This window comes from Pungitius pungitius, chromosome 15 (assembly GCF_949316345.1).
Source record: "Pungitius pungitius chromosome 15, fPunPun2.1, whole genome shotgun sequence".
NCBI classification, from domain to species: Eukaryota; Metazoa; Chordata; class Actinopteri; order Perciformes; family Gasterosteidae; genus Pungitius; species Pungitius pungitius.
In genome coordinates, this window is record NC_084914.1 from 2,447,004 (window position 1) to 2,519,092 (window position 72,089).

General features: G+C 45.6%; 2 protein-coding genes and 1 long non-coding RNA gene across 4 annotated transcripts in view; 1 reads left to right on the forward strand and 2 right to left on the reverse strand.

The window, feature by feature from the left end:
• Window positions 1-4,294, forward strand: part of LOC119206340 (acyl-coenzyme A thioesterase 1-like) — a 5,023-nt gene extending 729 nt beyond the window's left edge. Inside the window, 3 exon segments of the mRNA XM_062557565.1 lie at window positions 2,873-3,327; window positions 3,429-3,485; window positions 3,487-4,294. Of these exon segments, the coding sequence (XP_062413549.1) occupies window positions 2,877-3,327; window positions 3,429-3,485; window positions 3,487-3,878 (900 nt within the window). The 5' untranslated portion in view covers window positions 2,873-2,876 and the 3' untranslated portion in view covers window positions 3,879-4,294.
• Window positions 4,295-18,987: 14,693 nt separating this feature from the next.
• Window positions 18,988-23,902, reverse strand: LOC119199147 (uncharacterized). Of its 2 annotated transcripts, XR_009942475.1 has the most exons (4): window positions 23,584-23,902; window positions 23,065-23,108; window positions 19,461-19,523; window positions 18,988-19,265 (listed from the first exon to the last, which is right to left on the reverse strand). It is a non-coding gene; the product is annotated as an uncharacterized LOC119199147 (long non-coding RNA). The 2 variants fall into 2 exon arrangements; XR_009942474.1 differs by lacking the exon at window positions 18,988-19,265 and having other exon boundaries at window positions 19,272-19,523.
• Window positions 23,903-30,094: 6,192 nt separating this feature from the next.
• Window positions 30,095-53,003, reverse strand: LOC119199146 (uncharacterized). The gene is made up of 18 exons (XM_062557777.1): window positions 51,772-53,003; window positions 49,102-49,407; window positions 48,736-49,023; window positions 48,346-48,453; window positions 47,840-47,883; window positions 44,982-45,018; window positions 44,695-44,738; window positions 42,493-42,520; window positions 42,206-42,249; window positions 38,974-39,022; window positions 38,687-38,724; window positions 37,765-37,813; window positions 37,478-37,521; window positions 34,433-34,484; window positions 34,150-34,193; window positions 32,050-32,101; window positions 31,766-31,806; window positions 30,095-31,007 (listed from the first exon to the last, which is right to left on the reverse strand). Exons 1-18 carry the CDS (start codon window positions 51,827-51,829, stop codon window positions 30,996-30,998), a joined length of 1,338 nt encoding a protein of 445 aa, XP_062413761.1. The 5' UTR covers window positions 51,830-53,003; the 3' UTR covers window positions 30,095-30,995.
• Between the last annotated feature and the right edge of the window lie 19,086 nt (window positions 53,004-72,089).

The window sequence follows — 72,089 nt, forward strand, 5'->3', positions numbered from 1 at the left end:
TACATGGGGTCTCACGTGTAAGGCCTACAACATGGACAACAGACACTATTCAGTGTAAACTGTGACTACAATTTGCAGTAAGCGACTGCAGTGAACTTTGGCTCTGACTGGCCTGCAACAGGGACAATATCAAGTCTGTCAGTGAACTTCTATGATAAAACAGAATGTCTCTCTGAGAAAAGGCAACCGCGACAGAGAGGAATCCCTGAGCTCTACCGATATAATGAACTACGGCCCCTTTTTCAATTCGACCACAGTTGACTCAGTCATGGTGCACAACATGTCATGTTTTTTAAAACAGGCCAAAGCTGCCCTGTTGCATTGTGGGTAATTACCTACCGCCGCGTAAACGCATATTTTTTTATGAATTATCAAGACATATTCATTTAAAAAAATCCCTTTGCTCAGTTCATGTGCTGATTGGTGAGGTGCCCCCGGATTAAATCACATTTGTTCCTGCCACAGTGGTGATTATACGACTGTTTGTGAGTTGTGTGTTGTTAGCATGAAATACGAGCCGTTAGCTTGTTTTGTTATTTTTTTAAATGACGCGTTCTATTGAATGGAATTGTTGTCAACACGTCATAGAACGTCATTTGGGTGCAGTACCGTTTTCAACCACAGCGAAGTTGCATTGGGCTGGTGGCGCTCTTTCAAAACAGATAGATGGATACCTAGATGTATTACACTGCATTTCCTGTGAGAGTGAAACAAATAAGATTGTTATCCTTTTATTCACAACTATTTTTTGTTTTGCAATAAATGGTGAGTATTGACCTACAAATTAGTATTGCGTTTCCGATACCTTTGCAGCTTTGTTTTAAATCATTCTGGGATGTTTTTTTAAATGGATTGAATAGTCTTATGTAGGAAATTTTCACCGTATTGTTTTTTCTTTATTTACTTTTACTGAAGACACGCTGGTTGGATTTCAATTTGAGGAAAGAAAAAAATAACAGCACAAAAGAAACTTAAAGGGGTTTGCTTTCAATCAATACATACAAATGATGCAGAAGTGGAATGACTCTGTTTGAAGGAGGAGAATGAGGAGGACAGAAGGCCTGCAGCACGATAGGCCCGACCGAACTGGACGGCGCCTTAGGAATATAGCGGGGGTAAGGAAGTAGGAACGCCTTTACCATACCGGGCGTAAATTCCAAGCACGAAGGAGCCACTGAGAGTGCTTGCAGATCTTCAATTCTCTTGAGGGAAGAAATGGCAAGCAAAGCATACTCGGGCCGGCCAGTATGGGGCAACCAGCAGTAGACTGACACCGTCCTGATGGACCCTCTCCAGAACTCCTGGGAGCAGATCAAGCCTGCACCATCGCATCCACCCCTAGCAGGGCCGGCAGAAGTGGAAAGAGTCACAAAACTTTGTACTCAAGTAAAAGTACTGTTACTTAAGTAAAATTTGACTGAAGTACAAGTAAAGCCACCGGTCTAAAAATTTACTCAAGTAAAAGTAAAAAGTAGCTCATTAAAAATCTACTCAGAGTAAAAGTTACTGAGTTGCTTATTTAACAGCTGGGTTGGGTGCGGGATTCTAGTGTGGTTAAAAAAAGACAAGGGAAAATAAATCTCAATCTAGTTGTTTTTAATTGAAGGAAGACCTTTACAAATGAAAGTGAAATAGCAATTATAATAAAATAAAAATAAAAGAGATAGATGATTTTAGTGCAGATCATCTAATAACTAGGGCCGGGACTCGATTAAAAATATTAATCTAATTAATTAGAGGCTTTGTAATTAATTTATCGAAATTAATCGCATTTTAATTGCATAAATATTTGACCTGAGAACAGTGAGAAGTAATTTTTTTCACATGGATTTTTATTTTTGTTGAACCAATTCCAGCAGGCAAGTGTAGCAATAGCATATTTAGAAATATAGTACTTTCAGAACTTCAGGTAGCCTATAGGTAAGTAGACCTTCTGTAAACTATGTTTTTTTAATTAGACCAATACTTTCAAGTACATTCAGAACATTGGTTATTTTTTCAGACGTGGACTTAGTTACCCTGGTCCTTAAAGCAGTCATCTGGTGCAGTGTGGGTTGGGTGTGGGTCCTTGTACTCGGAGTCGGGCTAACGTCCACGCTAGCTGCTAATTGTTTTGCGTTGAGGTGATACTTGAGGCTCGATGTGAATTCCTTGTTGCACAGCTTGCACACAACCATGCTCTTATCGACGCTTCCGGCTGATGGGTGGGACGTCGGGACGTATGCACTCCAGTGGCGGACCGTTTACTCTGCGATCTCCTTAAACTGTCTCTGTTTTGCTCACTGAAGCAACACACTACGTGGACAATAAATATCAGAGCCAAGAGCAGCGAGTGTAGTCACCTACTGCTGCTAACACATCCTGTCAGACCAGGATTATTTATTCATATCCGTTAATGAACTTTTCTCCTCTTGTTACCATGGTAACCGCTGTCATTACAGACGGTTGCGTCGATTCTTACTGTGAAAATCTACGTACTTCCGGTTTAGCGGCTACGCTTCGTATTTTCATTCGATTTCAGCTGGGTTTGCGTCTGTTTTGTCCGTCTCCATCATTCTTGTTTAGCGCGTTCGTTTTCCCGCTCATCACTCTATCAGTGCCGTGACGTTAGTTTCCTGGGCACGAAACTATGTGAGCTCTTTAGTGGAGCCATGACTCCTTTAGGGCAACTTGAAGACATCTGACACTTACAAAATACATAAGACATTTTTTATTGCCCAAAATTGCACAAATTACAAACTTACAGTCTGTACACGTGTGAATCCTGTGTCCCGAAACCGGCACAGGGAAAAACTCCCTTTTAGGTCCCAAGCCCAAAAGTTTGGGAACCACACGTTTAATCCCTGTCAATGCATCGGTCTTCATGTTTCAGAAGGATGTCCTCCCAAGTCCGCCTGAGTCTGCTGCCGAGAGCCAGGTGCATGTTTGACGAGCCCGTCCAGGTGAAGGTGGCCGGGCTGAGGTCGAGGCAGGTGGTCACCCTGAGAGCCAGATCCACTGACGAGAAGGGAGTCGTGTTCAGCTCCTCGGCCACCGTCAGGGCCGATGGGAGCGGGCGGATCGACCTGGAGAGGGACCCCTCCCTCGGGGGGACCTACACCGGCGTCGAACCCATGGGTCTGCTTTGGTCCATGAGGCCGGACGCTTTGCACAAGAGGTTTCAAAGAACCAAGTCTCTAAACCCCCACGTGGTGAAGTTCTCTGTGCACGAGGAGGAGGGCGGGATGCTGGCAGAGGCGACCAATGAGAGGCTCCTGATCGGAGATGGGGTCATCCGGCGCCCAATCAAAGAGGGGAATATTCGTGGGGTCGTCTTCACTCCGCCAGGTTCTTCTTATCTAACATGCAAATCCTTCAATAGGCAACATTCAAAGTAATTGGTTATCATGTTTTGTGTTAACCGTTTGCGTTCTCGTGTGTTGATCCAGGAGAAGGTCCGTTCCCCGCAGTGTTGGATCTCTATACCTTCGGTGGAGGTTTGTCAGAGAAAGAAGGTTCTCAACGACCCCCGTGCAGAGGAGAACGAGGCCACCCTGATTCCTGTGGAACGGGCAGAGGGACGTCTCCTCTTTGCGGCCTCCGAGGACGACCTCAACTGGGACAGCAAGGCTTACGTGGACATGATGGTGGAGCGACTGCAGCGCCACGGGAAGGACAACTTTGAGAGTGTGTGTTACCCCGGAGCGGGGCACTACCTAGAGCCGCCTTACGGACCCTACTGCCCCTCCAGTTTACATGGGGTTGCAGGCAGGGTGGTCCTGTGGGGGGGCGAGGCCAGGTCCCACGCTGCTGCTGAGGTCCACCTGTGGAAGAAGATCCAGGAGTTCTTCAGGACTCACCTGAGCTGTGACACCACGCAGACTAAAGCTAAACTCTAGATGTAAATATCCTGATGTGAGAGACATGGGTAACAGCTGAGAGGGGGGGGGGGGGGTTACAACTGTCCTATCAGAGAAAGTGAAAATAATAAAACTACAGAAATACAAACATACAGCATTGTTACATGTTATGTTTTTATCAAAAACACAAAGCAGTCTCTCTCTTTTGCCTCTTTCCAACACTCAAATGGTTACATTACACTGTTAATTTGGCAGAGTCATATTTAGGGGTTTTAATCAACTTCATATAAGCTAAATATATCAGAAAAAGGTGGTTCTTTACTAGTTAACAAAAATAAACTCTAAACAACTCCAACCGGGAGCGAGCAAAATCCACAAAAACAGTTCGTCTCAACTAACAAAATGCAGGAAATTGTCACGTGAGACACACACGAGGGGAAGAATAATGACGCTGGCTCTTTCTCAATATGCGGTCTTGTGTGGACTTTTGTTCTCGTGACCTCGTGAAACGTCATCAGTCGCAGCCCCGCCCATTTTACCGGGCACGTATCGGAGCAGGCTCGTCTGTTCTTGTAAGAGCCAAATATCCCAGAATGCATTTCACCTCAGCAACAGGCAACAAAGATAGATGGAAATAAACACAACTGTAAGTCTAAGTTTCTGAGACGTTTTTAGACGGGAAGTTAGTTGTTAAAGCAACTTTTCTGCGGTTGGTTTGTCAACATTCAGCCTTCGTGTGTGAAAATGTAAATCTAACTGTAGCACCATTTATCACTGCCTCATAAATATTAAATGTAAATGACTAATGATGTCACCTGTCTAACTGTAGCCTCTTTGACAGTTGTTCCATAGATATTAAAAACGATGACTTTAATCACTAATGAGCATGTCATCTATCTAACGGTATGTAGCCTCATTGAGCACTATATTATATACATATACTGTAATACTATGAGGTTAATCACTATCAATGTAGAGACACAGAAGAGGTTCAGGTACGTCGCCAATTTAATTCGTAGTGATGTTTGTGCGTTTAAGTGTACGAGTACACTACACTGATTATCAGCCTCTTGATGTTTGAGTAACAAGACAAACGGTAGGTGTGTGTTGCATTAAAATATTTACTGTTTATTTTTTGTTACTGTATTCAACCTCCTCCTCCTAAAATGATAAAGGTAATGTTGGTAGTGTTTCTTTGGCCTTCTGCTTCTCCTCATGATACTTGGCCTCCACCATAGATTTCAAGGTGATAATCAAAAGTTTCTTCTTTGTGCTAAGTTAGAAAATGTTGCCCTGTCCTGCTGAAGAATTCAAGTCAGAGATAGTCTGGCAGGATGGGGGTTCCTGTCTGGACTTGATTTAAGAGTCGGGACCCGCACGGACAAACAGAGGTTTCTCTGTGTGTATTGATAAGGGGATCGGTTTCTGTTCTGATTTAGGAAGCAAGGTCAGCGGGTCAACTAGCAGCAGATGTGTAAGATAAGGCGGGAGGGCCACACCACACTTCATACAACACTCATACTTTTTTCATTGTTTACGTTAGGCAAGGTGGTCTGCACATTGGATGTGACCGGATCCTTAGAGGCGGGGGGAGAAGGTTCATCCCCTACGCCAGCTTAGGGCCAATAGAAATCTTTTCTTTGTCTTTTGGGTTATAAAACATGATGTTTTTGCTGATGTTAGTTAGTTGTTCCTACAGCCTGCGTGCTGCCTGAACTGCTCCTGCCTTTGCAAATGCAGCGCTTATACTTGACCTGTGATCAGATGAATAAATCTACCAGAACGAGAGAAGTAGTTTGGCTGAATTCTTCCAGACGTCCCCATCCAGGCTTCCAAATTTTGAACACGAGCCTCTCTTTTGAAATTACTAACAATTTTGGTGACGTCCCGACGTGATTGGCTGACCTGGATCGAGGGGGCATCCGTTTTCCGGAACAGGCAGAAGGCCGGCGGCGTGGTTCAGCGTTGACAACAAAGGAGCGCGCTACAGAATGGGTGAGCAGACGAGCCCCTTTTTGTTCTAAAGGAATGAAAAGTCTGCAATTGGACAAATCTAAAATAATTGTTGTCAACTGCAGAATACGTCTCTGTCCTATAAGACCACTAAATTTAAACTAAATTCCGAAATTTTCTGATGATCACATGTAAAGTATAAGCACATAATCACATTGAATTCAACATTAGGGAAAGTAAATGAGTGTCCATAGGGTAGGGAATTTAGTTTTATATATATAAGGAGTTTGCCTGAAGTCAACTCAGTAGAAATCCAGAGTTGAAGTTTGCGTCCCTCTGGTGATCGCAGTACTACGTATGCATGAACTAGTATTGGCGATTTAGTGTAAGAGTAGGGACCTAGCGGGTAGGGATTTAGTTAATTAAATACAGGGTTTAAAAAGGAACGACGGTGCTCACTTGAGCTATCGAAGGTCGACCCTTAGTCATTAGAAATCCAGAGTTGAAGGTTGCGTCCCTCTGGTGACCGCAGTACTACGTATGCATGGACTAGTATTGGCGGTTCAGAAGAAAGAGTAGGGACTCAGCGGGTAGGGAACTTTAGGTAATTATATAGAGTTTAAAAAGGAATGACGGGGCTCACTTGAGTTCCCTGAGGTCGACTCTTAGTCGGTAGAAATCCAGAGTTGAAACGGTCCCTTTGGTGATTGCAGTTGCACGTATGTATGTCGTGGACTGGCAGTTTAGATTAGAGCAGGGTTTAAATTTATGTTAATCATTAGTCAGAAGAAAACCCAAGTTGAAAGGTACCTCTGGTCCTGCAGCCCCATTAGTGTGATATGGGGACTGGCAGGTTAGAATATTAGATGACGAAATAAGGACACAGGGAAAGATTTGTTATTTTTCATACTGGGAAATGTGTGGGTGGTTGGTGTAACTCCTGGTGTTTTACCGAACCTAGAAGCTGTGGATCAGGACTTGAAAAGGACTGAGAATCTGACAGTGAAAAGTGTTTGACCGGATTACACATCTGTGGGGATATGTATTAAAGGGTAAAAGGGAAAATCATAGTCAATAGTGGTGATACAAACATGAGAGAAATAAAACAATATAGGTGAACTGGTGTTATAAGCCTCAACAATCGAGCGCTGTATTCCTCTAATACAGTAGAAGCTTCTTGATTGGGTTCACAGTATTGGGCATTGTGTCCTTTCTCTGGTGTTCTAAAGCCATGTGTGAACAAATAAAATAACCTGTGAAACTGTGAGGAAAACAGAGGAAACCATAATGATATGGGATGGATGCAAAGTAGGCACTCTGGGTCTATTTAAGATCTATGAGAGATTTATGAAAAGAAAAAAATTTAAATTAAAAAAGGAAACATGTAACAGAAAATAAGTGGAGTGGGACGTAGAGATGCAGGAAGGCTGCAGCTGCGGAGCCCCTTATCATGATGAGACAGAGACTCAGCCAGCAGGGTGCTGCAGCCGGCTGCGGAGCCAGCACACACACAAGCACACGCAGTGCTAGGAGCTAAAGGGAGACAATGTGGAAAGAAAATACATTCTAATAAAGTTGTGTGATTATTGATGCCGACAGAGTTTCACACAGGCAGTTAGAAAAGTTCAGTGCAAGAAGTGAATTAGATAGACGTAGCAAAAGAAAAAGATTGATTGTAATGGTTTAATGATTTTGTGTCATTTGGGGTTCACACAAATCAGTTAGTTTGACGAATCAGAATAAATTAATATGTTAACACCCCTTATGGGTGAGACACACACAAGCGTCGGTGCAGTTAGGGATTGTAGATCCAACAACAGGTTTACAAACAAAACAACAATTGGAGATATCAAAATTGTTTGGTTGTCCTGTTTTTTCAGAGTGAATAAAGTTGTTATAATGAAGCATGAATGACTTCTATGTGAATGAGTTTCTAGGACTCCAAGCTATTACCCCAATGTTGATTTAACTATATGAGGTCAACAATAGGTTATTAAGAACTGTAACTAAATGTGGAAATGTGGTAGAACATTTCTGGGAGAAACAAGTTGAATATTTGAAAGACAGACCCCAGCCGGAGCCTGTCAATTAGAGTAATCTAAACACACCACAAGGTCACGGGATGGTCAGAAAAGGCCCCAACTCGTAGCTTGAGGAAAACAGCAATCAATCACCCGGTTCGGACAGAACAAGCATGAGACAGGGTGATGTTATCAAGGAAACTCGGCCAGATCAGAACCTGCATCAAAGTAATGATTTGAAACCTAAGAAGTGATGAGAAATGAGGAGAGTAGGTGTATATAGTGTCAGTCGTTTGGTATTAATGTTTGTAGTTTTAGTCTCCTACACTCAGAGATGAGCTGTAAATCGTTGAGTGCTGATATTGAGTGTATAGTGCACGATACACTTGATACAGTATCTTGATGATGGAAGCAAATGTCTGATCAAGGAATATTGATAGTAGCAGGACATAAAATATGGAAACTTTGTCACAGACTGTCGTCTTGTAATAGTTCAACAAGTAACAAGTATTACACACTGCATTTGACTGCTAAACATGAGAGATCTGTACTCTATCAGTGTTGAATGAATGAATGAGTGAATGTATTGGATCACAACTTGGACATGAGCTAAGTTGTGTTTGCAAGTAACAGATATGCCTTCGTTTGCTTTTGGGCCGAAAAGCAGTAAAAGTGGAGACACTCAGGCTGCTGTAGGATAGGAAGTCCTGACCAGATGGGTCTGCTGCAAACTGAATTTATCGTCTCTTAGTCCTATTGTTTATTTCACTGGTGGTTTGGGATTAACCTTCTGATACATTGTTTAAAACTGTGGGTTTTAGTGATTGATACAACTGCAGATGTCCATCCACTAGTGATAGTAGTTCACAAGTTTAGAGCAAATCGACTGTAATGATGGGGGCCATTGGATGGTTTATTTAGATGGAAGGAAAATAGGGAAGTAAGTAAGTGAAGAAGAGATTGAAGTTGAAAGGTTATGAGAGAAACACACAAGTGTTTGAGAGTATGACAGAGGGTAAAGTGGAAGTGTAAAGAAGGTTAGAGGAGGTTGAAGAGTTTTACAGCAATGAAAGAACTGAAGTTAATGCAGGAAGTGAAATCATTAGAGTTGTAGACATGCAGGAAGGAAGATATGCTAGAAGACACGTAATAGATCTTGTTGAAGGGTTTTATGGGAGTAACAAGGTCACAGCAGTCAGAAGATACGTGGGAGAAACGGTGGGGCCATTAAGGCTGGACAAAGAGATGCTGCTCACTTGGAGCAACTCAAGCAAATTCTTGAACCATACACACACACACACACACACACACACACACACACACACACACACACACACACACACACACACACATACTGTTGAATGAAATGAATCTTAAATGTAAGTATTCTTCAGTGATGTGATTAAGTCTATGTAGTTTTCTTAAATATTAGGACATAAAGAGGATATTCTTTCCTTTTTAGTTTAGATGAATTGGCTCATCACTACTGTGATGTCAAAAGTTACAAAGTTACGTAAACAATTGGATTGTAGATGGGATTTTATAAACAGATTGATCAAATATATTCCAACTTTTAGACGGGTAACACACAACAGGTGCTGATCGTGTTTTAACAGGAAACCACGAATGCCCTGACCTACTTTCTTTTTAAGTGCAACACTTAAATCGAGGATTTAACGTAGAATGATTAGAAAAATAAAAATGAACATTTTTAAACAAACGTAGTAGAGCAAGAACGGAAATTTGTTTTGGGGATAAACACAAAATTTGAAATATTGCCTTAGAGGTCTTGAGGTTATTTGGATATTGGATTTAACTTCATATGGGGCATATTTTTAACCATGTTTTAAATTGATACAGGCCTTAACAGGAGTGATGGAGATGCGTGTACAGTTTTGCTGTGCTACTTACTACAAAAGAGAGAAATATTGGGCATGGATTAATTGTGCAAAACACAATCCTCAAGTTTAAATGACCAGAATTTAATAAAATTACACAGATACGTTATGATACAATTTGAATATTAAAACTAAAGATCTTTAACCCTAACCCTTCTAGATTGATTGAATTGTGTTCAACAAAACAGTAGATGTTTTAACAAGTAAAGAGAGAAATTATACCAAGGCTTTAGATATCGGAGAGTAAGAACAAATTTGTCTTTGTGATGAATGTACAACATTGTTTCTTATCAGCCACAGTAAGCAGGACTAATGAACAAACTACAATTAAATACAAATTAAGAAAATGAGCTAATTGTAAGATAATTGGGTTGCGAAGCGCTGGCCAAGGATCAGACTTTAATATCCCAAGAAGGTGAACTGGGTGAGAGTGAGCACCTATTCAGCCTTTATCCAGATAACCCTCCCTTCTCCTAAAGCGCCGTCTACCAGCAACCAGACGCATACCCTCCTCCACAGGCTCTCTGTCCCTAACTTTATGCCTCGTACAAGCAGGACTACAGGACATGACGGGGGCCCCACTGTACGGTGCTACAGCCAACCGAGAAGACAGTGGGGACGGGCAACCGAGGCCGAGGTAAGATGAATGAGGGGCAGTTTAGACAAAGAAAATAATTGTTTCTGTTGTGGGCAGTCTGGAAATTGTTCCAGGGCACGCTCCTAATCACCTAAAGGCCAGAGGCCTCAGTCCAACACAGCTCGATGCCCTCATGATGTCCATCCACCACAAGCACCATACACACTATAATAGATGCCATAGTGGTGCCCAGATCCGATGGCTGATGGTAACCTGTTCCAGAACCTGAGGTTACTCTGACGATCAATGGAAGACATTACAGATGTATGCTGGACTCTGGTGCTATTCCACAGTGAACATGCCATCTGCCACTATCAAGGAATGCTGTGCCGGATTTTCGGGCCAATCAGAGGAGTGGCTGCTTTCTATCCACGCCCCACTCTGACAGCCAGCTGCTGCAAGCTGAAGTCCAGCAGACACAGACAGAGGCAGACGTCTGGTGGGAGAGAGTGGAAGACTAAGACCAACCTGATCTACATGAGACTGTTCACTGTTGGAGCTCCTGATTCAAGGTGTTACACCGGACTGAACATTGCACAATTAACTGTTTGTTGTCTCCTGAGAAGGACTATGATATCCTGTGGATTGCGGCTGGAGATTGAATGGACATCCAACGTCTGTGACATCTTTGTGGGGAAAACAAGGCGTAGCAGATGCGCTACGAGAGACGTTGGCTCCTCACATCACCTTGATCATCCAAAGCAGAAGAGAAGCTGAGAACATGGGGTCAATCGTTAAGGCAGGGGCTGATGCCACGGACTGGGAGCCCACTACAAATATTAAACTATTGCACACACATTTGAAGTAAACTCATACCAGAGAAACACATGTGAAACCACATACTGACAATGGAAACACAACTCATGGTAGATTTCTTGACACATTTTTGGACAAAAGAGGGAGCTTGATTGATGTGGGATTGATTCCAATTGCAACGGTGGTAATTGAATTGAAAAGGTTAAATGGAACGGTCCAAATTTACCGTCCTTAGTACCCCGTAAGGGATAATAAGCAGTAGGGATAGAAATAAATTGAAGGATTGCTGGATGCAGGCGTTTTGGAAAAGACGAGGTTCCCCTGGAATACCTTGATTAATTGGGTCCCTAGAACCAGAAGCTCGATTATCATACGGTGCACGATTTGAGTCTTAAGTTGTGGTGTCAACACACTATGACGCCCCAAATTCTATGTTTAACACTATGTTTAATGCAATAGGCTCTGATTAGAGATGTTTCACCAGCATCAACCTGGAAGATGTTTTTTCTGTGTCCTAACTGACAAATTGTAACTGTTTTATCTGGGTGTTTATGAAAAGAACAGATTTGTGGTTTCTGTTCTGTTTCAAAAGGGGGTGTGTAGAACAGATTAAAGAATTAAGATTTTGATGCAATATAGTGGCAAATTAGATAATATGGAAATATGGCACCCTACTTGTGTAAGGAACATAGCTAAAAAAACTAACTAAAACTAAAATAGACCAGTTAATAATGGAACACGAGACTGTTGTACGTACATCACATGGGATAAAGGCGTTTTTACAGTCGAATATGTTGACACTCTCCTTTTAAATAACTCTGCCCCAGATGGATCCTTTACTAGAGCATTAAATAGACTAAGAGCCATTTCCTTTATATTGGCTGAACACTCTGGCATAGACAATCCCATTAATGATTGGTTAGGTCAACATTTTGGACAATGAAAGGGTTTGATAATGTCACTGTTTTGTACTATAGTATAGCATAGTAGCCTTCACCCTTTGTGGATACTAAATCCCTGTATCAGACAATTATGTCTTTAATGCATCACAACTGCAGTAGATGCTAAAATGCCCCTGCCATACAAGATGGTTTTGTTACATGAAAGGATCCAATTGTTAGGGCTGGAGGAGAATGGAGGAGATTGATATTGCAAGAACCGACCTCAATGGACCTGAAGAAGAAACCCCGTTAGGGTCAACGTCCCTGAATAGATAATCTGCTAACTGTTGCACACATCATATATAGTGGATGCATGCACGTAGGTGGTGTGATAGTTTTTGGGGCTAGGATGTATTTCTGTGTCTATTATACTCGGTTTAGATGTGATATAGATTTCTTAGTATTTCTTGTGATGCATAGAAATTTCCACAACTGCTGCATACACCCTCTACACTGATATAGGTTCTAGTGTTTTTTAATGTTTAGAAATTTCCACGACTGCTGCATTCACCCAATACCCACTGATATAGATTTTTAGCGTTTAGATTAGTCGTTTCTTTTGATTTTTTGGTTTACATAATGAATTATGTAAAAAGGGGGATTGATAATCAAAAGTTTCTTCTTTGTGCTAAGTTAGAAAATGTTGCCCTGTCCTGCTGAAGAATTCAAGTCAGAGATAGTCTGGCAGGATGGGGGTTCCTGTCTGGACTTGATTTAAGAGTCGGGACCCGCACGGACAAACAGAGGTTTCTCTGTGTGTATTGATAAGGGGATCGGTTTCTGTTCTGATTTAGGAAGCAAGGTCAGCGGGTCAACTAGCAGCAGATGTGTAAGATAAGGCGGGAGGGCCACACCACACTTCATACAACACTCATACTTTTTTCATTGTTTACGTTAGGCAAGGTGGTCTGCACATTGGATGTGACCGGATCCTTAGAGGCGGGGGGAGAAGGTTCATCCCCTACGCCAGCTTAGGGCCAATAGAAATCTTTTCTTTGTCTTTTGGGTTATAAAACATGATGTTTTTGCTGATGTTAGTTAGTTGTTCCTACAGCCTGCGTGCTGCCTGAACTGCTCCTGCCTTTGCAAATGCAGCGCTTATACTTGACCTGTGATCTGATGAATAAATCTACCAGAACGAGAGAAGTTGTTTGGCTGAATTCTTCCAGACGTCCCCATCCAGGCTTCCAATTTTTGAACACGAGCCTCTCTTTTGAAATTACTAACAAAGGTGTGCCTTGAAGTAAGGACATAGGTGGGGTCCAAAAGAGACACCAAGGCCCTGAAGCCTTGATCATCCACAACCTAAACAGTAAAAGACATTTTAGTCAGCTTCAGACCAATGATGTAGAACTTTTAACCTGTGTCACAATATGTAACATTTACAAATATTCAAAATGGTCATTGTTCCAACGTCTATAAAAATAATCATGATTACGAGGAAAAGAAAATGTTTGGAGAAGAAAATACGTTTATTATAAATCATATTCAATAATAATAAAACTAATGCAATGGAAATACATTTTTTTCATATGTTGATGATTATTTCTATTAGTTGAACTTTGATGATCAGTTCAAGTAATCTACTCAAGTAAACTATTCACATGATATTTCCTGGTGAAGGAACATTGGGTTTTTTACAAGAAAACCTTCATAGTTCACCTTTTAAAACAAATGATGAAAATCCATTGATTTATAGACAAAATATCACACAAGATAATATAAATGTTTTTGGTAGATGTTTTCTTGAATGTATAATATAGATTATATGTAAGCAAATAATCTTAAATACACCATATAATACTACATATGATCCTATTTAGAATGGAAAAAATACACTGTGGTGGCGGGCGAGGTTTCAGCTCGGCTGCAGGGGGGAGAGAGGGGGAGTGGCTCGGGGAACGGTGCCAGGTGAAAACAATAACAACCAGCTGGGGATAATTGTGTGTGTGTGCTCTCCCCTATTTGAGCAGTGAGACGGGGGCGAGCGGGAAGGAGAGACCGACCGAGCGAGCGGCGTGTCATCGCGAGCAGGAACAAAATACTTAAAAGAATAAAACCTTTGAAGCCCACCACCCTGGTGTCAGTGCCTGTGTCGGGAGCCGTACCAACCCACACCGTACAGTGGCGCCCAACCTGGCAGAATGGCGGACGAGGCACAGCAGGCGATGCCGGCCCAACCAGCACTGGCACTGGGCCAGATGATCGGGGAGCTGGCGGCGATCCAGAGGGACCAGGCCGAGGCTAACCGGCAGTTCCTGGGGGCGCTCCAGGCCCAGGTGGGGAGGCAGGCCCAGGCGCTGGAGCTATTGGTGGCGCGGTCGGGACCCACGCTACCACCACCGGGCCCGACAGCACTGGCGAGCCTAACCCTCCACCGCATGACGGCGGAGGACGACGCCCAGGCCTTCCTGGAGGCCTTCGAGGCGACGGCGGAGGCATGCGGCTGGCCGGAGGAAGAGTGGCCGGTCAGGCTGGTGCCCCTCCTGACCGGTGAGGCGCAGACGGCGGCCATGGGGCTCCCCCCGGCGGCCCGGAGAGTCTATGCGGCCGTGCGGAAGGCCGTGGTCGACCGGCTGGGGCTGCTGCCCGAGGACCACCGGCAGCGATTCCGGGGGGCCAGGCTGGGGCCAGAGGACAGGCCGTTCGCCTACGGGCAGCGGCTCCGGGACGCCGCCGCCAGGTGGCTCCGGCCGACGGGGGTAGAAACGGCGGCGGAGGTCCTTGAAGCGGTGACACTGGAGCAGTTTGTGGGGGGGCTCCCGGCCCGGACGGCGGCGTGGGTCCGATATCACCGGCCACCGACGCTGGAGGCAGCCACCACCCTGGCCGAGGACCACCTGGCGGTGCACCGTAGCGGGCAGGGCGGCCGGGAGGGCGCGCCGCCGGCGACGCAACCAGCAGCAGCGCCAACCGGAAGGAGCCCGCAGCGGACCGCGGGGCGGCCCACACCGGCCCCACGTCAAGCGCCGACAGCCGTGCACCGGGACCCCCCGACCGCAGCAAACCCTGGCACCCTTCCTGACCCACCGAGAGATTCTCATACGCCAGGGCAGGAGTGCTGGAAGTGCGGGCGGCCCGGCCATCTGCGGAGGGAGTGCCCGCTTATGGAGGTGGGGCAGGTGATCCGGGTCGCCGGCGCTCCATCACCCTCCCCCGGCCCGGGAGCGACGTACCGCGTTCCGGTAAGAATCCAGGGGGGTACACGCCAGGCGATGGTGGATTCGGGCTGCTCGCAGTCCATGATACATCAGAGCCTGGTTCGGCCAGGGGCATTGGTAGAAGCGTCGCGGGTGAAAATTAGGTGTGTGCACGGGGACATTCATGAGTATCCCATAGTGTCCGTCGAACTTAGGTTCAAGGGGAAAAAATATAGAATAAAGGTCGCGGTTAGCTCCCACCTGACGCACCCAGTAATTTTGGGAACGGATTGGGAGGGATTTAACACGCTAATGGGAGAGGCTGCGGGGGTGCGTTCACGACCGACAGGGACATGCGGTATCTGTGCTGTGCTCAGCGGTGACGCGAGGTCGTCCGACGCCGCCGGGGGAGAGGGGGAACCGGCGGAGCCTCCCGTGGAGACTCCGGTGGTTCCCGAGTTCCGCTCCATGGAAGATTTTCCACTCGAGCAGTCTCGTGACGACACTCTACGCTCAGCCTACGACCAAGTGATACGAGTTGATGGTCATTTGGTGCGCCCTGACGCAGCACAGTCATACCCGCACTTCTCATTGATTAGGGACAGACTGTATAGAGTGAGTCGTGACACTCGGACGGGGCAGGAAAACACCCAGTTGCTGGTGCCGAAAAGCCGCCGGGAAATTATTTTCCAGGCGGCTCACTATAATCCGATGGCGGGTCACATGGGATACGGGAAAACACTAGACCGGATAATGGCCCGATTTTATTGGCCGGGCATCCGGGCGGACGCGCGCCGCTGGTGTGCGTCCTGCCCGGAGTGTCAGTTAGTCAATGCACCAGCCATCCCGCGTGCCCCGCTGCGGCCTCTACCGTTGGTGGAGGTCCCGTTCGAGCGCATCGGCATGGATATAATCGGGCCATTCCACCGGAGCGCACGCGGATACCGCTTTGTGCTAGTCCTCATGGATTATGCAACCCGGTATCCGGAGGCAGTGCCATTGCGCAATATCTCTGCAAAGAGCGTTGCGCAAGCGCTGTTTCAGGTCATCTCCCGGGTTGGAATCCCGAAAGAGATTCTAACAGACCAGGGCACCTCGTTCATGTCGCGCACACTGGGAGAACTTTACGGGTTACTGGGCATTAAGTCCGTCCGCACCAGCGTTTACCATCCCCAGACTGACGGGTTGGTGGAGCGGATGAATAGGACGCTGAAGTCCATGATTCGTAAATTTATTAGCGACGATGAACGTAATTGGGATAAATGGCTTGACCCTCTGTTGTTTGCAGTCCGCGAGGTTCCCCAGGCCTCCACCGGGTTTTCCCCCTTTGAGCTTCTTTTTGGCAGATCACCAAGAGGGGTGCTGGACCTTATTAAAGAAAGCTGGGAGGAAGGTCCGAGCCCCGGGAAAAACGAGATCCAGTTCGTCCTGGACCTACGAGCAAAGCTCCACACACTGGGTAGGATGTCACGAGAGAATTTGCTCCAGGCCCAGGAACGACAACAGCGGCTGTACAACAGAGGAGCCAAGCTGCGAGAATTCACACCGGGAGAAAAGGTACTTATATTACTTCCTTCTTCCAACTCAAAACTCCTGGCTAAGTGGCAAGGGCCCTTCGAGGTCACACGCCGGGTGGGGGATGTTGACTATGAGGTGGTGCGGTCTGACAGGGGCGGGGCTACACAAATATACCACCTCAACCTCCTGAAACCCTGGAGGGAGGCGGAGTCTGTTTCTCTGATCTCCACAGTATCGGAAAGAGAGGACCTGGGGCCGGAGGTGCCAAAAGCGGTCAATCCCACCCCGCTCCCGTGTGAGGGTCATCTCTCTGAGGACCAGAGAGCAGACATTGCCCAGTTGCAGGAGCGGTTTGCTGATGTGTTCTCCCCCCTGCCAGGCCGCACCGACCTGATAGCACACCGAATCGAGACACCCCCGGGGGTGACGGTGAGGTCACGACCCTACAGACTACCCGAACACAAAAGAAAAGTGGTTCGGGAGGAATTATCGGCTATGTTGGAGATGGGGGTAATAGAAGAGTCCAACAGCGCCTGGTGCAGCCCCATCGTTCTGGTGGCCAAGAAGGATGGGACTGTGCGGTTCTGCGTGGACTACCGCAAGGTAAATGACGTGTCACGATTCGACGCCTACCCAATGCCCCGGGTCGACGAACTCCTGGACCGGCTGGGCACTGCACGTTTTTTTACGACCCTGGATTTAACTAAGGGCTACTGGCAGATTCCCCTGTCGTCAGAGTCCAAAGAGAAAACAGCTTTCTCCACTCCGTATGGTTTGTACCAATTTACCATGCTTCCCTTCGGCTTGTTCGGTGCCCCGGCCACGTTCCAGCGCCTCATGGACAAGGTGCTGCGTCCGCACGCCGCATATGCAGCCGCATACCTGGATGACGTCATTATCCACAGCACCACCTGGGTGGAGCATGTGCGGCGGGTGGGCGCGGTGCTGGAGTCGCTGAGGCGGGCCGGGCTCACGGCAAACCCGGGGAAGTGTGCAGTTGGACGGAGGGAGGTACGGTATCTGGGGTACCACTTGGGGGGGGGGCAGGTGCGTCCCCAGGTAGACAAGACAGCGGCAATTGCAGCCTGCCCGCGCCCCAAGACGAAAAAGGAGGTGAGGCGGTTTTTGGGGCTGGCAGGTTACTACAGGCGGTTCATCGCCGGGTTTGCGGACCTCACCAGCCCCTTGACCGACCTGACCCGGAAAGGTGCGTCAGATCCGGTCCAGTGGTCGGAGCAGTGCCAGCGGGCGTTTGAGAAGGTAAAACAGACTCTCTGTGGGGAGCCGCTCCTCCACACACCTAATTTTTCTCTCCCGTTTGTGCTGCAGACCGACGCGTCGGACAGAGGGCTGGGGGCCGTTTTGTCCCAGGAGGTCGAGGGGGTCGACCGCCCGGTGGTCTACATCAGCCGGAAACTGTCGGAGAGGGAGGCCAGGTACAGCACGGTGGAGAAGGAGTGCCTGGCCATCCGGTGGGCGGTGGGCTCCCTGCGCTACTACCTCCTGGGACGCTCATTCACCCTCTGTTCGGACCACGCCCCGCTCCAATGGCTCCACCGCATGAAGGATACTAACGCCCGGATCACTCGGTGGTATCTGGCCATGCAGCCGTTTAACTTCAAGGTGGTCCATAGGCCGGGGACGCAGATGGTCGTGGCGGACTTCCTCTCCCGCCCTCTGGAGGGAGGGGGGGGGGAGTAAGCTAGGCCGGACGGCTCCCCGGCCTAAGTCGGGCGGTGGGGGTATGTGGTGGCGGGCGAGGTTTCAGCTCGGCTGCAGGGGGGAGAGAGGGGGAGTGGCTCGGGGAACGGTGCCAGGTGAAAACAATAACAACCAGCTGGGGATAATTGTGTGTGTGTGCTCTCCCCTATTTGAGCAGTGAGACGGGGGCGAGCGGGAAGGAGAGACCGACCGAGCGAGCGGCGTGTCATCGCGAGCAGGAACAAAATACTTAAAAGAATAAAACCTTTGAAGCCCACCACCCTGGTGTCAGTGCCTGTGTCGGGAGCCGTACCAACCCACACCGTACATACACATTGCATATTTGTCTGCCTGCATGTACAGTATTTACTTGTACATCATTCTTTTAGCAGGTTTTGTTTTGGGAGGAAACTTGTTAAAGCATCATAATGTATAATGACTAAATACAACATGGAAAAATATTTACAAAAAAAAAATCTGTTTCACACATTCAGCACAGTTGAAACATTTCTTTTCATTTCTTACTTTTTATATATTGACCTTAAATGTAAAATATTAGTATCTCCAATTGTGATGCTTAAACAAACTGAGTGTGAAGCTTATTAACATTCAATCATTGTTTGTTAATCTCACTCCAACATCACACTTGTGTAGAAGAGAATCTTTCAGCATTAAAGCAGGTAACATGAACCAAAACATAAAAAGCTTCAATAAGGCTGCAAACTACCAGCAGAATTCTGGGATTTGATTGTTAAAGAGAATCTTCTCGCCCAAAGCCGCTTTCTGGCTGAATCGATCCAGCGTCAGGTTTCACAAAGCTGGAGGAGATGCTCGTCACACATTCAGAGGTTAAAGTTATTCCTGCAAGATGAATCACGTACATAAGAAAAGGTTACTTGCTGCTTCTTTTTAAAGGTGCTATTTGTGAGGAGTCATCTCCTGATGATTAACAGTCACTGATTTAAATACTTCTGTCTCTTTGTCTTAAAACTAATGAGTCTGTTTGAGGCTGCAAACTACCAGCAGACTTCTGGGATTTAATTGTTAAATTCTGACCGTCGTCTCCCCCGAAGGCGTTTTCTTGTTGAGTCGATCCAGCAACTGACGTTCAAGTTCTTCCTGCAGGATGAATCACATACATGAGAAAAGGTTACTTGCTACTTCTTTTTAAAGGTGCTATTTTCCCCGTGAGGAGTCATCTGATGATTAACAGTCACTGATTTAAATACTTCTGCCTCTTTGTCTTAAAACTAATGAGTCTCTCTCTAAAATACATTAAACTGCTACAAAACCCATTTTGGGCTCTTTTCACAAAGTGTTCAGAGGAATCTCTCGGGGTAGAAAGCACATCACACTGCAGCATGAGCCATAAATAAGGTACCTAGAACTTAACCTTCTAAACAGAATGATGTACGAGTAAATGCTACACTAGCACTTCTACACTAGCACTTCCCTGCCAGTACGCTGTTACAGGGCGCTGTGTCTGTAGACCCGAGACGTCCAGAGACCGGCCCCGAGGGGCCCCTGAGAGACTTATTGGCAGAGTGGCGAGCCCGCCCCAATGTATCTCAATTAACCCACTTTGGTAGACCCCCAGCAGGCACAGATATTGGAGCGAGAAGTACAGACCCTGCTGCGGATGGGAGCCTCGGAACGAGTTCTCCCTCCAGACAGAGAGTCGGGCTACTACAGCCACTACTTCACCGTTCCAAAGGAGGATGGGGGTTTGCGTCCGAAAGGGAGAAGAGATACGAGATCTCCACCGTTTGAACCGCGCTGTTGCGTAGTTGAGCTTCAAGATGCTCACTCTCAAACAGATCGCGGCACAGATCAGGTCCGAGGACTGGTTTGTCACGGTAGATCTCCAGGACGCTTATTTTCCATCCTCCCGCGACAGGAAGTTCCTGAGGTTCGCTTTTGGGGACAAAGCTTACCAATACCGGGCTCTTCCGTTCGGCCTAGCCCTCTCACCCCGTACGTTACCAAATGCGTGGACGCTGCTCTGGCACCATTGTGTCTCCAGGGCATCCACATTTTGAACTACATAGACAACTGGTTGATTCTAGTGCCATCCGTGCGGCTGTCGGCCCAACATCGAGGTGTTGTGCTTGCCCACATCAACCGTCTGGGGCTGAGACTCAATGCCAGGAAAAGCGTGCTGTCCCCAGTGCATAGGACCACCTTCCTGGGCGTTCTTTGGGATTCGACCACGATGCGGGCACATCCGTCTACCGCTCGAGTAGTTTCAATCCTCTCTGCAGTCAAGCAGGACAAGCTAGGCCAGCCACTCACTGTGAAACAGTTTTAGAGACTGTTAGGTCTCCTGGCAGCAGCACCCTACGTGATCCTTTGCGGCCCGTTACACTTGAGACCGTTGCAGTGGTGGCTCAGGGCCAAGGGGTTCTCCCCGAGGGGAAACCAGCGCCGTCTGATCAAGGTCACTCGGCGTTGCCTGCGGGCTCTGGCCATATGGGGGGCAGACGCCCTGTCGAGACAGGGGCCGAGGCCCGGGGACTGGACTCCCCCCCGAGGTGGTGGAGCTCCTGTGGAAAGGCGGTCTTACCAAGGTAGACCTGTTTGCCTTCATAGAGACCACTCACTGTCCTCTGTGTTTCACAGATGCAGTGCAGGTGAAGGCATGGCCGAGGTCATGTCTGTACGCCTTTTCCCCGGTTAGGTCCATTGTTTACCCTCGCCTCGAGCTATGGAAACCGTCGGCGTGGCCCTCGAGGGGACCTGCCTTCTAGGATCCGGTCTCTCGACCGAAGTCGTGGAGACCATTCGCCACTCCAGAGCCTCCGCCACGTGGAAGGCGTACGCCGGTAGATGGAAGCTGCTTTGCCACTTGGTGTGGGCAACGACAGCTGGACCCAGTTAACTGCCCAGTCGGTTCAGTACTGGAGTTCCTTCAGGAGCGTTTTGCCACAGGTTTATTCCCGTCCACCATCAAAGTATATGTGACGGCCCTGTCGGCAGCCCATGCCCCACTAGACGGGCGTTCTCTGGGGAGACACCCGCTGGCATCCCGCTTCCTTCGTGGCACCCTGAGGCTGAGGCCAGCAGCCAGCACCAGAGTCCCGTGGGACTTGGCCATAGTACTAGGGGGTCTCTCCGGGGCTCCTTTCGAGCCCATGGCGGAGGTTGCAGTGAAGTATGTGGCTCTTAAGACCCTCTTCCTGCTCGCTATTTCTTCCCTCAAGAGAGTTGGAGATATGCAAGCCCTCTCAGTGGTGAGGCCATCACACTTGCTTATGAATCGGCCGGCCAGCCCACACCTTGGCTGTCCGGACCCATTCTACTAGGGGTATGGCGGCTTCTAAAGCCCTATTGTCGGGAAGAGTATCGCTACACGACGTTTGCATGGCTGCAGGCTGGTCCTCTCCCCACACATTCGTGAGGTTTTACCACCTTGGCCTTAACGCTACACCTGGAGCACAGGTGCTCGTTGGAGTGTGCATCACACCACGGTCACTTGCTCATATGGTGAGTGGGTATTGGGTTCCCACAGTGTCTTTACGCAGCTTGAGTTCCCTGAGAGGGAACGTATGTAACCTTCGTTCCCAGACAGGAACGAGACGCTGCGTAAACATTCTGCCATACTCCCGGCCTGCCCGTGGCACTCGATTCGGCCTTTCAGAGATGAATGGTCCTGCCCTTTGGGTCCCTTTATAGCGCACTGGTCCGGCGTCCCCGCCTATGACGTACCAGCTCGCCATTGGTTAGATCTCACACGTGCTTCATGACGCGGTCACACAGGGGCGTTGCCACAGCTTCTTTACGCAGCGTCTCGTTTCCTTCAGGGAACGAAGGTTACATACGTAACCGAGAGACGTTTCTTGCACAGGCTCCTCCCCCTGACAGCAGCCAGCCAATGACACAGCGCGCTTTCATTAACTCATTCATTCATACTCTGAATCAGGCGGATTGTAGCGCAGTTTCCACATATGAACAAAATAAGATCTGTTACGTTAAAGACCAAAGTGTTTTCTGGAACATGGATGTCCTTTTCTGGACGATCGTGTTGATGAAGAAGTGGTTTTACTTCGCTGGGTGTTAAACGCCGGGAGAGAATATTGAGGCCCCGATTAGATACATTTTTAATTCCAGATAACTACTTATTTGAACTATTTCTTCAGTCCACCAAATATGTCCACAACCTCACTGTCCTCATATAACTAACGTCACCCATCGTTTTATAGTAGACATGCTCTCACATCTGAGCACATTCTTTGTGTGGTTTTACTTTTGCAAACAGCCGTTTCCTTTACAACATCGGTGATGGAGAATATTAGTAAAGCTACTGTATGCAGAGCCGTGAGAAAAGTGAAACGTCTTTTAAACGTGTTTGTTCCCTGGAGACAAACCAGTGAGAGCCATTAAAGAGGACGCACCTGAATAAAATACATTATAGGTTCAATTGTGATTAAATATTGGCATGAGTCATTGACCCAGAGTTTGTTAAACCTCCCACTTGAAACAGACCCCAGATTTGGATCGATGGATCATCAGGTTCCTCCCAGCATAACAGAGCACGAGCGAACAGCAGATGTGTGCATGTAGCAGCTAGCAGCACGAAGCCCACCTGAAAACCCCCTTGGAACAAGGTTTTGATTCTAAAAACATTTCTTAATTTGTCCAAAAAAAAAGACTTAACGCTTACCGGAGAAACTGCTGCAATACTACTGGCAACGCTCCGTATTTCACCTGCAGGTCAGTGATAGAAGAAGAAAAAACAGTCCTTTAAAGACTTGAACTGTTGTACATTTACTTTACTTGAGCTGCAGATAAAGTGAGTCCATCTTTTGGGTGGTGTCTAATTTACTCCACCCTCAAACAGAAGCACATGTTGATGTGATGGATGTTTGTGACTCTTAGAGCTTGAATCAAAACCGCAAATCATGACAATCCCAGTGTGATAAAAAGCACCTTTTGGTAATAAATCACATGTATATTATTCACCCAAAAGTATTTGCTCATGTGATGCAGTAAAAGGCGTCCTGTGTTGTACAGATTGTACAGCGCTCTGAGGCAAACTGGGACTTGTGATATTGGACTATTTAACCAAACAGGTGGGTCCATAGTTATGGAAGACTTGGAAACATTGAGTTTCTATGTAGAGGAAACAAAGAGGATTTTACACATGTTGGGATTATTTGTTGGAATGTTTACTTGGATTTACTGATTATTCTCATTTGACGATTACGAAGCCAGAAAAATAGACCCACAAACAAGACAATGACAGTGAGAATGCAAATAGCAGCCACCCAGCCAGAGTGAAGAGGAAGATCTGTAAAACAGAACCAGAACCAGATCAGAAGAGTCTTCCTGGTTTAAATGAAGCAGCACAGCTGAGAATGTGTCACATGTTCACAGCCTGATGTGCTTCTGACGGACTGCAGTTTGGATTGTGAAAACATCTTTGTAACGTGATCTATAGTAAGAAATCATTTTATTTATTCAATTTAAACACAGAATTTAGTTCTACCAAATTTTATAGTGATTATCGGTTGACACTATAAGATGTTTTATGGGGGAGGGGGGGCAGAGGGTTCATTATTATCAGGAAGTCGGTCTCCTCTTTCAGTCTTACCAGGTTTTGAGGGACAAAGATGTTCAGCAGGAATCAAGTCCTGGGTCCAGTGAACCTGGTTGCTATGGTCACAGATGATCACGCTGTTCAGCAGGTAGACCTGGAGAGAAGCCCCAGAGGTCGTGACCTCTGATTGCTCTCCTCCCTCCTGACTGCAGGTCCGGTCGACACATCTGAAAGTGCTGCTGATGTGAGAGTTGTGTGAGTCCTGCAGGTCACATGGAGGTCACATGACTCTGAGCTGCTGGAGTCCACTCGGTCCACGATCAGTTCAACTGGAGACACTGGTCCTGAGGGGGGGGGAGGTTTCTGTGAAGAGTTTATGAAACATGGCGGCAGAAACTACCAGTGAAATGTTTACAGACTCACCTTGAACTGTGACCTTGTATTCAGATACTAGTTTGACTTCTGTAGATGTTGCTGCTACAGCAGAATAAACTCCACTGTCGGCCTCTTGGAGATTCTTCAATATCACAGAGAAGTTTTTCCCACCCAACTCAAGCCTCCCAGTGACAGCTGCTTTTCCACTAGGATCAAATCTCACTAAAGTGTATGTTTTATCGATTTTCCACTCAACAAATATAAGCCCCTCAGGAGGATCAGCATGAAGCTCCAGGAGCAGATCACGTCCCTTCAGCACAAACACAGGAGTCTCAATGGTTCCTGTAAAAACAGTAGACACATGATACAATAAACATCACACACAACGTATGATGAATCATTCATTGCTGAATGTTACTCCATCCCGTTACTTTATTTCTCACACATTGAACCAGCGGTTCACCTTCAGCTCATCACTGCTTAACATGAAGTGACAGAGGTCTCTTAAAATGTCTCACGTCGTCTCTTCCTGAGGACACAGAGAAGCTTAACAGCACAAACTAAACCCACTGAGACCAAGTTGGTGCCCAAAGTTCTTCTTCTTGACGTGACAAACTATTTTCATTGTGAAAAACAGGGTCTTTGTGTCCCTTTGTCCTCTTTCCCTCCCTCTCAGCACACTAATGTCCCCCAGCATCAGCTACACTGAACATGGATGCATTTAGAAAATAAGACGTCCACAGCAGTGGCGGCTGGTGAATTTTATTGTAGGGGGGGCTAAATAAAGTTTTTATTTTCACATACAAACGAAGCATTCTGGTGCATTCTGACAAAATAATAAAGACAAAATAGAACATTTTCTTACAAAGGCAAAAGGGGCCAAGGAAAAAGTTTTAACTTAATTTATTTGCCTTGTAGAATTTAGTAAGATTAAGTGCAACTACATCAATAGAAATTGGGAATTATACACAAGTTAACATTCTAACAAGTTAACAGAATGTGATTCTAAAATGGGAGAGTGTGTTACGGCCAATATATTGTGTTGGTCAGTGTTGGGAAAGTTCACTTTCTACATGAACTGGTTCAAAGTTCAGATCACAAATATTAAAATGAACTAGTTCACTTCATAGTTCAAACTTCAAAATATTTGAACTAAGTTCACAGTTCCAACTAGTTCAGTTATTTTTTCCATGTTTCTGCGAGCTATTATTTTTCAAAATTATTGCCACAGCCCAGAACCACAGACAGCAGTTATTTGATCAGTTTTAACACTGAAGCTATGCATCAGATTTAATCTTCATATCCAGTTTTGAATCCTCATACAACCAGGGTTTACATTAGCATTGAGGGGATTGTTGCTTTAATGTTGCTGTCCATTCACTCCACACTAGCAGCAGCTGCAGCGTTCACCCCTACAGTACATCCTCACACACATGCTGCTTGAATGGTCTTTTTTAAATAAGGAATAAAAACACGACAGTTATCATTAAAGTGCAAATGTTTGCAAAGAAAGGTCAGATTCCTCCCATCCTCACCGACCTTGTCAGTAACTTCATAAAACTCTTAAATTATTATACGCCGCCTCTTTGCTACACGCAGCTCTCGCCTCCATGCATTTCTTTTTTTTGATGACGCTGCCCCCCCCCCCCCTCGCTCTCTTTGCTCAGTTACGTATGACGCAAGCGCGTAAGTGCGAGCCCCAAATCCTCATTGAAAATGCATTGAAGGCTCGATTTTCGAGAAAAAAAAAGTTTTAACATGAGAGTCAACGGGAGAACGCTTGGGCAATTTTCCACGTCAATGAATTCGCGGACTCGCGGTGCGCGCGCGCGACCATTTGAAACGTGACCTGAATCTGACGAATCTGATTGGACAGTGACAGATAATATGTCTAGAACACTGAAAACTACTTTTGCTGTGATAGAATTTGTTGAACCCAGTTGGTGGGGCGTTGCCCAAATCGCCCCCATATACACCATCCGCCCCTGGAGAGGAGTAAAGGTCAACATTTGTCTTGGAGGGAAAGATGCGTTCAGCCCGTTTCAACAAGTGGTTACAAAGTGTCTAAAAGCACCTTCAATGTTTCCTCTGTCACACACGTCTTCTATTGGAACGTTACAATATTCAATGAAATAAAAAGGAGAAAATATGGAACTTTTTTTAATGAAAACTAAAAAGGACAAACAGAACAGAAGCTGAATGTGTGTTTACTGTCTGTTGCTCCAGAACTTCATCCAAATATGGAAAATATTAAATAATCGTATTAACTGGCTGAGAGCAATGATGTTTATACTAACATTGACACAGTTCATTGTTTTTCAAACTCTGATACTTTTTACAGAGACAACTTCCTGCCTCTTAGAGCTCAGCACAAGAAGGAACAACATGAAATAGTTCCACTGTATAAAAGCTTTGGACCCAAAATGTATAGAAAATATATAGAACAAGTCCTCACCTTGTGCTTCACATAATGACAGGAGACAAACAAAGAGAATCACGACGCACGACCTCATTCTGCAGAACATTTTGACTCCGGAGGAAAAAAAGGAAACAAAAGAAAAGTGTGAAAGACACTTTTAAAGAAAAGGTTTTTGTCCCCGTGGATCCTGGTCTTGAGGACGCTTCTCTGGGGGATTGTGCGTTGCGGTTCACCCGGTGAGACGGCAGGTGATGGAGGTCGGGTCGCCACCCGATACCCTTAAAATACGGAATCGTCCCGTATTTGAGCCTGAAACAGCGCCTCCCGTTTTGATCCAATACCGTATTTTCCCAGTTGTCTTCAACGCAGCGTCCCTGCAAATAATCCCACCCGAATTCTGTGAAGACTCGTCCTACTCTGCCCCTGATTGGGTCATTCTCGCTGCCGTCGTTGGTTTGATTGGCCGTGAACCTGAAACAAACCAATCACAGTCGGAGGAGGGCGGGTCTCTTGGTCGGAGGCATCTCCCTGAGGTTTTGCAAAAGTAACGACGAGTGAATCACCAGGAGATCGAAGAGTCGAACCCGCCCCGGAACGTCGCTTGTTTTTCTGTACAACCTTAGATGGAGGTCCAGTTAAAGTGATCACGGTGCTGCTGGAATGGATCCGCTCGGATGTCACGTGTCAACACGAATAGAGCTAAAGGATCGAGAGCTGCAGACAAGGGGGGGGGGGGGGGGGGGGTGGTGGACTAAAGGGTGGTGGACTAAAGGGTGGGGTCGCCTCTCAGACGTTTTCCAGGGAAGTTGCTCGAGGCGGTCTATTTGTTTCTGAATGACGTTGTGACGTCGTTGCGTGATGACGTCATCACGAAGAATACACATTACGTTACTTAACTTAATTGACTGTCCGTATCCGTAAAGTATGATTTGACATTTGTAAGTTCAGATTTGTTTGTTCATTATCACATATTTGTATTTGTAGAAGTATTACAAACAACACATTTCTTAATAAGAACAAAACATTATTGAACTGAATTATTGCACATTAATGAATAATTAGATGTTTTTTCTTAATAATTAGTAAACATTCTGAACAGTTGTATGCAGTGTATTGGTGGTTAGTCAAAAGTTAGTATTCAAACCAAAGCTGCAACAAGCCATAGTTTTCTGCTGTATGTTGTTTGTAGCCATTTTTTTCATAGTGATTGTATCTGTGCTGTTTGTGTCACTTGTGTGATGTGCTGCTGCCTCTTGGCCAGGTCATCATTGTAAATAAATTGGTTGTCAATTTATTTTACCTGGTTAAATGAAGGTAAAAAACATATCAACAATTAAAGGTACAAGCTAATAATAATAATGATATTTTATTGAACAAGCAACTTAACTCAAAAAATGATGTGTCATCTGTCCAGTTGTCTCCAGGTTGTTGTGCAGCAGACTGTATAGTGGATATCATCTTATAAACCACTTTTTAACACACAAAATGCTTTAAAACTAAAAAAAAAGGAACTTCAACAGCTTATAAAAGAAAATCTAAAGTTTATAATTAAATACATAGATATAAATGTAAATAGTAAAATAAAGTAAATCAAACATTCATAGCAAAGAGAGGGGGGGCGGGGACTCCACCCTCACCATCAATGCCTTTGGACCCTGGACCATGATCATCACCCTGGAGGAGACCAGTCCATCCTTCTCTCCTCTCGTTAACCTTGTTTCCTTTCCTCTTTGCCTCATTCCTCACCTCTCCTTGCCTCCTTCCTCTTCTTTCCTTTCCTTAGTCCATCACCTCTTGTCCTCAAATATTGTCTCCTCTCCTTAGAGCTCTATCATCTGTCCTCTCCTTGTCTCTTCTATCCTCTCTCTTGCCCTCTCCTCCTTCTCTCCTCCTATGTCTCCTCCTCTCCTCTCCTTGTGTCTTCTCCTCAGCCATGCAGTCACTTTTCCTCCTCTACTTCTCTCCTCACCTGTTGCATCATATCTCCTTCCATCTCCCTTCATCTCCTCTCCATCTCTCGCTCCCTCTTCTGTGTCCTCCTTTCACATCCTCTACAGTCGTCTATTTCCTCTTTCCTCACCTCTGACCTCTCTCACCTTTTTTCTCCCTCATTCACCTAAGTTCTGTCTCTTGTTCCTTTCTTCTGTTTTATTTCCTTCTTCTCCTCTCTGCTTCTCTCCTCCTCACATCTCAAACCCTCTCCCCTTCCCTCACCTCCTCCTCCCTGTCCACTTTTCTTCTTTGATTTCCTTTCACTGTTCTACTCTTTGTCCTCAGTCCTTCTTTCACCTTCCTTCCATCCTTCTCTCCTTACTCCTCCTTTTCTCTCTTCATGTCCTCCTCTCCTTTCACTCTTTTCTCATTCTGTTTCATCTTCTCCTTACTCCTTTCACATCTTCTCTTTTCTCTACTCTCATGTTCTCCTCTCCTTCCTGCTGTCAGTTCTTCTCAAATCACAGCGACTTTTTTCATCCTCTCCTCCTCCAGAATTCACCCTTTCACCATCTCCTCAAATGATCCCTTTCCAGACTTCTCTACAACCATCTTACTCATCTCTGTCTCATTTCTCCTCCTCACCACTGACCTCCTCAGTCCTTCTCTCCTCTGGATGACAGGGGGAGAAAATGAGGACAAAGAGAGAAAGAAACAACAGACATCTTGGGACAAAAAGACCAGGACAGAAGACAGTGTCTCATCTTTAGTGCGTAATAGTGATCATCATCTCCTCTTTCCTTCTGCTCTCATTGAGGAATAATGTCTGGAATAACCTTCACCCCCCCCCCCTCTTCATCCACCAATCACTTCCATTTCTTCCCCTTGTTTGAAGCAGTCGTCCTGTGGATTCTGGCTCCTCTCATGTTTGGCACAGAGATGTGTTCTCATATTAGTGGAGGATGACGTCATGCGTCTCAAGACGTTTGTCCTTCGCTCACCCTCTGTCCCTCCACAGATGACGTCACTGGCTTTGAGTCTTCGAGGTAGAGAAGTTGTAAAGGTTTTTATTGATGACGTCGCCATCTTGTGGCTGTAGAGCGTATTGATCAATAAGAAGAGAAGGACCGGAGTAAATAGGATGGAGCGATGGTTCATAACGGGACTCGTGATGGATGTCCGTGGCTGTAGCTGCAGTCACGTGGTCTGTCGGGTCAGAGACGCAACGATGGAGCCACACAGTTCAGGTACTCGATTACAAACCAGGGGTCCACAGAGATGTTTGGAGCTCGTTGGAGACGAGTCATCGATTGCTTCAGATCAATGATGAAGAACTTTTAACTTGTGTCACAATATTTAACATTTAAAACATTCAAAAAGGTCATTGTTCCCCAAGGTCTATAAAAATAATCATGATTACAAGGAAAATAAAATGTTTGGAGAAGAAAAGTTTATTAAAAATCATATTCAATAATAATAAAACTGTAATGCAATGGAAATACATTCTTTAATACGTTGATGATTATTTCTATTATTTGAACTTTGATGATCAGGTCAAGTAATCTACTATTCACATGATATTTCCTGGTGAAGGAACGTAGACTCAAAGATGCATTTTGACATGAAAACCTTCATAGTTCACCTTTAAAACAAATGATGAAAATCCATTGATTTATAGACAAAATATCACACAAGACAATATAAATGCTTTTGGTGGATGTTTTCTTGAATGTATAATATAGATTATATGTAAGCAAAAATCTTAAATACACCATATAATACTACATATGATCCTATTTAGAATGGAAAAAATACACATTGCATATTTGTCTGCTTGCATGTACAGTATTTACTTCATCATTCTTTTAGCAGGTTTTGTTTTGGGTGGAAAATTGTTAAAGCGTCATAACATATAATGACTAAATACAACATGGAAAAATATTTACAAGAAAAATTATCTGTTTCGCACATTCAGCACAGTTGAAACATATTTCTTACTTTTTATACATTGACCTTAAATGTAAAATATTAATATCTCCAATTGTGATGCTTAAAAAAAAGTAAAAAACTGAGTGTGAAGCTTAGTAACATTCAATCATTGTTTGTTAATCTCACTCCAACATCACACTTGTGTAGAAGAGAATCTTTCAGCATTAAAGCAGGTAACATGAACCAAAACATAAAAAGCTTCAATAAGGCTGCAAACTACCAGCAGAATTCTGGGATTTGATTGTTAAAGAGAATCTTCTCGCCCAAAGCCGCTTTAAGGCTGAATCGATCCAGGGTCAGGTTTCACAAAGCTGGAGGAGATGCTCGTCTTGTTCAGGAGTTAAAGTTCTTCCTGCAGGATGAATCACATACATGAGAAAAGGTTACTTGCTGCTTCTTTTTAAAGGTGCTATTTTCCTCGTGAGGAGTCATCTCCTGATGATTAACAGTCACTGATTTAAATACTTCTCCCTCTTTGTCTAAAATGAGTCTGTTTTTCTAAAATAAACTGCTACAAAACCCATTTTGGGCTCTTTTCACAAAGAGTTCAGAGGAATCTCTCGGGGTAGAAAGCACATCACACTGCAGCATGAGCCATAAATAAAGCAGCTAGAACTTTAACATAAAGGAGTTGGCAACAAACTTCATTATCGATTCGTTGTGTCGTGCGATTATTACATCACTCAACGAGTTGTAAAGATTTGAGCAGAGCAATAAATAAAAAAAAGTACAAAGGCCGAGCCGTCGTAGAGGAAAGAGCAGCCAGCAGCAGTTCTGTTTTAGAATAAAGCGTTGAAAAATAAAGCTTTTTAATGCCAATTTTTATGATTAATCGTAGAGCAAAGATTTGACTGGTTAATCAATTATCAAAAACAACACGTGAACAACAGAAGAAACAAAGCTGAAGAGGACTAATGGCCACAAGAGACCAGGTTTGGATCGATGGATCATCAGGTTCCTCCCAGAGGATCTGAGCACAAGCAGCAGGTGTGTGCACGTAGCAGGTGTGTGCACGTAGCAGCACGAAGACACCTGGAAACAACCTTGGGACAAGGTTTGGATTCTAAAAACATTTTATTATTTTGTTTTAAAAAAAGAAGTAACACTTACCAGAAGAACTGCATCAACAAGATCTTCATTTCTACTTAAAGCTGCAGGTCAGTGATAGAAGAAGAAAAAACCTCCCTTTAAAGACTTGAACTGTTGTACATTTACTTTACTTGAGCTGCAGATAAAGTGAGTCCATCTTTTGGGTGGTGTCTAATTTACTCCACCCTCAAACAGAAGCACATTTCACACTGGATCCCTGCAGCCAGTCGGGGCAACAGGCAAATGTCGCCCTGCTGGCTGCAGGGATCCAGTGTGGAGATCCATCAAGATGTAGGTGGACAGACCTGGATCAGGGTCTTCTGGGCTCCAATTCTGAGGTGATGCTGATTCTGATATCTGCAGGATAAATGACATACATAAGAAAAGGTTACTTGCTACCAGTGGCGGCTGGTGAATTTTATTGTAGGGGGGGCTAATTAAAGATTTTTTTTCTCACATACAAACGAAGCATTCTGACAAAATAATAAAGACAAAATAGAACATTTTCTTACAAAGGCAAATGGATCCAAGGAAAAAGTTTTAACTTAATTTATTTGCCTTGTAGAATTTAGCAAGATTAAGTGCAAATACATCAATAGAAATTGGGAATTATTCACAAGTTAACATTCCAACAAGTAGCTACTTGATCGAAAATATCCCCCCCCCTCGCTCTCTTTGCTCAGTTACGTATGACGCAAGCGCGTAAGTGCGAGCCCCAAATCCTCATTGAAAATGCATTGAAGGCTCGATTTTCGAAAAAAAAAGTTTTAACATGAGAGTCAACGGGATAATGCTTGGGCAATTTTCCACGTCAATGAATTCGCCCCGAGAGAGGCGGGACTCCATTTGAAACGTGACCTGAATCTGACGGATCTGATTGGACAATAACTCGTTCTCCCAGTTGGTGGGGCGTTGCCCAAATCGCCCCTATATACACCATCCGCCCATACTTGCTTCTTCTTTTTAAAGGTGCTATTTTCCTCGTGAGGAGTCATCTCCTGATGATTAACAGTCACTGATTTAAATACTTCTGCCTCTACGTCTGTTTCTCTAAAATACAATAAACTGCTACAAAACCCATTTTGGGCTCTTTTCACAAAGAGTTCAGAGGAATCTCTCGGGGTAGAAAGCACGTCACACTGCAGCATGAGCCATAAATAAAGCAGCTAGAACTTTAACATCATGTAGAGTACGTTCCACTTTCACACTGCAAATGATACTTGTTCTGTGTCTCTGGACTTGTTCTCTGTGTAAAAGGAGGTTTTTAACACAAGTAACAAGTAGAAAACCATCGGCTCAGGAGGAAAGTGGCAAACTGGTGTGAGCCACCACGTGGAAGCAAAGGGAGGGTCACGTGACCACAGAGGAGATGTCATGTGACCACGTAGTGACCTCATTAAAAGAAACGATTTTTATTTACTCGCCTTTTTTGCACCATTCATTTTCCAATCTGTTGTCTTGTATATATTTTGTGCTTTGTCTCTTTTCAGTTATTGCTGAGAAATCTATTTCTACGTTTTAATGCTGTCATTTACGGTAGTCTAGTGCACATCTACTGTGGGTTTTACGGTAGTCTAGTGCACATCTACTGTGGGTTTTACGGTAGTCTAGTGCACATCTACTGTGGGTTTTACGGTAGTCTAGTGCACATCTACTGTGGGTTTTACGATAGTTGATGTGTTGCCTGTAAAGAGACACACGGTGATCCATTAAACTAAAAAGCCTCTAATGCATTTATTTACAAATGCCATTTTAAATTCATCTCATAGCACTTTGCTGTATTTAGGTGTGATGAAAACATTTATTTAACATGAACTACAACGATGGTAATAATTTAATGAGCTTCAAGTGAACATGGGGTGTGTGTCTGTGTGTAAGAGTGTGCGTCTGTGAGTGTGTAGAGAAAAATGTTCTAACATTAAAACAAATCCTGTTAAACCTGTACTTTCTGAAGTAATTTTGCAATGTGAATTTGCAGCTCTGTTTTAGAATAAAGGGGTGAAAATTAATGTTTTTGAATGCCGATTTTTTATGATTAATGTGTAGGAAAAAAAATGTGACTGATTAATCGATTATCAAAATAATTGTTAGTTGCAGGTTTTGACATGTTGCTGTTGAGCAAAGTGTTAAAATCTGATGACGGACTGAGACACAAACAAACAACACGTGAACAACAGAAGAAACAAAGCTGAAGAGGACTAATGGCCACAAGAGACCAGGTTTGGATCGATGGATCATCAGGTTCCTCCCAGAGGATCTGAGCACAAGCAGCAGGTGTGTGCACGTAGCAGGTGTGTGCACGTAGCAGCACGAAGACACCTGGAAAACCTGGAAACAACCGTGGGACGAGGTTTGGATTCTAAAAACATTTTATTATTTTGTTTAAAAAAATAAGTAACACTTACCAGATAAACTTCATGAACAATTTTTTCAAATCTTCTTCCTAAATCTGCAGGTCAGTGAAGAAGAAAAAACCTCCCTTTAAAGACTTGAACTGTTGTACATTTACTTTACTTGAGCTGCAGATAAAGTGAGTCCATCTTTTGGGTGGTGTCTAATTTACTCCACCCTCAAACAGAAGCACATTTCACACTGGATCCCTGCAGCCAGTCGGGGCAACAGGCAAATGTCGCCCTGCTGGCTGCAGGGATCCAGTGTGGAGATCCATCAAGATGTAGGTGGACAGACCTGTAATGTCGTCTTCTGGGCTCCAATTCTGAGGTGATGCTGATGTTTTCGCCTGCAGGATGAATCACATACGTTAGAAAAGGTTACTTGCTGCTTATTTTTAAAGGTGCTATTTTCCTGGTGAGGAGTCATCTCCTGATGATTAACATTCACTGATTTAAATACTTCTGCCTCTTTGTATTAAAATGAATGAGTCCTCTTTACAATAATAGATAACCTTCTAAACACAATGATGAGTAAATACTGTACATGCAAGCAGACAATGTGTATTTTTATAATGGGTGAAAACTGAGAACTTGTTAAATCTTCATACTTGTCTTGTGTTTTAGTGATTAAAAGGTCCCTCTCTGTACTGTGAGTAAGAATCAGTGTGTGTCGTTATTAAAGAGTTAAGATTAAGAGTAAAGACACCTGATGACCCGTTTATAACAAACGTCAGAGTTGAAAAAGATTTGATTTCTTCCCTTTTTTTCAAGAATAAAAATCTATAACAGAAGCTTCCTGAATCCTGCAGCTTAAATCTCACCAATCAGGTGAGGCCTTAAAAGTCTAAAGTGTAAATCGTTGCTCTTTAGGAAATGATCAGATGAAAGGTGACATGAAGAATCAAACCAGGTACCAAAGCTTCCTGCAGGACAACAACATATTTATTACTTTATCAACGTTGATCTAAAATGTAAAAGATGTCATTACTAAGATCTAGAATTGTGATGCTAAGAAAAAGCTACTTTGAATGTGTGTGATGCTCAGTAACATTTAATCATTCTTTTTAAGCTCTCTCCAATGACACGTTTGTGTAGACGAGAATCTTTCAGTATTAAAGCAGGTCACATAAACTAATGCATAGAAAGCTTTAATAATACTGAAAACTACCAACAGAATTCTGGGATTTGGGGAAACTTTCCTCTTTAATCATTGAAGGACCTGTCAGGTTTCTTTACCTGTTGGACAACGGTTCGGGCCGCACGCCTTTTAGTGGCCGGCCTGAAACAGGTTTTACTAATAGACTGCTGCCAGTTTTGTCACGAATTCTCCAGCTTATTAATCTTTCCAATGCCTGTCTGCTTGTCAATTAAACTCTTCTGTCATTCCAGATCCCGTCATCAACACTCAATCACCTGATTCCCTTCACCTGGTCCTCATGCCCTTCCCACCTACAGTCCATTCCCTCGTTAGCCACCCACTATTTAAGTCCTTGCACTTGCCCTCTGCCAGATTGTCTTGTGTGTATTCCAAGTTTTCCAGCATTTTCCAGCCTCTTGATTCCTCGTTCGGACCTAGCCTTCTCTTCCTGACTACGGATTCCCCGCCTGCCCCTTTTTTGATTTGTTCGCCTGTTGGACTGATATCCCGGCTTTTGACCCCGTTTAATTAAACACGCCTGATTGGACTTCTGTCTCCGAGTTGTGCATTTGGGTTCTAGTACCTGTAAACCTTACAAGTTTAGTGTTTCCCATCATTCTAACAAGGGAGCGCCCCCCCCCCCCCCCCCCCCCATGAAGTAGTAAACCTGGGGGAGACACTGCAATGGGAACAGCGTCCGACTCGTGTCATTTAGCCGTCACTGGTAACCGGGTTCTGGTTTTCTTTAAGTCACACAGCATGTGGGTCGATACTTGTGTCCCTCTGTTGTTTTAGCGTCTCCTCTCTGAATGACGCCATGTGTCCATCATCCCAACGGCAGGTCACATGATCTGAAGGCACCGCCCATCACATTGTAACATGTTCTGTGAGCGACACATTCAAAGTTTGTCCACATTATTTCCCCCTTAAATTACTTCCACAGGATTGAGATGCTGCAGGAAATGAACCCCCCCCCGTATTGCATTATCTATTAATTTGATTTTCTAATTATTTGTTTATTAAACGTGCATATGTTCTTGTACCAAGAAATATTATGTCCATGTGGAGGTAAGAGAACGAGTTCTGCTCCCAGTGGCCCTGAGGTTCAACATGAACTGGACCAAAAGTAAACGCTGCAGAGTATTTTCTGTGTGTTTGGTGTTTTTAATGCGTTTGGTTGTTGCTGTACACGTATCATATTATTGTTGTTCCCATTTCATATTGAAAATACATGTTTTTAGAGCAACGCGACCTAAACACAGATCACATGGGCTGAATTCAACAAGTTGAGGCCTGTAAACAAACATTGTACCTTTAAGTTACTGCATGCTTAAGGGTACTTTGTAAAGTATGATACTGTGTAAAGTACCTGGAAGTGTTACTCCAGAGATGGAATAAGTTTCATAGTTTATTTTCACAAAATATATTTTATTAGTGTTTAGTGTTATATTGATATTAATAAATACAAATTAAATCAAATGTGTTGTCCTTGTTAAGGGCTGTTGTCATGACAACTGACTGTGTAACTTGTACTTTTCCAGCGAGCAATTTATCCGTTGAAAAGACGTCTGTGACCCGACATTGAAAAGAGGTTTTAAATTGGTTTAAAAGTAAACGTTTTTTTTCAACGTCTATTCGTAGACGTTGAAAAAAAACGTTTACTTTTAAACCAATTAGCAACGTCTTTTTAACGTCAATCATAGACGTTTATTCAATGTCTTTTCAACCAAAAAATGGTCACTGGGTCACGTTACACTGGGTATCCAAGTTAATGTAGTTTGCAACTTTTGATATAGGAACACCAACTCCAAATATTTTACTATAATAAGCAATTATTATGGAGATATAAACATAATCGAAGCACTTACAGCATTTTCATGAGGGATTTCACTCTTTGTGAGGCTTCGTTCAACAATAACCTTCGTGTCTGCGTCACAGACCACAACAACTATCTGTGATGCTATTGGCTGCCCAATAGGAAATTAATTAAATATTGTTATAAATATAAAACGTCACTAAAAACCTTTTCACAATCATTTTTAATGATGTTAAAAATATTTGTCGGGGACCCCCCAAAATCTAAAAATAAATTCTTATAGTGTGCACGTAGCAGCAGAAAGCCACCTGGAAACAACCTCAGCACAAGGTTTGGATTCTAAAAACATTTTATTATTTTGTTTTAAAAAAAGAAGTAACACTTACCTGAATAACTTCACGAACAAGATCTTCAAATCTTCTTCCTACATCTGCAGGTCAGTGATAGAAGAAGAAAAAACAGTGCTTTAAAGATTTGAACTGTTGTACATTTACTTTACTTGAGCTGCAGATAAAGTGAGTCCATCTTTTGGGTGGTGTCTAATTTACTCCACCCTCAAACAGAAGCACATTTCACACTGGATCCCTGCAACCAGTCGGGGCAACAGGCAAATGTCACCCGGCTGGCTGCAGGGATCCAGTGTGGAGATCCATCAAGATGTAGGTGGACAGACCTGGATCGTGTGCTGGGTTCCGCATCTGAGGTAATGCTGATGTTAATTCCTGCAGGATGAATCACATACATGAGAAAAGGTTACTTGCTGCTTCTTTTTAAAGGTGCTATTTTCCTCGTGAGGAGTCATCTCCTGATGATTAACAGTCACTGATTTAAATACTTCTGCCTCTTTGTCTTAAAACTAATGAGTCCGTTTTTCTAAAATACAATAAACTGCTACAAAACCCATTTTGGGCTCTTTTCACAAAGAGTTCAGAGGAATCTCTCGGGGTAGAAAGCACGTCACACTGCAGCATGAGCCATAAATAAAGCAGCTAGAACTTTAACATCATGTAGAGTACGTTCCACTTTCACACTGCAAATGATACTTGTTCTGTGTCTCTGGACTTGTTCTCTGTGTAAAAGGAGGTTTTTAACACAAGTAACAAGTAGAAAACCATCGGCTCAGGAGGAAAGTGGCAAACTGGTGTGAGCCACCACGTGGAAGCAAAGGTCACGTGACCACGTAGGAGATGTCATGTGACTACCAACCTGTGACCTCATTTACATCACATTGTTTCAGTATTTCAGACACCAACGTGGGATTTGATATCCACAAAGAGTTTTTAAGATTCTGACATGTTGCTGTTGAGCAAAGTGTTAAAATCTGGATGACGGACTGAGACACAAACAAACAACACGTGAACAACAGAAGAAACAAAGCTGAAGAGGACTAATGGCCACAAGAGACCAGGTTTGGATCGATGGATCATCAGGTTCCTCCCAGAGGATCTGAGCACAAGCAGCAGGTGTGTGCACGTAGCAGGTGTGTGCACGTAGCAGCACGAAGACACCTGGAAAACCTGGAAATCAACCTCAGTACAAGGTTTGGATTCTAAAAACATTTTATTATTTTGTTTAAAAAAAGAAGCAACACTTACCTGAAAAACTGAATTAACAAGATCTTCAAATCTTCTTTCTAAACGTGCAGGTCAGTGATAGAAGAAGAAAAAACCTCCCTTTAAAGATTTGAACTGTTGTACATTTACTTTACTTGAGCTGCAGATAAAGTGAGTCCATCTTTTGGGTGGTGTCTAATTTACTCCACCCTCAAACAGAAGCACATTTCACACTGGATCCCTGCAGCCAGTCGGGGCAACAGGCAAATGTCACCCGGCTGGCTGCAGGGATCCAGTGTGGAGATCCATCAAGATGTAGGTGGACAGACCTGCAGCGTCTGCTGGGTTCCACATCTGACGTGGTGCTGATGTTAATTCCTGCAGGATGAATCACATACATAAGAAAAGGTTACTTGCTGCTTCTTTTTAAAGGTGCTATTTACCTCGTGAGGAGTCATCTCCTGATGATTAACAGTCACTGATTTAAATACTTCTGCCTCTTTGTCTTAAAACTACTGAGTCTGTTTTTCTAAAATACAATAAACTGCTACAAAACCCATTTTGGGCTCTTTTCACAAAGAGTTGAGAGGAATCTCTCGGGGTAGAAAGCACATCACACTGCAGCATGAGCCATAAATAAAGCAGCTAGAACTTTAACATCATGTAGAGTACGTTCCACTTTCACACTGCAAATGATACTTGTTCTGTGTCTCTGGACTTGTTCTCTGTGTAAAAGGAGGTTTTTAACACAAGTAGGGCTGCAACAACGAATCGATGAAATCGATTAAAATCGATTATTAAAAGCGTTGGCAACGAATTTCATTATCGATTCGTTGTGTCGCGCGACTATTGTCTTTGAGTATTAAAAGAAAGTTGCGCGCGCCGCGCAGCAGAACATCGGAGAGACCCGTACTACTGTTCTGAAACATGCGGAGGAAGAGAAGCCAATGCGATCTAAATATTTCACACTGAAATGGGGGGTGCGGGTCCTAGCGGGCAACGGGGGGGGGGGGGGGGTGCTGCGGTTTTCTTTGCAGCGCCAGTAGTTTTAGGTTCTAATCGCCGCGCTCGACTTCAAGGTGTAACCTTTATTATTGTTCGGTCTGAAACAGCGCACCCAGTGACGGGTGGTGCAGCAATATTGATGTCCGGGTGGAAATCAGGAGAAAGGTCGGTCCGGGATATTTTCGGGAGGGGCTTTGAAATTCGGGAGGGTTGACATTGTAAGATATGCAAAAGCGACATGGCCTGGCACGGGAGCACCACGGCAATGATTCATGATTTTGTGCCTAATATATTTAATTTGGCAGCTGTAAAGTATACATCATGCGATGTGTGTATGTTTTTTGTGTTAGTCCATTTTATTTGCTTACTTAGGGATGTTCAAGGAGCAATCTGTTAGTGCAAAACATATTTAGAAAGTGCACAGTCAGTTCTATTTTTCAATAAAGGGTTGGAAATTAATGTTTTTACATTTTTTATTTTTTTATCCGATTCATCGATTAATCGAACAAATAATCGACAGATGAATCGATTATTAAAATAATCGTTAGTTGCAGCTCTAAACACAAGTAACAAGTAGAAAACCATCGGCTCAGGAGGAAAGTGGCAAACTGGTGTGAGCCACCACGTGGAAGCAAAGGTCACGTGACCACGTAGGAGATGTCATGTGACTACCAACCTGTGGCCTCATTTAAATCACATTGCTTCAGTATTTTAGACACCAACGTGGGATTTAATATCAGTACAAAGAGTTTTTATGATTTTGTTGGGCTTCAATAATAATCGATAATATTGATTATTAAAGGAGTTGGCAACAAACTTCATTATCGATTCGTTGTGTCGTGCGATTATTACATCACTCAACGAGTTGTAAAGATTTGCGCAGAGCAATAAAAAAAAATGTACAAAAGGCCGAGCCGTCGTAGAGGAAAGAGCAGCCAGCAGCAGTTGTTGTGAGTCACATGACGCAGGTAAAGACACCTGTTGGAGTGAAGGTGTGAAAGCATTTCACATTTAATGAACTAAAAAGGTCAACGTAACGTGGCATGAGAGCACCACGTTGTCCTGTTTGGACGTGAGGAACATAAAGAGCCTCCAGCAGCTCTTCTGCTGCTGTTTACTCGTCATCCAGCTGATCAAGCTAGCGTTAGCTCGCTAATAACAGCAGTGAAGCAGTTAGCAACACTAAAGACATGATTTTATTTACTCGCCTTTTTTGGATCATTCATTTTTCAATCTGTTGTCTTGTATATATTTTGTGCTTTGTCTCTTTTCGGTTATTGTACTTTTTAATGCTGTCATTTACGGTAGTCTAGTACACATCTACTGTGGGTTTTACGGTAGTCTAGTGCACATCTACTGTGGGTTTGACGGTAGTCTAGTGCACATCTACTGTGGGTTTTACGGTAGTCTAGTACACATCTACTGTGGGTTTTGCGGTAGTCTAGTGCACATCTACTGTGGGTTTTACGGTAGTCTAGTGCACATCTACTGTGGGTTTTACGGTAGTCTAGTGCACATCTACTGTGGGTTTGACGGTAGTCTAGTGCACATCTACTGTGGGTTTGACGGTAGTCTAGTGCACATCTACTGTGGGTTTTGCGGTAGTCTAGTGCACATCTACTCTGGGTTTTACGGTAGTCTAGTGCACATCTACTGTGGGTTTTACGGTAGTCTAGTGCACATCTACTGTGGGTTTGACGGTAGTCTAGTGCACATCTACTGTGGGTTTGACGGTAGTCTAGTGCACATCTACTGTGGGTTTGACGGTAGTTGATGTGTTGCCTGTAAAGAGACACACGGTGATCCATTAAACTAAGAAGCCTCTAATGCATTTATTTACAAATGCCATTTTAAATTCATCTCATAGCGCTTTGCTGTATTTATGTGTGATGAAAACATTTATTTAACATTCACTACAAGGATGGTAATAATTTAATGAGCTTCAAGTGAACATGGGGTGTGTGTCTGTGTGTAAGATTGTGCGTCTGTGAGTGTGTGTAGAGAAAAAGTTCTAACATTAAAACATATCCTGTTTAATTTAAGGATTATTTTTTTTATTTTGAATAAATAATTATGTTCAAGGAGCAACATGTACTTCCTAAAGTATTTTTGCAATGTGAATTTGCAGTTCTGTTTTAGAATAAAGCGTTGAAAATTAAAGCTTTTTAATGCCGTTTTTTATGATTAATGTGTAGGAAAAAAAATATGACCGGTTAATCAATTATCAAAATAATTGTTAGTTGCAGGTTTTGACTTGTTGCTGTTGAGCAAAGTGTTAAAATCTGGATGACGGACTGAGACACAAACAAACAACACGTGAACAACAGAAGAAACAAAGCTGAAGAGGACTAATGGCCACAAGAGACCAGGTTTGGATCGATGGATCATCAGGTTCCTCCCAGAGGATCTGAGCACAAGCAGCAGGTGTGTGCACGTAGCAGGTGTGTGCACGTAGCAGCACGAAGACACCTGGAAAACCTGGAAACAACCTTGGGACAAAGTCTGGATTCTAAAAACATTTTATTATTTTGTTTAAAAAAATGAAGTAACACTTACCAGAAGAGCTTCATGAACAAGATCTTTAAATCTTCTTCCAAAAGCTGCAGGTCAGTGGTAGAAGAAAAAAAAACAGCCCTTTAAAGACTTGAACTGTTGTACATTTACTTTACTTGAGCTGCAGATAAAGTGAGTCCATCTTTTGGGTGGTGTCTAATTTACTCCACCCTCAAACAGAAGCACATTTCACACTGGATCCCTGCAGCCAGTCGGGGCAACAGGCAAATGTCGCCCTGCTGGCTGCAGGGATCCAGTGTGGAGATCCATCAAGATGTAGGTGGACAGACCTGGAATGTCGTCTGTTGATCTTGATCTCTGCAGGATGAATCACATACATGAGAAAAGGTTACTTGCTGCTTCTTTTTAACGGTGCTATTTTCCTCGTGAGGAGTCATCTCCTGATGATTAACAGTCACTGATTTAAATATTTCTGCCTCTTTGTATTAAAATGAATGAGTCCTCTTTACAATAATAGATAACCTTCTAAACAGAATGATGAGTAAATACTGTACATGCAAGCAGACAATGTGTATTTTTGAAATGGGTGAAAACTTAGAACTTGTTAAATCTTCATACTTGTCTTGTGTTTTAGTGATTAAAAGGTCCCTCTCTGTACTGTGACTTATTACCAAAGAATCAGTGTGTGTCGTTATTAAAGAGTTAAGATTAAGAGTAAAGACACCTGATGACCCGTTTATAACAAACATCAGAGTTGAAAAAGACTTGATTTCTTCCCTTTTTTTCAAGAATAAAAATATATAACAGAAGCTTCCTAAATCCTGCAGCTTAAATCTCACCAATCAGGTGAGGCCTTAAAAGTCTAAAGTGTAAATTGTTGCTCTTTAGGAAATGATCAGATGAAAGGTGACATGAAGAATCAAACCAGGTACCAAAGCTTCCTGCTGCACAACAACATATTTATTACTGTTTCTATGTTGATCTTAAATGTAAAAGATGTCATTACTAAGATCTTGAATTGTGATGCTAATAAAAAGCTACTTTTGAATGTGTGTGATGCTCAGTAACATTTAATCATTGTTTTTAAACTCTCTCCAATGACACGTTGGCCAAAAACTGGCCAAAACTTTGTACCTTTAAGTTACTGCATGCTTAAGGGTACTTTGTAAAGTATGATACTGTGTAAAGTACCTGGAAGTGTTACTCCAGAGAATAAGTTGCAGATTAATTGTTACCTTGTTTATAATGTAATAAGAAAATAATTTATGAATTAGGGTTCTAACACACTTGGTGCTGCTGTTATTATTATTATTATTATTAGTCACTTTATTATTACTGTCATCATAAACCCAAATTACAAACTTTTCCTCTTCCCTAAAGTCTTTGTTCTTCCCTCCTCACAGGTTACACCTGATGGAGGTTACATCTGATGGAGGTTACACCTGATGGAGGTTACATCTGATGGAGGTTACACCTGATGGAGGTTACATCTGATGGAGGTTACACCTGATGGAGGTTACATCTGATGGAGGTTACATCTGATGGAGGTTACACCTGATGGAGGTTACACCTGATGGAGGTTACACCTGATGGAGGTTACACCTGATGGAGGTTGTCCTGTCTTACACCTGGTGTACTACTCTGAATATTTGAATCATCTCTGTTGTAGGAATTGAACGTACAATAATTTTAATTGAATGAACATGTTGACTAGAGGAATCTGAGGTGTTCTGTGCATTCTGAATCATTGAAGTGACGATGAGGAGACGGAGCTGATTTCAGGTTTACGATCACGATTCAAGTGACTCAGAACCAGATCTTGATACAGAATCTGAAAATGAAGTGCCAATGATTCTGAAAAATGGTTTACAAACACAACATTTTAAACTAACTGGTTCATGTTGTTGCTGCACTTATATTTTGTGAAAATAAACTATGAAATTACATTTTATTTTTTGTATTCTGTTTTGTATAGGAGAAGTGTTGTGTAATATTGATATTAATAAAAAGGAATTAATCAAATGTGTTGTCCTTGTTATGAGCTGTTGTCATGACAACTGACTGTGTAACTTGTACTTTTCCAGCGAGCAATTTATCCGTTGAAAAGACGTTTTAAATTGGTTTAACGTTTTTTTTCAACGTCTATTCGTAGACGTTGAAAAAATAATCGAAGCACTTACAGCATTTTCATGAGGGATTTCACTCTTTGTGAGGCTTCGTTCAACAATAACCTTTGTGTCTGCGTCATAGAGCACAACAACTATCTGTGATGCTATTGGCTGCTCTGATTGCTGCCCAATAGGAAATGAATTAAATATTGTTATAAACATAAAACGTCACTAAAGACCTTTTCACAATCATTTTTAATGTTAAAAATATTTGTCGGGGACCCCCAAAATCTAAAAATAAATTCTTATAGTGTGCACGTAGCAGCACAAAGCCACCTGGAAAACCTGGAAACAACCTCAGCACAAGGTTTGGATTCTAAAAACATTTTATTATTTTGTTTTAAAAAAAGAAGTAACACTTACCTGAATAACTGAATGAACAAGATCTTCAAATCTTCTTCCTACATCTGCAGGTCAGTGATAGAAGAAGAAAAAACAGCCCTTTAAAGACTTGAACTGTTGTACATTTACTTTACTTGAGCTGCAGATAAAGTGAGTCCATCTTTTGGGTGGTGTCTAATTTACTCCACCCTCAAACAGAAGCACATTTCACACTGGATCCCTGCAGCCAGTCGGGGCAACAGGCAAATGTCGCCCTGCTGGCTGCAGGGATCCAGTGTGGAGATCCATCAAGATGTAGGTGGACAGACCTGGATAGTAGTCTGGGCTCCAATATGATGATGATCTCTGCAGGATGAATCACATACATGAGAAAAGGTTACTTGCTGCTTCTTTTTAAAGGTGCTATTTTCCTCGTGAGGAGTCATCTCCTGATGATTAACAGTCACTGATTTAAACACTTCTGCCTCTTTGTCTTAAAATGAATGAGTCCTCTTTACAATAACAGATAACCTTCTAAACACAATGATGAGTAAATACTGTACATGCAAGCAGACAATGTGTATTTTTGTAATGGGTGAAAACTTAGAACTTGTTAAATCTTCATACTTGTCTTGTGTTTTAGTGATTAAAAGGTCCCTCTCTGTACTGTGACTTATTACCAAAGAATCAGTGTGTGTCGTTATTAAAGAGTTAAGATTAAGAGTAAAGACACCTGATGACCCTTTTATAAAAATTTAAAGATTTTATTTTTTCCTTCTATTTCCAGAATAAAAATATATAACAGAAGCTTCCTGCATCATGCAGCTTAAATCTCACCAATCAGGTGAGGCCTTAAAAGTCTAAAGTGTAAATCGTTGCTCTTTAGGAAATGATCAGATGAAAAGTGACATGAAGAATCAAACCAGGTACCAAAGCTTCCTGCAGGACAACAACATATTTATTACTTTATCAACGTTGATCTAAAATGTAAAAGATGTCATTTCTAAGATCTTGAATTGTGATGCTAAAAAAAAGCTTCTTTTGAATGTGTGTGATGCTCAGTAACATTTAATCATTGTTTTTTAAACTCTCTGATAACGTTTGTGTAGAAGAGAATCTTTCAGTATTAAAGCAGGTCACATAAACTAATACATAGAAAGCTTTAATGAAACTGAAAACTACCAACAGAATTCTGGGATTTGGGGAAACTTTCCTCTTTAATCATTGAAGGACCTGTCAGGTTTCTTTACCTGTTGGACAACGATTCGGGCCGCCTGCTTTTTAGTGGCGGGCCTGAAACAGGTTTTAGTAACAGACTGCTGCCAGTTTAGTGTTTCCCATCATTCTAACAAGGGAGCCCCCCCCCCCCTCAAGAAGTAGTAAGGAATCTGAGGGGTGTTCTGTGCATTCTGAATCATTGAAGTGACGATGAGGAGACGGAGCTGATTTCAGGTAAACGATCACGATTCAAGTGACTCAGAACCAGATCTTGTTACAGAATCTGAAAATGAAGTCTCTGAACAATGGTTTACAAACACAACATTCTAAACTAACTGGTTCATGTTGTTGCTGCACTTATAATTTGTGAAAATAAAACTATGAAATTGTATATTTTATTTTTGTATAGGAAAAGTGTTGATATTAATAAATACAAATTAATCAAATGTGTTGTCCTTGTTAAGGGCTGTTGACAACTGACTGTGACAGTGTGTAACTTGTACTTTTCAAGTGAGCAAATGATCTGAAGAGACGTTTTTAAAGACGTCTTTGGCACGACGTTGAAAATTGGTTTTAAATAAAGTTTTTTCAACGTCTATTCGTATTCCTGAAAATCAACCCCAACAAGACTCAAATACTTCTGTCCCGGAATATATTCTCCGACCCATAACCTGACCCTAACACCCACTCTGACTGCTAGGAACCTCGGTGTGACACTGCCAACCCCCCCGACTCCAAACAGCGACTAAACGATCCTGTAGGTACACGCTCTAAAGCACATGTGTCAAACTCAAGGCCCGCGGGCCACATCCGGCCTGGGAATGAATTATCTTTGGCCTGCATGATCAAATCGATTTACTATTAGAGCTGGCCCCCCGGTATGCAGCACGCATCACCTTAATACTACAAATCCCACAATGCACTCCGTGTGTCGTTGCCCATTCGCGGCCCTGCAGAAGCCGCGCCTCACAGTCTGTACTACAAACCACTTGTGTCAACTTTCAACTATCCCTCTCCCCAAAAAATGACTAAATGAAAGGTGGAACTTGAAAACAGGAGTTTTAAAGATAGGTGGGAGGCACAGTATATGTTTGAGGATCTAAAGGGTGAAGCTGTGTGTCTTCTGTGCAGAAGACCCTATGAAACAAAGCACCGGGACAGATAAAAACACCTGGACACGACACAAAGGCTACAGAAGGTAGAGGAGTTAAACAGAAATCTGGTGTCACAGCAGACTATGTTCACTAAAGCCAAATCACAAAGCCAGGCTGCTGTTAAGGCCCCTTTTATTGTGACAGCAGAAGTTGCGAAATCAGCCCGGCCCTTTACCGAAGGGGAATCTGTCAAAACCTGCATGATTAAAGTAAGCAAGATTGAACTGCCCAGTAATCCATTTGCAGCTGACGTGGAAAACGCACCATCAAACCTCCAAATGGAGCTGAATGAGCTCCAATCTAGTGGCCAAATATGAGTCTGTGGGCGCTGCAGGTTCCACGTTTCATCACAAGGCCCCAGCTGCCCAACATTGGTACTGATGCACCATGCTGTGAATGGATCGGGACCAGTCTACATCCAGGACATGGTGAAACCCTGCATCCCAACCCACACACTGCGCTCTGCATCTGCCAAGCTGCTTGTTCCTCCCTCACTGAGAGAAAAGCACTCAGCGAGATCACAACTCTGTCCTGGCTCCTAAATGGTGGAACAGCAGAGAGCTGAGCTCTCTGATGACGTCCAGACAGCGGAGAACCTTAACATCGTTCGCTGCAAACTGAAGACACATCTCTTCAGACTAAACCTCGACTAAAAACACTAACAAGTTGTAGCACTTAAACTGTACTTGTAATGGCTCTTATCTACAAGTTGGGAAACTGCTTATAGACACCGGGAAAACCTGTAAACAAGCTTGGGACAAGGTTTGGATTCTAAAAACTTTTCTTAATTTGTTGAAAAAAAACATCGCGCTTACCTGAGTGACATTCTGTAAAAGAGTTTTTATGCTCCTTTCATTGCCTGCAGGTCAGTGATAGAAGAAGAAAACAACATCCCTTTAAAGACTTGAACTGTTGTACATTTACTTTACTTGAGCTGCAGACAAAGTGAGTCCATCTTTTGGGTGGTGTCTAATTTACTCCACCCTCAAACAGAAGCACATGTTGATGTGATGGATGTTTGTGACTCTTAGAGGTTGAATCAAAACAGCAAATCATGACAATCCCAGTGTGATAAAAAGCACCTTTTGGTAATAAATCACATGTATATTATTTGCTCATGTGATGCAGTAAAAGGCGTCCTGTGTTGTACAGATTGTACAGCGCTCTGAGGCAAACTGGGACTTGTGATATTGGACTATTTAACCAAACAGGTGGGTCCATAGTTCTGGAGGACTTGGAAACATTGAGTTTCTATGTAGAGGAAACAAAGAGGATTTTACACATGTTGGGATTATTTGTTGGAATGTTTACTTGGACTTACGGATGAATCTCCTTTTACGATAAAGCCAGAAAAATAGACCCACAATCATGATGACAATGACAGTGAGAATGCAAATAGCAGTCACCCAGCCAAAGTGAAGAGGAGGATCTGTAAAACAGAACCAGAACCAGATTAGAAGAGTCTTCCTGGTTTAAATGAAGCAGCACAGCTGAGAATGTGTCACATGTTCACAGCCTGATGTGCTTCTGACGGACTGCAGTTTGGATTGTGGAAACATCTTTGTAACGTGATCTATAGTAAGAAATCATTTTATTCAATTAAAACAAAGAAATTAGTTCTACCGACTTTTATAGGTATGTGGTGATTTTATGGGGGAGGGGGGCAGAGGGTTCGTTATTATCAGGAAGTCGTCTCCTCTTTCAGTCTTACCATGTTTTGAGGGACAAAGATGTTCAGCAGGAACCAAGTCCTGGGTCCAGTGAACCTTGTTTCTATGGTTACAGATGATCACGTTGTTCAGCAGGTAGATCTGGAGAGAAGCCCCAGAGGTCGTGACCTCTGATCGCTCTCCTCCCTCCTGACTGCAGACCCAGTCGACACATCTGAAAGTGCTGTTGATGTGAGAGTTGTGAGTCCTGCAGGTCACATGGAGGTCACATGACTCTGAGCTCCTGGAGTCCACTCGGTCCACGATCAGTTTGACTGGAGACACTGGTCCTGAGGGGGGGGAGGTTTCTGTGAAGAGTTTATGAAACATGGCGGCAGAAACTACCAGTGAAATGTTTACAGACTCACCTTGAACTGTGACCTTGTATTCAGCTACTAGTTTGTCTTCTGTAGATGTTCCTGCTACAGCAGAATAAACTCCACTGTCGACCTCTTGGAGATTCTTCAATATCACAGAGAATTTATTCTCAGGAAACTTAAACCTTCTAGTGATATTATGAAGGACATTTGCTTTTCCACTAGGTTCAAATCTCACTAGAGTGACTGTTTTATTGACTTTCCATTCAACAGCTAAAACCCCCTCAGGAGGATCATCATGAAGCTTCAGGAGCAGATCACGTCCCTTCAGCACAAACCCAAAAGGCTCAATGGTTCCTGTAAAAACAGTAGACACATGATACAATAAACATCACACACAACATATGATGAATCATTCATTGCTGAATGTTACTCCATCCCTTTACTTTATTTCTCACACATTGAACCAGCGGTTCACCTTCAGCTCATCACTGCTTAACATGAAGTGACAGAGGTCTCTTAAAATGTCTCACGTCGTCTCTTCCTGAGGACACAGAGAAGCTTAACAGCACAAACTAAACCCACTGAGACCAAGTTGGTGCCCAAAGTTCTTCTTCTTGACGTGACAAAGTATTTCCATTGTGAAAAACAGGGTCTTTGTGTCCCTTTGTCCAGGCCTGGACTGGGACAAAAAAAAAGGGCCCTGGCATTTCTGCTCAGACCGGCCCCCCACAATCGGTCGGACACAACCACCAACCAGTACACTATCCTAGCTTTCCCTGTAGATTTGCATATCTACTGTTCCGTTCCCAAAAACCCGTACAAAACTGAGAACTACTGTAAGTGCCATGGACGGTAATGTTGGTAATCAGAGAGTTGATGGACCCCATTGACTTCAATAGTAGAAAAAAAAATACTATGGAAGTCAATGGGGTCCATCAACTGTCTGATTACTGACATTCTTCAAAATATATATTTTTGTTTAGCAGAATAAAGAGATTCATACAGGTTTGAAACAACTTGGGGGTGAATAAATGACACAATTTTCATTTTTGGGTGAACTATCCCTATAAAGAGCACAAACCCTTCTTTAATATGACACCAAACAACATTTACCTCTACTTGTTGACACACTTCCCATAAAAAACCTATACAAACAAATTACTCACACAAAACGTCCTGATAATATATATATACAATTTAGAGTATTCACTTGCCGTAATATTACATATTTATGATATTGGAAATTCAGATGAAACATTAGAAAATATCTAGTTAGTTGAATATACAGCTTTCAAAATGCAAAGCGGCTTATTAACCCCCAAATAACATAAATTAGCGACCTCTTCTAACGTGTAACTCGTTGTGGGCGAGTAATAATTAAAATAATCAAATGGCATCATTTGAGTTTTTTTCTAGAGAAGAAGGACCGTTATGAGTTTTAAATGGTTACATTAGAATATCCCAAGTTGCAATTGAATAAGTGAACTCTCAACTCTGCTCGCTACAAAAAAAGTGCAAAATAGCTTATGCTGTGTTATTTGACTTTAGCTAACTGAGTGGTCATTGCAGTAACTTTTAAGTGACAATTTGACAAATGACAACCTGACACTCAGACTTTATAATAGCAACAACCGACAACAATTATATTTGTTGCCTTATTATAATATTCATTAATTGAGGTAACTGTTAAATCGTCATCATCTTGGTTGTGGCCCAGCCAGCCCCACACACACTGTCCTCATGCACCCGCCCTGATTAACACCCCCTCCCTGTTCATGGAGCTACCTGCTTGCTTACCGTTTCAATGACACTCTCCTGCTCACTCTGTCCCTCCTGGACTTCACTGTCACACTGACACCTGCTGCACCTTCTCCTCTGCTGCACCTCTTCCTCTGCTGCACCTTCTCCTCTGCTGGGAGAGTTGGCAACCCTACTGCGAGCCGCATGCACCGCTATCTCTATGGCTAGTCACCTCTCCTCCTCCATGTGCTGTGTTCACCTGCTGTTTCTGCAACATGTCGTCAGGTTCTGTAGTAGTTTTGGAAACTGAAGCTACAGCACTAAACATGTCGGTTATTTTTTAACATGTTTAGGCATCAACCTCTAGATTTATTTTTTGGCCCGCAATTTCTCCGCACCCCCCTCGCTCTTACGTTTTTGTTTCTCCATCTTAATCCACACATTTCTTTCTGGCTCTGAGTCACTGAAGGCATCTGACTGACACACGGAGAGGGAGGGGTGGAGCCTGCTAAGAGATGATTGGGCCAGCCCAGTGTCAGTATGGAAAATGAACCAATGGGCCGCTGTCCCTGCTTTATGGGCCGGTCGGAAGCAAAAAAAAATCAAATAAAATGTATATGCCTATCGACTGGCCCCCAAGTGCGTCGGCCCACCGGGCATTTGCCCGGTATTCCCGATTACCAGTCCAGCCTTGATTCTGTGTAAATCACTGACTGCGCTGTGCTCCTGAGAGCTCATTAGTGACCAGCTGGGTGGTTTTTTGAGCGCTTGCTAAGTGTCCGATGGCCAGTAGCTCAGCAGTCATCCACTGTGCCAAAAAGTTTGAGCAGCTGCTTCGACTCGCCGCGGCACCGCGACCTAAAACAGGAAGTTCCTCTCAGAGTTACAGTGGCACGATGTGCGCTAACTGTCTATTAGAGAAATAGTGCTACGGTATGAAAGCTTTGACCCAATATAGATATAAAATAAAGTGCTCACCTTGTGCTTCACATGATGTCAGCAGAGAAGCAAAGAGAAGCACGAAGCACGACCTCATTCTGCAAAATGGAAGCGAGGCGATGAAACCAGGAAGTGAAGAAAGTTTCACTTCTTGTTTCTCCGGAGGAAAGAAACGGAAACAAAAAAATAACCCAAAAGAAAAATGTGAAGGACTCTATTGAAGAAAAAAGTGTTTTATCCGCGTCGATCCAGGTCAACAAGAGGACGCTTCTCTGGCAGATTGTGCGTTACGGTTCTCCCGCTAGGTCCCGTTAAAGTGATCACGGATATCCCGTGTCAACACGAATAGAACTAGAGGACCGAGAGCTGCAGACAAAGGGGGTGGACTAAAGGGGGGTGGACTAAAGGGTGGGGTCGCTTCTCTCGGACATGAACACTGAGGGTAAAATGGGGGCGAGTTGGGTGGAACCAGCTGAACAGACGTAGGTTAAGATCAGATAACGGAAATGGATGAAATGACTCCGTAAGAGAAACGAAGAGTGTCTTTGCGCCAAAATGAGATGAGAAGCTGAGTCCAGAGGAAGGTGGTGTTGAGCCAAAGCCCGGAAGCTGGTAGAGGATTATTTGAAGGAAGAAGAGCAGAAAGTTAAAACAAAGACATAAAGAAGAAAAAAATCTTATCAGACTCCAGGAGCGATCGGCACGAACACGAGCTGTGATCGAAAGTAAAAACTGTTGCCAAAAAAATCGGAAGTTGCTAAAAGCGGACCGATTCACAAAAAGTCTTTTAGAAAACGATTTCCGCTCCACAGTCTGGCATCTACACAATATTTAGCTCATAAAAAAAAGAACAAGTTGTGCTAAGCTACCAAAAAAAGTTCGTCGCTGAAATTCCACTCAATTGTCGATGCGTCTGTGTTTGAAGCAGAACTAGTTTCTTCAGAGCGTAATAGGATTTTGGTCGTAAGTGGTGGCACGGTTTGACACGTGATTGCTCTACACCAATGAGGTAGCAGCTTTGTGTCAACAGAATGGCAAGATGGCGGCTCCCGTGGTTAGATTCAACGTCACCGATATTGGGGAAAACACCCGAAAATCCTCATAAAAGGGCCAAATGGATTCTAAACAGTGCTGTTGACCCAGCAGCGTCCAAGAAGAACATCGAGGCAAATATACGATAGTGTTATGTTTGTGTTAATCATTTAGATCACGTTTGAAATACACCTTGCTATTTATGAAAATGTTTTCTTTCTTTCTTTACACTCGCACATTAAAAGCTTATCACTAAAGGAAATTTCCCTGCTTTACGTTAGTATTTCTATGTAGGTGACCAATAATCCTTATTCCTTGTACCAATAAAAGGCAGAAATTGTACTTATACTTTAACGAATTCCGTATATGAAGAGACATGGCACTTACTGCTGGTAAAATTACTCTTTTTTCTTCCATTCTGTGCAATACTATCTTTGAACGTCAGCGTAAAAACACCACCTTAAGAGCTTTTTGCCATTTTTGTTACGGGTCGATAAAACTATTACTGTTTTGAATAAATTCACGTTTTTTCGTAACAAGTTCTGTAGCCACACTGTCAAGCTCACACTCAAAACACAGAAACATCCTCTTTGTACCGTTTCAAAATAAAGGTCCAATTCCTTTTACCGGAAGGTCTGTGGAGTTACTTCCACTCCAACCAAATTAGTGTTTTTACAAAATGGAAACCTCAAAACACTCAATTTCAAATTACAGAATAACCTTTCAAAAGTATGGGCTAAAACTACACGAAACAATATCACATTTCTTAACTGCAATAGTGCTTAAACAGCTTGTAACAATAAAACTCATTTCTGGACTGGGCGCTTCAAAACAGTCCTGTTAGTGTGCTCTCCTTTGTGATTCAGCTCCTTCTCTCCAAACAAGATTTTGGCCCGTCTCACAAGTCCATCTTTGCCTTTAATGACGTCTGAGACTGTCCCGAGTTTCCATTTGCTTTGTGGTAAAGTGTCCTCAGCATCCAGTACAATGTCACCAACCTGCAAGTTCCTTTTAGTGCTATGCCAGCATTGTCTTGTTGTGATGTTGTGTAGATATTCCCTTTTCCATCTACTCCAAAACTGCTCGGTCAGGTACTGTACCTGACGCCATCTCTTTCGTCCATAAAGATCCTCTTTCAAACTTGCCAGGTGGAGGCAAGGCTGTGGTGGATTTCATCGTGATCAGGTGGTTAGGAGTGAGTGGCTCCAAACTGTTGTGGCTGTCCAAGGTATCAGCTGTGAGCGGACGACTGTTCACTATAGTCATGGTTTCATAAAAGAAGGTGCGCAATGATGCATCATTTAGCCTACCAGAGGTAAGTAACAGAGTGGCATTAAGAACACTTCTGACCGTTCTGATTAGCCTTTCCCACACACCACCTGCATGGCTGGCATGAGTTGCATTCATTACAAAGTCACACTGCTTTTCTGTGAGGAATACGTTCATGCGCGTTTCCACCGAGCAGTACGGTACGGTACGGGTCGGGTCTGTTAACCATGATTTGGCGAGCGTTTCCACCGCCAACAGTACCCTTACCTGGTAGGCGTGGTGTATTCCAGAAAGTAGTGGTAACGTCACTTAATGGGCGTGGTATTGGACGCAAAGTAGATTGACGTCATTCGATCGCGCGAAAACGGAAAACAAACCGCAAACAACAATGGAGACAAACAGCCGATCCTGTTGTTGCTTCTCAATATGTGGCTGTTTGTCACAAGGAGACAACAATTTTTTGTTTGAGCAAAGGCTACACGCTGCAAGGAAAAACACAGCGGAAAAACACAGGCGAATTTGGGAAGTTTTAATGAGCTGGGACGAGATAGACAACCGCGTGAGTCAAGACAAGGCAAGACGAACACGACGGCGCAAGAGGGTAAGCTTGAGCTAAGCGATCTTTTTCATGTCATGTATTAATGTATTTCGTCTTTTGTTCTAACTATATTCTTATAAATTAAATAATCCTAAACTAAAAAAATAAGTGCTAACTGTAAACTACAGCCTGTTTATTATTTAAGCACTATGAAGGTTACTTATTAAGATTATTAAACTCTCACATGAATGTGTTGATTCCTATATGATTTAAAGTGCAATACTAGTTGTGGTTAATGATTGATTATTCTGAGAAAATAGGTATATCTTTAAGCTATTTTTTCTTTGTGCTTTAATGACACCAAAGTTCCCTCTCTGGTGCATAATACTTTATATAATACTTGTATTATTAATGTATTTTTTTGATCTGGCGTATGATAGTTGCCCTAATAATTGAATGACTTGAACACACCCACCATCACTGTGACATTGTTTTAACCTTAACATTGCTTTGTGTTTTCTAGATAATAAATCTGTTGCAAAAACAGCGCCGCAGACCAACCATTTGGACTTTCAGCCGCTCAAATGACTGGTGGGATGTGATTGTTCCAGGATTCACACACTCACAGTGGGTGCACAACTTCAGGATGTCTGAAGAAACATTTGTATTCCTTTGTTCCATGGTGCATCCAGCAATGGAAAAGCAGGACACAAACTACAGAATGTGTGTTCCTGTAAAGAAAAGAGTTGCCATTGCACTATGGAAGCTTGCAACCAACAGCGAGTACAGAAGAATTGGCCATCTTTTTGGAGTCAGCAGAACAACAGTGTGTCGGTGCGGTCGCTAGGAATTTGTTAGTTCCAGAACAGATACGTTTCCCTGACCACCAGCAGTTTAGAGAGATGGCAGCCTACTTTGAGAACCGATGGGGGCTTCCGCAGTGTGTTGGTGCCATTGATGGGTCACACATACCCATAATAGCCCCAAAGGCAGAGGTGGGATCAAGTCACTGTTAGGCAAGTCACAAGCAAGTCTCAAGTCATTGCCCTCGAGTCCCGAGTCAAGTCGAGTCAAAGACGAAGCAAGTCCCAAGTCGAGTCACAAGTCACAGCCATCAAGTCTCAAGTCGAGTCTCAAGTCGTACCATTTTAGTTTCGAGTCATTTCGAGTCATTTTATTATAGTGGGGACGGGGAACCCTGGGTGATGGTGCGCTGCCTCACAGACCTAGACTACGAAGGGAAGGGTAATGGTGGATCGACTGTGACTGTGTTATAGTACTGTAACGCTCACCCCAATGCTGCAGCGTAAATAAGGAGGCGATGACTGGCTTGCAACTCCGCTGCATTTATTTATATAAAACAACTCAACTTCGGTCACTTGGCCGTCACCACGCCGAACGAACACTTCCGCATACACGGCCCCCCAAAACTCGGGTTGTCTCGCGTAACTACAGCTGGTAACAAAGCATTACGTGAACACATGCAACATCTGCATAACTGATTAACTAATAACTTTAACTCAGCTCATTACACTACTTTAAAACGGACGTTGACATAATGTTGGCGAGGATTTCCATCGGAGTCTGAATCCGGGTTCAAAAATCCCGATTTTTGTAACCATGAACGAGCTGTCTCGTTGATACGGTCAAATGGACTGCAGTGATTGGATGTTGTTCAGGCAGCGCTCTCTGCATACGGGTGGCGCATATTTTTTTGACAGATGCAGATAATCAGAGCGGCGCGGTGGTGTGAAAATGTTTTCCCCCAGTTTTCATGGGAAGTAGCAAGTCTTCTCGAGTCAAAAGGCTCGAGTCCAAGGGTGAATCTCATTTCTCTGTCTTACCCCTTCCCCTTCCCCCTCCCCCTCGGTTTTGCGCGTTCATGTGAGGGGAAGTGGTGTCTCGATTCTCATTTTGATTAAGGGCTAGGGCCAAGGCGTAGGGCTACATAGCCCTTGAAACGAAGTTTGCGGAGGACCACACTTGAAACAGAGGGGTAACTTAACAACGTAGGAATTTCTCAAAAGTGCCGGCATGGCTGAACGTCGAACTGTGAAGGAGTCGCACAAATGTAAGTATTTTCAGCGGTTTAATTGATATTATAATTATGACACTCGTGTTTTATGATCCTTTTAATAAAATGTTCAAGTGGTTTTAATTGTAATGTTTTTGTTTTGAATCGGTAGTAAACCGCTAGCTATGCGCAATCGATATCACGACCTGAGACGACGGCATCTTCGTTTATGTCAACACTTGTCGCCTCTGTTGACGTAGCAGCCAGCTAGCGGCAAGGGATGATGACGCAACCAGTTATCGAGTGGTGTCTCATTTCTTAGAGGAACGTTCTCACCCCTACCCCCTTTCTCTCGGTATCGAGGGGCAAGGGGAAGACACAGACGAAGGGGTAGGGGAAGGGGAAGGGGTAAGACAGAGAAATGAGATTCACCCCAAGTCAAGTCACGAGTCATCGGTATTCAAGTCCAAGTCGAGTTGCAAGTCTTTGTAAGTTTTGTCGAGTCGAGTCTCAAGTCATCAAATTCATGACTCAAGTCTGACTCGAGTCCAAGTCACATGACTCGAGTCCACACCTCTGCCCAAAGGAGTACCACTGTGATTACTTCAACATAAAAGGCTGGCATTCCATCATCCTGCAAGGAGTAGTTGATGGAAAAGGACTATTTTGGAGTGCATATGCTGGAATGGCTGGAAGTTTGCATGATGCTCGGGTTCTGAGACTCTCTACATTGTGGGAGTTAATCGAGCGTGGAAGCTTGTACCCGGCTTACACAAGGAACATCAGTGGGGTAAATGCTGGCTTTTATGTGCTTGGAGACTCTGCCTACCCTTTGCAGAATTGGCTCCTAAAAATTCCCTGACAACGGCCGGCTGACAGCAGAACAACTGACCTACAACAAAAAAGTGTGTAGGGCTCGGGTGGTGGTGGAAAATGCTTTTGGGAGACTCTAAGGAAGGTGGCGGTGCCTTATGAAGAGGAATGACAGCGACATTGAATTGGTGAAGTCCATGGTGTTGACTTGTGCTCTGCACAATCTTTGTGAAAGGCATGGAGAGGATTACCAGCACGAATGGGATACACCAGTTGCTGCGGAGCCTGTGGTTCCACAGCCACAGGGCGCAGAGAAGGGCAGGGATGTACGCGAGGGTCTAATGCGTTATTTGAACAGTTAAATCTGTTGTACATCTGTATATATGTTATGTTTGAATTTTATTGAAAAAGAATAAATCCTTTTTACTTTTACCCTGCCTCTTCATATTTTGAGAAATAGTAACTATATCAAATGGACAATCTGGTGACTTTCCATAATACTGTGCAAGTAAACAATTTGTAGCATACCCTTTGGTTATATTAGTGTACTTACAAATGATGTACGTGTAATTAAGAATGTGTGAACTGAAGAATTAGATCCAGTTTTTGTTTGCAATAGGTTACTTTAAAAATCATGATTAGGGTAAAACCTTGGAAGATCACCTATTGTAAATGTGAAGTAACATTACTGTTTTGTATTTAAGACAAGCATAATCTCTAGGTAGCAAACAATTAACAGATGACAGGAACATAAATAAAATGACCTCAATTTATAGAATGGTTTAGGGAGGAATTGTGTGCGATGGCCATGGAACAAAGGACACAAGAGGTAATAAAAACGTATTTTAATTTAAAAAAATCAAACGAGTGAAAACAAAGCAAATGAGTCCAAAAAAGTAAACTAAGGTGCTGTGTGCAAAAGAGCACTAGTGGCTGAATCATGGCACAGAGTTGGGGGGACTAAACTTCTGCACCAGCTGGGTGAGCGTGCCGAGGAAGGCCTGATTAAAGTTAACCAACTGCTCCATATGTTGGCGCGTTATATCAGCCTCATGCCGCCTTGCCTCACGGGCATCCTCCATCATAATTTCGAAGCGCCGGTAACGGCGGTCCTCCATCTTCTCCAACCACTCCTGTTGCTTCTCATCAGCTGCCTGCATCTCAGCCAGGGCCGCAACAACATCCTGTTGCCCCCTTTTCCTCTTGCCTGGAATGCAAAAGAGACAGGAATGTTGGTTTGTTGAGTGATGCGTTTTGATCTTTGTGATTTGAACCAACCCATATTACGGGGAGACAACAAGACGTTTGCCATTATAAATATAAATATTTATTAAATTTCTTTTCACTCTGGTGTTCATGTCTTACCAATTGTAAAACGCCGAGGTTCACTCGAAGTAGATGGAGCAGATTCTGGTGGTGTCGGTGTTGAAGTCCTGGCAGTCGAACTTATGCTTTCAAGGGTGGAAATTTCCCGAAGTACCTCTGGTTCCATTTCCTCCCGACAGCCAGGATGCTCAACTGAAAAGTTACACAAGTCACGTTAATTACACAAACGGCGGTTGAGATAAATACAGAACATACAACGTAGTATGTCTAGCCTCTCTCGTCAATATATATTTAGCAGTATATCTTTAATAGTAAAAGAATCGTATTTTATTGGGGTATCTGTACAAGTTACGTTACTGGGCAAGCACTCCGTCCTCCACCACGTGCTAATATACTAGCGTTTTCCTAGCTTGCAAATTATTGTTTGATACCACATATGGCTGGCTGACAGACAAACAACGGACGTGCACAAAAACTGTGCATCGAAACTACGCTTTCCCGTGATCTTACTATATTTCACAATTTAGAAATTACCGGGAGGCTCCGTTGTCGACTCCAGCAACGAGGTGGCCGTATCGATGCCTCCTTCTCGTCCCAAACTCGCCGGTCTGTGTCCATAGATAGCGTCCATCATAGCAAGCCACTTCCAATCTTTTTCGGTGAACACCACTCCGGCTGTTGTGGTCTTTCACCTTACGGTAGTCGCTCCGCAGTTTCTTGCATTTAATGCGGCACTGCTCGGATGTCCGCTGGTATCCCTCGACAGCCAGCCTCTCAGAAACATGCTGAAAAACCTTTTCGTTTCTCACCATGCCATCGAGTTCTCTTTGCACCCTTTCTTCTCCGATGATACGCAAGAAAGTCTGCACCTCCTGGGTTGACAAAGGTAAAACGCTGCGCGGCGACATTGTTGCGAATGTGTTTGTGGTGTAGTTTAAAAATGGCGCCTGGTGTGTTGTTTTTCCCCTTGCGGCACGCGCAAATGACGACACTCTTTCAACCAATCAACGTTCTGCAGTGAGTCTAGCTCCACCCTTTAGTACCAAACAACTGTGCCAGGTACCCCAACGGAAGGGTACCAAAAAAGTGGTACGGTACGGTACGGTGCGGATCTTTGGTACTTTTCTCAGTGGAGACACAAATAAAAGGGTACCGACCCGTACCGTACCGCTCGGTGGAAACGCGCGTGTGTCCAACTCCTTTAACCCTCCCGTTGTCCTCCCATCCTCCGGCAGTCGCACGCACGTTCGTACGCGCTTGCGTCACGCGTTCAGCCATCATACACCCCCGCCCCCGCCCTCCGGAAAGCGCACGCACTTACGCGCCTACGTCACGCGTTCAGCCTTCACTCCCCCCCGCCCTCCGGGAAGCGCACGCACGTACGCGCTTACGTCACGCGTTCAGCCTTCACTCCCCCCCGCCCTCCGGGAAGCACACGCACGTACGCGCTTACGTCACCCGTTCAGCCTTCACCTCTCTGTGCAAGACTATCATGGCCCTTTCTCAATACCTGAGACGGCGATAACGGACTTGCGTTCCCGCGAGAATAGACTCGGGAGACGGACTCGGGAGTCCCGACTCGCAGGTTCGGGGGGGGGGGGGGGAAACGGAGAACGGTCATTTCCGCAATTGGGACAGCAGCTGACTTGATGACGTCACCACGTCAGCTGGTCTTGCTAATACGTTTTAATTTAGTTTTTGACTTAAATATTTTACTATTAACAAGCTTTTGTCTCATTTTTTGTCTCAGAAATTGTATATATAATCAGTCATGAAATAGTTAGCTTTATCATTTTAGGAGGAGGAGGAGGTTGGATACAGTAACAAAAAATAAACTATTATACTTTAACGCGCACACACACACACACACACACACACACACACCTACCGTTTGTCTTGGTAGTCGAACATCAAGAGGCTGATAATCAGTGTAGTGGTCCTCGTACAGCAAGCTGCTGACCACACATCAAAGATCTTACAGAGTACAATAATTCATATGTGGATTATTTTTCTTCAGCTTCAGATTTTCTTTGAAGCTGAAGTTCTGCTGCCGGTTTAGAGTCTCGAGGACGGTCACCTCGTGTCCTTAATAATAATAATTAAAACATCGTTAGTTTTAATGCACAATGGTGGATAATAAACAAGCTGGGCTCTGCGGATACAGACAATAGGTTAAAGTTACATTTAAACATGAAGATATGAATCTAAACAAACAGACGTAACCGGTGAACAACGTCAGTCTCTGACACCACATTAAAACGTACCAAGTACTCGTTATAGTACGGTTAAATCTCACGTATAACCGCTACCGAGACGTGAAAACCGGCCGGCGGAGCATTTCACAGCAGACTCGTCGAAAGAAAAAAAAAAAGGCTGCTCTCTGCGGGCTGCGAGATGAGCTGCCCCGGCCCGGTGCTGGAGGGTCTGACGGTCCGTTAACTACACCTACACATCTCCACATCCACGGAGCAGATTGTTTTACGAAGGCTGAATGTTGACAAACATTTGCTTTAACAACTAACTTCAGTCATAAAACCACATTACGTCACTTATAAAATAAAGTAGTATTTATAAACTTTGACATCAAGTTGTGTTTATTTTCCTCCGTCGTTGTTGCCTGCTTCTTTAGGTTGAAATGCATTCTGGGATATTAGGCTCTCACAAGAACAGGCGAGCCTGCTCCGATGCATTGTGGGTACAATGGGCGGCGCGAGTCGCATCCGCGTATTATGACCGCGTTCGTGTCGACGAGGAAGACTCATTTAGAATTTAAACAGTGCAACTTTTACTATAGTAAGAAATAAGCAAACTATATACATATATATATTATATATATAGATGTATATATATATGTATGTATCCATCAAGTATTTGTGTAAATGTGAATAAAGACAATGCAGATTGGTGTGTACATCCATTGTGTTTTTATTACGTCAAGCATTCAGCCTTCACCCCCGCCCTCCATTAGTAGTAGTTGTAGTAGTAGTAGTAGTAGTAGCACGCACGTCACGCGTTTAGCCGTCACCCCCCTCCACCCCTTGTTGTCCTCGCGTCCTCCAATAGTCGCAGGTGCGCGCCGCGCCGCCGCCTCCGTCTCCATCTCCGCCGCCGCCTCCGCCGCCTCCGTCTCCTTCTCCGCCGCCTCCGTCTCCGCGGCCGTCGCTCGTCTTGATTCCGTATTTCGCCGGCTTGCTGGGCATGTACTGCCTGAAGGGACACCGCCCTTGGGGCGAGAGACAGAGAGAGAGAGAGAGAGAGACACACACACACACACACACACACACACACACAAGACAGAGAGCGTCGTCATCATCATCATCATCGGCATTGTCTTTTCGCGAATCTTTACAAGGGAAAAAAAAAGCCCCACCGCCGCCGCCGCCGCATCTTCTTCCGTTCGCCGCTTACCTCTGAACGGAACCAGCTGCTCGTCCACGGTCACCTCGGGCCCCGGGTTGTAGAGGAGCGGCAGTCGGAGCACCCACGCGTCCCAGACGTCTCGCACGGCCGCCAGTTTGTTGCTCGCTCATCGCTCGCGCCTCGTCTCGCGGTCGTCGAATCTCAGCAGTCTCGAGTACGCGTGAAAGTCCTTCAGCGGCATCGTGGCGCGGAAAATGGCCCTTCCGCTCTCCGCGTCCCACAGACTGGCGGCGGCCTCCCCTCTGGACCTGTACACGCCCACCAGAATCAGAAGGCCCACGTAGGCGCGCAGGTCGACCCGGTCCATGCCTTTCCAGTCGTCCACGTATCTTCTGCGACCTTCGAGGTTGGTCATCTCCAGGACAATGTCTTCTATCGCGGGCGTCACAAACAGCCCGAACGTCGACGCGATGTCGGTGGCGCGGGACGCCGCTTCCTCCGTGGGCCCGGGGGTCGGCGGAGGAAGCGGCTGCCGCCGACTCTGCTCGTCGGTTGCGGCCCGTCTGTCGTGCGCCGTCGAGGACCACGTCAGTTCGCCGTTTTTGGACGGAAATGTGCAGGTCTCGGGTCTTTCGCCCATGGCGCGGTCTTCTTCTTCTTCTTCTTCTTCTTCTCCTTCTTCTTCGTTTTCTTCTTCTTCTCTATCCTCCTCCTCCTCCAAAGACAAAGCTTCGTTCTCCGGGTTGTATTCTTCGCCGTCGTCGTCGTCGTCTTCATCTTCTTCTTCTTCTTCCCCTCGTAGCTCTCGTTCTTTGTTTTCAGCCCCGGTCGAAGCCTCTCCCTCTCCCTCTCCCATGTCAGAGTAGTGGTAGACCTTTCGCGGCTCCACCGGATCTGCGAAAAGACGTTCGAGGAGCTCGAGCGCGGTCGGCTTCGCGGCAGTCATGACTTCGGGCCCTTTCGGGGAGACGAGTGTTTCGCGTCGCCTCGCCCGACATTATCGCGCGCACGTTAGTATCGCCTCTCTCGCCGACCCGTTCTGTCTCTTCTGTCTGTCTCTTCTGTCACCTACACGCACGCACACACACACAAATCCAGCACCTCGGAAGGAGGCCCCCGCGTCCCCCACCCCCTGAAGCTCTATCTGCGCGCGCGAGGCGAGAGAGAGAGAGAGAGCGGAACCGGAGAGAGAAATTCAAGCACCTCGGACAGACGCCACCCGCCACCCCCACCTGACTCTCTGTCCGCGCGTTTGCCTGCGCTGGCGGGTGACCAAGGAGGAGTTTGTGCAAAGTTCTTGGTAAGAATCATGAAAGTATATATGTCTCTCTCTCTCTCTCTCTCTCTTTCTCTCTCTCTCTCTGCCCCGGTCGGCCGATGTCTCTAGCGCGCCACCGTCGCGTTCATGTCCTCGTACACGTCGTCGAGGGGGAACCGCTGCTGCTTCTTCCACTCCTGCCGCTGCCGCCACCGCCGCAGCGCGTCCTTCGACATCCTGCACGCCTGTGTCGGAAACCAACGCGTCAGTGCGCGCGATTGTCATCGCGGTGTCGCGAGGCTACCTTCAGGAGCGTCCAGAGAGAGATTTTTTTTTTTTTGATTTTTAAAAAAACCTTTATTTTTTCGTAAAGCAATATCAATGTTTAGACAATCTAACAGGTATATAATTTATAATTTATTTAATATAATCAATCAAAAAATCAGTCTCTTTTCCAATGGGCCGCCCCGCTCAGGAACCTCCTCAGCCGGACTGACGCCTCACTCGGTCCCGGTTGTGCTCCCCCCTTCTCGGTTGAGCTTGAGGAGGAACTTCCTCAACCTGTAGACCTCCTGTTGGGTGAAGTCTCCAGCTCCCTTCTTCATGCTGCCGTGTCGGGCAGAGCGAGCGAACTTCTCCACGTCAGAGAAGTACTCCTCCAGCTTCACTCCCCTCTCCTTCTTGGTGAGATGCAGGAACTCCTTCACCTGCCCCACCCCGTACCTCCTGGAGACCGTCCCACCAGAGGAGACGCTGATGGCAGAGCCCCACCCCGAAGAGGAGTCGGACTCCCCACCCCCCGCCTCCCCTCTGCTCGACGCCCCTCCCCTCTTTGCCTGAGAGCCTCCTCTACTGGCCCTCGTCTTTCTCTTCAGGTGGGGGACCTTAAAGCCCACCCTCCCCTCCTCCATCTCCTCCTCACTGTCGGAGACGCCCATCCCACCATCGAGCGGCCCCCGAGCTCCTTTACAGTCGCTCTCACGACTCATCCCACTCGTCCCCTCTTTCATACGGTCGCACACGAGACTCGCCCACTGGGCTACATTCACTTCTCCATTCACTCCTACACTCACCCCCTCACCCACCTGACCGACCGGCTGGGCCACACTCACCCCCTCACCCACCTGACCGACCGGCCGGGCCTCACCCATCCCCACACCCACCCCCTCACCCACCTGACCAACCGGCTGGGCCACACTCACCCCCTCACCCACCTGACCGACCGGCCGGGCCTCACCCATCCCCACACTCACCCCCTCACCCACCTCACAGACCGGCTGGGCCCCACTCACCCCTTCACCCAACTCTCCAACGACCTCCTGGGCTTCCCCAGCCCCCTCTTCCTCCCCGGCACCCTCCCGGTTCTGGTCCTGAGAGGAGGACTTCACTGGACAACCCCTCGCTAGGTGTCCCTCTCCACCACACCGGAAACACCTCCCATCGTCCGATGTAGCGAACATCACGTATTCAAACCCCTCGATCCTCACCTTGATCACCAGGTTGAGAGCCTGGGTCCTGGTGAGGACCATGTGGAGCTGTCTCCTGTGCGACACCACATGTCTCAGCAAAGGAGACCTACACCCTGAGGACACCTTCCTCATTTGGGACACCACCGTCCCGTGCTTCACCAGCTCGCCGAGCAGCGCATCGTCCGGCACGAACGGCGGAACGTTTGAGACCGTGACTCTGACCGCCGGCTCGGCGAGAGGCAGCACGGGCACGAGGGTGCCGCGCACCACCACGCCGCTCGCCACCACCTTGCGCGCCTTCTCCACGCTCTCCACGAAGATGACCAAATCACACACACACACAACCACACATTTACACTAAAAGATCCGAAATTAAACGAAATTGCAGCTAGAAATCACAATCAAACAATTCACCTCACGCCACGCTCCGTTCACTCCGCACTCCTTCCACTCAGAGAGAGAGAGAGAGAGAGAGAGAGAGAGAGAGAGAGAGAGAGAGAGAGAGAGAGAGAGAGAGCGGGTCATTCGCTCGGCCTCGACGCGATGTCCTGTTTCGCGCGCGTGCAATATTTTGCTCACCCGGCGACGGCTGCGGCACGACCAGGGACACCGACCCCGTGCCCGGCAACTCCACGGGTCGCCGTTGGCGATCGTATTTCAAATACACACACTCGTACCGTCCCGCGTCGGCGGGAGTCACGGGGTCGATGACGACGTCCACGTCCGGAAACGTTTCGCTGCACCGAAGTCTGCCTCGGTATTCGGGGGCGACGGTGCCGCCGCCCGGCTGGTCGTCTTTGAACAGGACCCTTACGTCGCCGCCGCCGCGACCCGTCATCAGACTCAGGTACTCGGGCTTCGGATGGGAAGATCGGCACCGGACGGTCACGGCTTCTCCGGGCTCCCTCCACACCGCTTCGTCGGGCCCTGCGACGATTACAAAACAAAAACGACGCCTGAAATCATTTCGCATCGCCTCGCCCGGCTCGTCTTGTCGGGATTTCCTTGGGACGCTTGCACATGCTCGAACGTGCTTGCACAGGCGCACGCACGCACGTGCACACACACACGCACACAGAAACAAGCACGCGACGACACCGACGCTCACCGGGAGCGCGCGGGGCCGCCGCGCAGGAGAGGCACAGGGTTGCCGCCGCGAGGCTCAGGTAGAAATTCGACATGTCGGCAGAGCGCTTCCCGGGGTAGAGCGGCGACCGACGGCGAGGCGATCCGTAAATAGCACGCGACCGCTTCCGCGTGCGCATTCGTTAGTATGTCACCGATATCGATGTCATCGGCCACACGAACCCCGACCGAGGGTACGCGAACCGAGGTGGCCGCCGCGAATTAAATTGTCACGCTTTTTCTCAAGAACAGCGCAAGGCCCCTAAAAATCTGCTATACACTACACAAGGCAACGACACGCGGAGATTGTTGGTTTTACCCTTTTATTTTATTTCACACACACGCACGCACACGGACTCCAAAGTCGTATCGACCGGGACGGGTGCTCGTCTACGTGGAAAACACGTGTCGCACGAGGGTCCGGGTGCTCCTTCGCGTCACGGGAAAGTGACGGTGAAAAGTGGCTGCCCGCCCGTCCGCCCGCTCGCTCCCTCGCTTCGTCTTCAGGGCACGACGGTTGGCCGCACGGTTGTTGGTTTGTTGTTGTTGTGAGGGATTGAGAAAAGCTTGCACGCACGCACACACACACGCACACACACACACACACACACACACACACCACTCGGACCACGCGGCTACCTCGTGGATGATCCACGCGAGGAGCCCTATGACGACGGCGGTTCCCAGAAGCAGCGCGCCGACGCAGGTCACGTTTGCCACCAGGGCCGCCAAGCCGTCGCCCCAGCTCGCCGTACCTGTTGTTGTTGTCGTCATCGTCGTCGGGAACAGCAAAAAAAATATGAATAAAAGGTGTTTAGCCCGCGGCGCGTTTAGCTAGTCTGCGTTACACCCCCCGCAGCCCTTTTGGGAAACTTGCGTGAATGTTGGGACGGAGGAGGGCCAGCCGCCACCACCAGGAGCACCGACCCGGTTCCCCGCTGGTCCAAGGACAGGTCGAACCCTGCCTCGCGCCCCGAGTAAAAGCACCAGTACTGGCCCGTGTCTTCGGCGATCAGGTTCTCGATGACGGCCTCCGAGTCAGGGAACGTCCCGCTGAACCGAAGTCTTCCGCCGACGACGGCGTTGACCATGACCTTTCTCGGCGAGGCGCCCCGGGCCGCGAGCGTGACGGTCTCGTCGCCGACGCTCTTGACCAGCCTCAGGGACCTCGGGCTCGCTCCGACGGCTCGGCACCGGATGGACAGAGTTCCTCCGAGGTGTCTGCGCACTGCTCTGCCGCGCCCCGCGTAGACGGAGGAAACCGCCGAAAAGGGCACGCGCGGGTCACTCTGCGGGACTGCGACGGCGAGACACAAGGCGGTCGCTAGCTTCAGATAGAAAGCCATCGTCACCGGCTGGCGTCCGTGGGTCGGAGCCGCTACTTATATTCCCGCGGCGGCCTTTTTTTTTTTCCTTCTTTCTTTTCCTCCGACCGAGCTCTGCAGAGGGTGTGTGTGTGTGTGTGTGTGTGGGGGTGGGGGTCAGGTGTGCTGTACAGGAGGCGAGGGACATTGATTGCCGGTGGACAGGTAGGCGGCAGCAGGGTCTAATAATCAAAAGCTTTTTTCTTAGTGCTGAGTTAGGAAATCTTTGCCTTGTTCTGGTGTAGAATTCAAAGTCAGAGACCAAGCAGGATGTGCCAGCAAGTCAGAGACAGGCTGAGAGACATGATTTAAGAGTTGGGACCCGCACGGACAAACAGAAGTTTCTCTGTGTGTATTGATAAGGGGATCGGTTTCTGTTCTGACTAAGGAAGCAAGGTCAGCGGGTCAACCAGCAGATGTGCTAGATTAAGGGGGTTGGAATTCACACCACACCATCCAACATCCACACTTTTTTTCTTTGTTTACGTTAAGTCAGGAGTTCTGGACATTGGATGTGACCGGATCTTTAGATGCGGGGGGAGGAAGATCCTCCCCTACGCCAGCTTAGGGCCAATAGAAATCTTTTCTTTGTCTTTCGGGTTATAAAACATGATGTTCTTGCTGATGTTGGTTAGTGTGTTCTTCCGGCCTGCGGGCCGGTAGGATTGCTCCTGCCTTTGCAAATGCAGCGCTGATACTTGACCTGTGATCTGATGAATAAATCTACCAGAACGAGAGAAGTAGTTTGGCTGAATTCTTCCAGACGTCCCCATTCAGGCTTCCAATTTTTGAACACGAGCCTCTCTTTAGAAATTACTAACAGGTTCGATGCTCCGATCTGCAGCTGCCAAGCTGCTTGTTCCTCCCTCACTGAGAGAAAAAGCACTCGGCGAGATGGCGACTCTTGGCCTGCTGTCCTGGCTCCCAGATGGTCGAACGAGCTCTGCGATGACATCGGGACTGCAGAGAGCCTCTACGTCTTCCGCAGAAAACTCAAGACGCACCTTTTTAGACTCTACCTTGACTAAAACACTAGCAAACCGTAGCACTAACGAATGGTAGCACTTAAATTGTACTCATAATGGCACTTTTCTGTAACATGTTTTGGAACTGCTTATTTGATGACAAATGTACTTTCTTGTTACTCGTTCTTCTGAGTTTATATCTCTATGTGGAAATGCACTTATTGTACGTCGCTTTAGATAAAAGCGTCAGCTAAATGACATGTAATGGGAGAAAAACAGCTCCTCGTGAATGAAGAGAAAGGAGAGGAGAAAGCTTACAGGCTAAATAAATAAATAAAAGGCTCTCACAAAATAAAAAGGACAAGTGGAGCGGCGGATCGCGAATCCGGTAGGCAGGCAGGCAGGCACGCACGGAGGAGGAGGAGGAGGACTCCGCTGCCGACGGTGAGTCCTCCGACTGCAGCTGCGCCGGCAGCCGTGAAGGCTCCCGGAGGCCTTGACGCCGTGGACTACGTAGAGGGATTTCTGCACCGCATCACTAAAGGAGCCAAAGGAGCACAGAGATCTCTCTCTCTCTCTCTCTCTCTCTCTCCCATCGACACGGGGTGTGTTTGTGTGCACATGTGATTCAGATGCACGCGCGTAGGTGTAGAATGACACTGGACTTTGGCAGGGGAATACAGTACCTTTGTTTATTTGGGGTTGTGTTTATTATGTGCTTTGTGTTAAGCTGATGTGCTGTTGTAAATTGTTTTCTTGGGATGTTGAGAAATAAAGTGTTTTTGAAAAACCAAAAGAATCCCTCTCTCTCGCTCTTTCTGTGTGTGTGTGTGTGTGAGAGAGAGGTTCGGCACCCCTTCGGCCCTTTTGATTGCGACATACAGCAAAAGGTCAACTCGAGAGGCCTTGCCACGGTTGGATATTATACTTTGTGTGAATCTCTCGTCTTTTGCGGACGTTGATCGCGTACCTGAAGCCTCTCTCGCACTCGGCGGCGATGCATGTTATTTTTTCTCTCTCTCTCTCTCTCTCTCTCTCTGTGTGCGTGTGTGTGTGTGTATGTGTGAGGTTCGGAACACATTCACCCCTTGTGATCGTGACACGCAGCAAACCCTCATCTCTCGCCGACGCGATGCGAGCCGATTAGACCCGAGCGGTGCCGAGGCGAGGGTCGGTGTGACCCGACGCCGTCGTCTGGGCTGAGGCGCTCGCCGGAGCGAGCGAGCCGATTAGACCCGAGCGATGCCGACTCGTAGCGAGCCGTCATCTCGCGACAACTCGCCGGGTCGTTCTGACCCGAATGACGGAGACGAGACGACGGTCCCGGCCCTTCTGATGGTGACGCGTAGCTAGCCGTCATCTCGCGAGACCTCGTCGGGTCGTTTTGACCCGAACAGCGCAGGCCTCTCTTGTGTGAATGTTGCCGAGGGTCAGAGAGACCCGAGGACAACGTGAGGGCAGCACTCAGCTCATTTTTTGCACCCATGAATAGGGTTGGGTATCGTTTGAATTTGAGCGATTCCGATTCCTGGTTTTGATTCCGGTTCCCAGCGATTCTCAATTCCGATTCTTTTAAGAGGCAGGGTCAAAACTTAAGTTTAAGTTTAAGATATTTTAAATGAGCTAGCTAACCAAGGGTCTTTCTGAAGGAAATAGTCTGACCTTCTCCATCAATGTTAATTCTATGAACTTTTTATTAACTTTACTATAAATTTCTAACTACTATTGTTTTCAACTACAATATAAATATCAAACTTTGAACTTGAATATTGTATAAACATTATAAATTATGAATATATTTTAACAGGGGTACACAAACCTCACAAAAACACATTTACACGTGAGTGTATGATGCTGCAGGTACTTAAACGTTACCTTGCTCCCACTGATGGACGAACCCTTGGAATCAGAGGAAGAGGCAGCGCGTCAAACACGGGGCACATGGAGGGGGAGGAGGGGGGCGCACAACTCTTCCAACCCCAAATCAGGGACACTTTCGCTGACGGGGGGCTGCTGGCGGTCGACGCAGGGAGTGCTAGCACAATCTTTTTTTTTTCTTTGCAGCGCCAGCCTCACTGCTCATTTTAAAAAATAGGACCGCTCCGCTCGGGCCACCCGGCACCCGCGCGCACACTGGTCTGATGCGTCACAAATTCACAACAACCGGGAGTTTTTTGCCGAGTTTTCGGTTTGTTTCGAGAAGTGTAACCACACTTTGGACCGCCGACGCACGCTATACATGTTCGATCGCGCTGTTACGCCAACACTTCCGGTTGACGCTTCTTCGTTGGTGTTCAGCGGTTTCTATTTCCGGTCGGCGCCGGCGGACTGAGAATCGAAACTAGGAATCGAATTTTAAACTTTTGAACGATACCGGGTGTACTGTGTGGGTAGCTCGGGCTCCGGACAGAGGCACGGGACACCAGGGTGGCGGGTTTTAAATACACTTTTATTGGGTACTGGTTCAAAACAACGCGCCGGCGTTCAGCTCGCTCGTACTCCCCCTCTCCTTTGCTCGCCGCCTCCCTGTATTATCTCGGGCAGAGCACACACACATTAGTTAATTATTGGCAGCTGGTTCTAACTGCCCTCACCTGGCACGGTTCCCCGAGCCACTCCCCCTCTCTCCCCCCTGCAGCCGAGCCGAAACCACGCCCGCCACCACATACCCCCACCGCCCGACTTAGGCCGGGGAGCCGTCCGGGCTAGCCAACTCCCCCCCCTCTCCCTCCAGCGGGCGGGAAAGGAAGTCCGCCACGACCATCTGCGTCCCCGGCCTATGGACCACCTTGAAGTTAAAAGGCTGCATGGCCAGATACCACCGAGTTATCCGGGCGTTAGTATCCTTCATGCGGTGGAGCCATTGGAGCGGGGCGTGGTCCGAACAGAGGGTGAATGAGCGTCCCAGGAGGTAGTAGCGCAGGGAGCCCACCGCCCACCGGATGGCCAGGCACTCCTTCTCCACCGTGCTGTACCTGGCCTCCCTCTCAGATAGCTTCCGGCTGATGTAGACAACGGGGCGGTCGACCCCCTCCACCTCCTGGGACAAAACGGCCCCCAGCCCTCTGTCCGACGCGTCGGTCTGCAGAACAAACGGGAGAGCAAAGTTAGGTGTGTGGAGGAGTGGCTCCCCACAGAGAGTCTGTTTTACCTTCTCAAACGCCCGCTGGCACTGCTCCGACCACTGGACCGGATCTGACGCACCTTTCCGGGTCAGGTCGGTCAAGGGGCTGGTGAGGTCCGCAAAGCCGGCGATGAACCGTCTGTAGTAACCCGCCAGCCCCAAAAACCGCCTCACCTCTTTTTTTGTCTTAGGGCGCGGGCAGGCTGCAATAGCTGCCGTCTTGTCCACCTGAGGACGCACCTGCCCACCCCCCAAGTGGTACCCCAGATACCGTACCTCCCTCCGTCCAACTGCACACTTCCCCGGGTTGGCGGTGAGCCCGGCCCGCCTCAGCGACTCCAGCACCGCGTCCACCCGCCGCACATGCTCCGCCCAGGTGGTGCTGTGGACGATTACATCGTCCAGGTACGCGGCCGCATATGAGGCATGCGAACGCAGCACCCGGTCCATGAGGCGCTGGAACGTGGCCGGGGCACCGAACAAGCCAAAGGGAAGCATGGTAAATTGGTACAAACCATACGGAGTGGAGAAAGCTGTTTTCTCTTTGGACTCTGACGACAGGGGAATCTGCCAGTAGCCCTTAGTTAAATCCAGGGTCGTAAAGAAACGTGCAGTGCCCAGCCGGTCCAGGAGTTCGTCGACCCGGGGCATTGGGTAGGCGTCGAATCGTGACACGTCGTTTACCTTGCGGTAGTCCACG

What these genes read in the sequence shown, in the direction of transcription:
- LOC119199146 (XM_062557777.1), bottom strand. Translation starts at nt 51,829, where the DNA reads ATGAGGTCGTGCTTCGTGCTTCTCTTTGCTTCTCTGCTGACATCATGT. An exon ending in ATACAAGGTCACAGTTCAAG is followed by an intron (nt 49,024 to 49,101) that starts GTGAGTCTGTAA and finishes CCCCCCCCTCAG; the next exon opens with GACCAGTGTCTCCAGTCAAA. An exon ending in CCCAGAAGACCCTGATCCAG is followed by an intron (nt 31,807 to 32,049) that starts GTCTGTCCACCT and finishes ACTGACCTGCAG; the next exon opens with CTTTAAGTAGAAATGAAGAT.